Source organism: Juglans microcarpa x Juglans regia, chromosome 1D (assembly GCF_004785595.1).
Source record: "Juglans microcarpa x Juglans regia isolate MS1-56 chromosome 1D, Jm3101_v1.0, whole genome shotgun sequence".
Taxonomy (NCBI): Eukaryota; Viridiplantae; Streptophyta; class Magnoliopsida; order Fagales; family Juglandaceae; genus Juglans; species Juglans microcarpa x Juglans regia.
This window is the reverse complement of record NC_054594.1, coordinates 21,757,711-21,829,799: the sequence shown is the minus strand read 5'-3', so window position 1 is coordinate 21,829,799 and position 72,089 is coordinate 21,757,711. Positions and strand designations below refer to the sequence as shown.

Below are 72,089 nucleotides of genomic sequence, written 5' to 3'. Positions count from 1 at the left end.
TAATTCATTCATTTTCCAATTGTTAATGCTTGGAATGGATTGCCAATTGAGTAATAGAGTTGAAAGAATCAATCAGAGTTTGGAATAGGAGACATGCCCGTAGTCCAAGTGTTTGATACATTGCTTCATAGGTGTTGATTTTCTGCAACTTCTAGTTTCTTGCGTCTATTTTATTGATATTCCTTTTTCTCACTTCTTTTTATTCGACAAGCACTCAAAGAACCACTTCTACTCAATTTTCAAACTCTTTCACCCAAAATCAAAACCATCCTCTTCATTAGTATATACCACATCAGTACATAAACATTTTCTTTGTTGTTTCTCTCCTTAACTGTATAAACAGCTTTTTTACAATCAAAATCTCCACAAAACACAACTCATTACATTTTTGCTCTGCATGAATATCATTATCCCTGTGGAAATGACCTTGGATTTATCCTTGTATACTACATGATTGCTTCTATGCTTGGAGGTAATATTTGGACCTCATCAGTTGAGTAGCCTAGTTCTTAGCCCGACGGTAGTAGACCATATTAAGGCCACTCAAATTGAGAATATTAGCCTCCAAAAAATTAGGAATGAGGTGCAGGAAGGGAAGTAACCTAACTTTATAATTTCTGATGATGGGTCCTTGCGATTTAAGGGTGGGTTGTGTGTGCCAGCTAAGAAGGAAATACGAGATATGATACTAAGGAAAGCACACAAGTCTATATACATGGTGTATCCAGGTAGTACCAAAATGTATCGAGACCTACGACAACGCTACTGGTGGAGTGGAATGAAGTGGGATGTGGCAAATTATGTAGCGCAATGCTTAACATGCCAACAGGTCAAGGCCGAACACCAAAGACCTTCGGGCACACTTCAACCACTACTCATCCCAATTTGGCTTTGGGATGAGATCATCATGGACTTCGTGACGGGATTTCCTAAAACACTTGGGGGACAAGACTTAGCATGGGTGATTGTCGATAGGTTATCAAAACCATCCCATTTCATTCTGGTTCAAATGACTTGCTCAATAAGCAAACTAGCGAAGTTGTATGTCAAGGAAATAATCAGATTACATGGGGTACCGTCAAAGATAGTGTCGGATAAGGACTCATGGTTTACATCCGCATTTTGGAGAAGTGTACATAGGGAATTGGGAACAGAGTTGACTTATAGTACTGCTTTTCCCTCTCAAACAGACGGCCAATCCTAGAGAACCATCCAGATGCTTGAAGATATGTTACGAGCATGTATCTTGGATTTTAAAGGAAGCTGGATAAAATATTTGCCACTAGTCTAATTCACTTACAATAACAGTCACTAAGAGAACATTGACGCAACACCATATGAAGTTTTGTATGGGCGCAAATGTAGGTCACCTTTTTATTGGGATAAAGTTGGCGAGAAAAAGATATTAGGCTCCAATTTGATTCAGAACATGCAAGAAAAAGTAGCAGTCATAAAAAAGAAACTCGCTTTGACCTAAGAAAGGCAGAAGAAGTATGCGGATCGTAGAAGAAAAGAGTTGCACTTCGAAGTGGGAGACAAAGTGTTCCTCAGAGTAAGGGTGGGCAACGGGGCCCCCCACCCCCCACTGTCTGCCCTGCTTCTGCATGGGCGGAGCGGACCCCGTCCATCAAATGTGGGTGGCAGGGCCACCCACCCCGCATCTGGCCACCTAGCGAGGGCGAGGGGTGAGCAGGGCCCAACTCTGCCCCGCATTTCCCCTGCCCTGCCCCCCACTTATTATTTATATATATTTATATTTTACAAATTGTATATATATATATATTATATTACAATTTGTTAGATTTGTTTATAAGAGTGTTAAACTTGTTCACAAGATTGTACATGTATTGCATTAGTCTCCTATGACAATCTTTATATAGGAGGCCAAGACAATACAAGAATCTTACTTGAGCAATGTGAGACTCAATAGCATGAAATGTAGTCTTAATGCAATCTAATGAAAGAAAGGGCATGTTGCATTGGACTAAAAAGATAATGAAAACGCTATGAATGGAAAAAGGAAATAAAGGTTTTATGTATCAAAATACATAATAGTCAATGACGGAATGATGATGGTACCAAAGAAAGGGGCAGATTGCAATGTCGGATCGGTTCCATTGGTGGTGTACCCAATGGCACCATCCTGACTGAGGGATTCCCAACACGTGACCATAGGCAGAATCATGTCCAAAATACCGCTAACCCTAACACACAGGGCTTAATAGTATGAACCGACCAAATGAAAGTGAAAAATGACTCTAAATGTTTATTGAAATGTTTTAAGCTTGTATGATATTTCAAAAGAAAAGAATAGTTAATGTATGATATTTTAATTGCATGGTATACTGCTTACTAAATATTAGACTCACTTTTATATTTAATGTTTTAAATGTCCGGGTCGGGGGGGTTGGGTCTTTATATGAAGTTTGGTTATTTTGGTTGTTTTGTAAAAATGGTTGAGGGCATGTATTTTGAGATGAAGTATTTTTTGAATTGTGTAGTAGTTTCAACTCAGAAGATAGCTGTAATTTTAACTTCTAATTAATGAGACCGTCTTATGTTTTAACAAAAAGGGTATTTTGAACTTTGGAGTATGAAAGAAAGTGGAAATGTCCCTTTCTAAATTTTTAGTATGTTATTCAGGTCCCCTTGATACTCTGTTGGTTTATTATTTGAAGGAAAAAAAAAAAAAAAAAAAGGCAAGACAAAATGTAGCAGCTCATCCCATTTTAGGGAGAGGCCGTTACGAGTTTGAGTTGGATCCTGTTAGTATTATTTATGCCCTTAGAAGACCTTTTACCATGTCACGTGGTTGAAGTTAGGCATATTGTCATGATCACAAATGATGCGGTCTAAAGAGATATTGATAGAAAAGCGACTTGACTACGAATGGTTTGAGGGCAAAGAAAAGACTATTTGGTAACACATTAATATTGTGTTTGTGCTCACTTCTGGTAATAGTTCATCTAAGATAAATTCCATCAACCCCAATTTCTAGGGAGAACCAACTAGCAATAGATACAAGCCCATATGCAGCACAACTCCAAAAGCTTAGAAGTCAGCATCTCCACCACCAAAACCTCTGTCCCCACGATAACCACCACCTCCAAAAGGTCTAGGGCCAGCAGGTCTGTCATTGGCAAAACTCACTCGAATGTTTCGTCCATCAAGTTCCTGAAAGTTCAGGATGTCAATCATAATTATAATGGCACAAGTTAACTATCTCATAAAGACCATTTCGAACCTGGCCATCCATAGCAGACAGTGCTTCGCTTGCAGATTCCGTACTTGAGTAGTTAACAAACCCAAATCCCCTAGACCGCCCAGTATCTCTATCAACGATAACCTTGGCTGTGAAGAAAACACACCACTGAGAATGCCATGGTGCAAATAACAATCGAGCAAGAAGACAATCTAACTTAACGTAGAGGATATAGAGAGAGAGAGAGAGAGAGCAGGAGAAGTTAAGAGCTTTAACTACTTTTATTGTGTACCCAAAATAAAGATTCCAGAAAACAAAAATCAAAGAAAGCATGAAACTGGAATTGGAATAACCAGCGTTTTGATTTCTTTAATGGGAAGAGCATCTGCCAATTACTCATTTCATGCAGCCAAAAAGAAACCAATACTCTCACTAATAAGAAATTGAACAAGCAAGATAAATATTTTTCCCATTAAATATAGCTGTCATTTTTTGCATTCACTCTTATTCACCATCCAAATGGCTCACCAAAAGCAAAAGCAAAGTTTAGAAGATCAGGCCACCTTCATAGTTTTTTAGATCTATTTGAATGGTTTGGATCCATATATAATCTAAATAAATTACCATTATGAATGACCCGTAATTGTATATGGTACAGTGTTCCATTTTAGTTGATCCCCTGAGAACAAACCCAAGTTGCCAAAAATATAGATTAACTGTGCACTACCACCACAAGTGGAACATAGAAGATCCTACAGGCCAAAGAATTAAAGCAGCGACATACTGCTTGACGCATTAGTCTCGAGGCTAACCTAAATAGTACAGTAAAACTAACAGAAATGCCTTTTCATCTATTACAAATGAGAATAATAAAACATTACATTCATATCTCCAAACTCTAATTAGAGTCCGCATCCTAGATGAGACCTCAAACAGCTGTCCATGTACACATTTAGCAAAAGCAATCATATTTGACAAAAGCAAAACCAACATACTGCCAACTACAAGTGTGAAAATCATCCAAAAGAAAAATAACACCTCAATAACTGAGTCATTAATGCTTCTTGGCAGTCAGAATTCCACACAACCATCCACTTCTAACCAATATATCGTCCAGTAAATGATGAATCTCTTCAAAACACACCATTTTTTTCTAAAATCATGCAGCATACAAGCAAATGTATTCTTTCTACCATAAACGAGCAATTCTACAGAGGTAGAAGATTTACAAACCATTAAATAATTTGCACATGCTGCAATGTCATTCATTGCATTAAGAAAGATTACGGCTAATTTGACATGCCCATATTCAACTATAAACACAAGGTCAAAACTCACCATCAACCACATCACCAAAGCCAGCAAATGCGTCCTTTAGAGACTGCTCATCAGTTGAGTATGAAAGACCTTTAAAACCATCATTATAAGAATAAGATTCAAGGAAATTCGTAGCATAACTGTACTAAAACTGACAATTAAGACTAAGAACAATTAGCTATACCTCCAATAAAAAGCTTGCTTGATGACATGCAGCGAATGGAATTAAGCATAAAATTTATAGGTGCTGGTCCATTCTGAGAAATGCTCCGCCTCAAAAGTCCCCCAACTTTGTTACTAAATGCCATACTAATTGACAGTGGTAAGCTACTACATATGCAACAGCAACAACAAAATACCATGTCACTTTAATATTTCATGAGTTGGATAATTTCTATTTTTTTTTCCTTTTTGGTGAGCATGGAATGACTTGGATATCAAACAAAGCAAAGCAAAGCAAACCCAAAACATATATCAAATCATGCCACGATTCTAAAGAGAGCTATTGGGCCAAGATTATAATAAAAAAGTACCAACTGACAGCTCACCGCAGAGCTGGTCATTTCAGAGTAACAAAATAAATTTCTCATGCATTTCATCTCAATCCATATTAATTACCAAACGAAAAAATCTTTGTATTTCATTGACAAAGACTTCTGCAGAGAGGTGAAGAGTTCATTGTGATGCCTTGAAAATAAGTAGGGGCCAGGGTGAAATTAGCAAAGTTAGGCTAGTCGGAACAGAATGAGTGGGCAAGATGACTAAAACAGGAGACCCTGAATTTAGCAAAGAATCACTGTATGTTGCTTACAAACAAGCTATGGAAGTCCAGAAAAAAGATCGGACTTAACAAGAATGTTCTCTGAAGTCCCACACTGCACAAGGACTCGGAGGGACACAAGCCCATCTGGATTCTTGTATAGCCTTAACAAGAGTCCAGACATCCTTAATAATGTCACTCCATCATAAGTGCATATCAAGCTGTGACCGAACCAAAAGAAAGCAACAACAAAGGCAAAGTAGTTCCCCGGATATGTCAAGTATTAGCTATTTCCGTGGTGGTGACCACGGACATGACCATGAAAGTTAGCTAACACCTCCAAAAGGCAAACAGAACCTTATTCTTTTTCATTTCTTCAAAGAATTCTGAGTAAACTAGCAAAGGAGCAAAAAAAAGCCCACAAAAGAAGCACAAAAGATCATGCATCAATCACTCCCAATGAGAGAGCAACCACCATCAACACCCAATAACCAAAAACATGAGAAAGGAACGAAAAAAGAAAACCTCAAATCAAAAGATACAACAGACGTAAAATAGAAAAAACGCATACATGAAAGCAAGAGAATATGGGGAGAGAGAGGTTTAGGGTTTAGTAAAAGGGCCATACCTTGGAGAAGTGGAGTAGTGGGAGCGGCCAATGCTAGGGTTTAAGGAAGAAAGGCAAAATACGTTAGGGCCTTGGGCTTTATAGGGGATGTTGGGGTTTGGTTTCCTGTGGGTGTCATTGGTAATTTGGCTTGCAACCGAAAAATTTTGCAGCTGTATCCCTCAAAATTGAAATATTTCGATGTTATACTTTTGAACGGGACTTTTTCGCTGCTTATGGGCCAATTTAAATTTTAATGTATTAATCTCTTCATTGCATTGAATGGTGTAATATAAATTATGAAAAATAATATTTGGAGTCTTAGGTGTCGCTTTCTTTGAAAAAAATCCGTCTATATGGAACCTATATAAAAAGTCTTTTTTTTAATAATAGACTTCATTTTTTTTAAAATAAATGCGCTAAATTTTCACACTTTAAATATCTAGTATTATTCATAAATTATACTTATACGGTAGAATTTAATTATGAAAAATATTTATAATTAAATTCCTACAAATCAAGTTTTGGTGTAAGAAACCTTCCATACTTGCTTACAAATATAAATTTTCATTGCTTAATTAGCCGCTTATGTTTTAATTCTGAAAAGTATGTATTTAATATTTATTAAGATTTTTACATATATGCTAGTATGGATAGGATTTAATTTAAAAAATAATTTAAAATTAAAGTCTTATAAATCAAATCTCATTATCTTATAGCATGGAGAACCTTCCAAACCCGCTTACAAATATAAGTTTTCATTGCTTAAATAGCTGCTTCTATTTCAATTCTGAAAAAGTGTGTATTTATTAAGGTTTTTATTTGCAAGTTAGTATGGTATGATTTAATTTATAAGAAAATATTAAAACTAAATTCTTGTAAATCAAGTCTTGTTATGTATGGTGTGGAAAACCTTCTATTACTGCATACAAATTTATTTTTTAAATAGCCTCTTCTGTTTTAATTCTAAAATAATGTATTTATTAAGGACCTAAGGATTTTTAAAAGAATTGGTAAGGTTAAATATTTATCTGCAAAAGACTTTTGTCAATTAAGAATTCTACCGTAGCATGTATTTTATATTATATGTACTTTTACAACTAACTGTAGAGGTGAGTGAATGGATCCTCACTTCCTCACCTTTTATATTTTGTTTATGCCTTTAGGAGACATTTGATCATGTCAAGTGGTTGAAGTTTGGCTTATTATCTATGATCACGAATGATGCAGTCTAAAGAGACATTGATATGAAAGCAACTTGACTACATCTGAATGATGTGAGGACAAATGGAAGACTATTTGGTAACACATCAATATTGTATTTGTACTCACTTCTAGTAAGTTATATATATATATATATATATATATATATATATATATTTTTAAGTTGCGATATAACTGTGGGTATATAATGTTTTATGGAAATTAAACATTACTTTAAATCATGTGGACTTGAGAGGGATTGAGGATGATCAATTTGGTGTGGTCAAATAAGTCGGGACATAGTGAGACATTTTTAGAGATGTTGCTATGTTAGTCTTTATTAAGAGAGATTCGATATAATGCTCTCATTTTTCTTTTATAGATGTGCTTGTTAGTCGTTCAACCTATTTGCCAGTATAGTGAGCATTACTCCCCTTTTTGCCGCATGACCCATACATATAGTTTTGGCTTTTGATAAACTATCCATACCCATATCAAGTTGAAGCATAGAAGGCAATCGTAATCAACTAATTTCTAAGAAATTGGAAAGATAAGGATCGAGACAAAATAAAAAATAAAAAATAAAAAATAGAGACAAACAATATTGTAATGAAAAATCTATTTACAAGTCTATTTTTTATACACTCAACACTTGGTTAGGGGTGAAAGCCTTTGTATCAGCTCTCTTAAGAAATGATTAGTGTTTTAATCTTTTAAAATGATAATATGTCTAAAAGTAGCGTAATGGGAAAAATAAATAAAGTGGATTGAACAATGCAATGAGTAAAGAGCTCAACGGTCACAAAGAGAACTAACCAATCTAGAGAAAAGGTGTAAAATAAAACTAGAAAAATCATTCACCCAAGCTGCCACTAGGCCCACTATTTTTAAATAGACCTGGTAAGGAAAGGAGAAAATCTAAACCAATGAACTAAATGAAGGGGAAAATGAGTTAACAAAATGCAGATATGTTTGCTTACACTTTCACAGTCAGTTAGGATCTCACATGACTTTCGTGCTTACTTCAAAGAATTCCAAAACCCCAACCATTTGGGCCTTACCTAATTCTCTAAATAAACCAGTCCGTATCATTGCTCGTCAAATATTCATTCGTTAAAATATTCACTCGTTTAAATTCGAATTGAACTTGACTCGTGAAAAAAAAAATTGATCGTGAAAGAAGAAACTGGTTCTATTAGAATATAATAGATACTCAATTAAGCTCGACTCAATTTGGTTAAAATTCGTTAATGCCTACTCATTTATACTCAACTCAACTCTTTCGCTTGAGTCAATTAGAGCTCAATCATAGTATTAAATATATATATAATTTATTTCTATATATTAACATTATTAAACACACACACACACACACACACATATATATATATATCTAATATGTATGTATAAAAATTAAATTTAAGAATATAAGTATAGTAACATTTATAATTAAACATATAACATGTAATCCAATTACTTCTAATAATTTATGTCTATATGTTGAATATAATTCATAGTTATACGTTAGTTAGTTAAGTTCTCAAGTGATTAAATTATAGTGACTATTTTATAATAAATTAGGGGTGCTACACACACACCCCCCCGGGCGGGGGTGCCCCCTTCTCGCACCCGGAGGCATGGGAGAGGGGTGGGGTTTGCCCCCTTGAGATCCAACTTTGTACCCTGGGAGTGGGGCCCCCCATTCGTGTAACGCTCTAATAGAAGGCCCAAATCACATAGCATATACTCTAAAAGGACTAGTCAATGATACAATTAGAGTCTCATTGGAACCTTATAAAGAGTAAGAACTTCTCATTCCCAAGTAATATGAGATCTCATACACCACCTACCATTATTCATATCATATGAGGTATCACAATCTACTCCCCTTAAATTCTCGACATCCTCGTCGAGCCTGTCCATTATAGGTGGTATGGCTCAAATCCCACATTTCTGGTTGAGATAGGCTCTAATACCATTTGTAACGCCCCAATGGAAGGTCCAAACTCAAAATGACTAGTCAATGATACAATTAGAGTCCCATTGGAACCTTGTAAAGAGCAAGAACTTCTCCTTCCCAAGTAATATGGGATCTCATACACCACATACCTTTATCCATATCATATGGAGTATCCCAGTTAGGGTACTAGGGGCAGATTTGGACCCCTGGTCCATCCGTCCCTCGCCGTCCACCACCCACCCACGAAGGAAAACAATAAGAAAAAGTAAAAAAAAAAAAAAAAATACAAAACAACCAACAAACAACAACAAATCTACAAGTTCATTCTTAAAATCTCCAAATCTATCATTCAACAACAAATCCAAGAAATTATAAAGTACAAACGCCACGCCACACGTAAAGAAAAATATCGCCATGTCACATGGCAAGACCACAGTGCGGCCGTGGGTTTGAGAAAAAGGAACTAGGCCATGTTTCAAGAACAAGACATTGAGAAGAAAAATAAAAAATTGAAAATAGGAAAAGAATGAGGAATAGGAGAAGAAGAGGAGGAGAGAAAGATGAACTTGCGGAGGGAGAGCAACTGAGAAAGAAGAGAGGAGAGGAGAAGTGGAGGAGGGCGAGAGAGAGAGAGAAGAAAGGAAAGATGATTTAGGGTTAGGGTTTTTTCTTTTATAATTAGGACGTAAGTAACTACGTCGTTTTGTACTTAGAAATTTGTTTTTTTTTTATATATGTATATATATATATTATTGGGCTGGGTGGGGTATAAAGCAGGCAGACCTATGCCTAGCCCACCCCTACTCCTTCAAATTTTGTGGGCGGGTCACTCCGTGTAACACCCTCTCTCCCCACGGTTAATAATAAAGTCACTTCTAAAAATTCTTAGAAGCCGAAATGCTACTACTGAATCTGATTTAAAAATATTTTTTTTTCTAAATGAAGCGCCAAGTACAAAGATACCTTATAATAAATAGTCATTTTGTATTAAAACATTAAAATCATAAATGAGAGTGCGTGAAAGTATTTATTAAAATTTCTCAAAGTCTATGCCATAAAAATCATAACTTAAAATCTCTTTAATGATCTAAGCTACTATCACATCTCCCTAGACTAAGTCCCTTCCTACAGCTATACCTTCATAAATATTCTGACCTGAGTTGTTTAAAAATATAAAACAACTAAAGTAAGTCGATGACTCAATAAAAAACCCATCATACCTTAAACATAATAAACATAAGGTTTTCATAAAAGTTTTCATGCTATGAATTAAAATCATGACTCTTCATACTCGTGCTTATGTTATGCATAACGTGTCTTGATTTATATGAATTAACTGATTAATCTAATTTATCTGACTGACTAACATACTTAACTTTGTGTACGAAGTTGTGCATCGGCCCCACTTCCCGCTGCCGCAAGGGGAACCATTGATAGTATTCTGGCATTCTATAGTAGATCACGCTTGAGTCTGTGTCTTGCACATCTATCCTGAAACTGCATTTGTATTATGCATCTGAATGACCATTTAATTAAACTAATATGATCTTATCTTGCACTTGATATTAAGAAATCTTACGTGTCTTATGCAACATGAGATGTATGAGATGCATAACACATACTATAATATGTGGAATGAAACATGATGAATGACGTGCTTGCAAATATCATAACATGCGTGATACATAAATATTGGCTTCTAAAGAATTGATTTTAATAATAATAATATATAATTAGATAACGTATATTAATTCTAATTTATGATCGAGCTACTTACCTTGTAACGCTAATATGATATTTTCGGCATGAAATCAATTACTGAACTAAAAGGAGAGAGAAAACGCGATGGATGTTGTGAGAGGAATGAGGTAGTTGGCTATTGAAGTGGTGAACGTGGGACACGCACGGTGTTGGACTGTGTATCTTGGGTTCAGTCATTGCATTTATGGAGGTTTATAGTTTTTTCCAAATAACACACGGAAGGAAGATATTTATAGAGAGATTTGGGAGAGAGTGCCGACGAGTTTTAGTTGGACTAGGTTAATACATGTAGTGACATTAATTTGCTGAACACTCAGTTGTGATCATCTAAGAAGAGAGTTTGAATTTAAAAACATGATCTATCAGTTCATTCAATGTAGGATTGACAGTGAATGAGACTGTGTAAGAGACTTCAATTAGTGATAATTTTAAATTGAAATAAATTTCTAATGGCCGATTTTTAAATTTAAAAAAAAAAGTCTAACTCGTTCAATAATAAATGAGATTTAACCTAGTTATTTATTGAGTCTAATTAAAACTCATAATCAACATCAATAGTTTATCGCTCTTGGGTTTATCTTGGGCTGAGCACTGACCAAGTCGGAGTCGGTATGGCCAACCTCTGACTCCAAGACATGCATCCTCCGCTCCGCTCCGCTCCGACTCCAACTTGTCAGAGTAAAGTCGGATTTTGGACTTTTATGAATATTTTTTTTAACTTCATATTTGGCCCACTTTTTAAAAAAAAAATTTTGTGTAGGCTTTCAATTTTTAATTTTTTCAAAAATTACAATCTAGAAATTAATGATTCTATAATTAGTAATTCATAATATATACTACATGCATACTAGCAGTAACAAAAATTACAATCTAAAAATAAATAATATCCATTATCCACATCCAAAATTATCCACACCCAAAATCATCCATATCCAAAATCATTCACACCTATCATCCACATCCACATCCATCATCCATCATAATAATATTTCATTTCAACTACCACAATAAACATTTTTCAAGTTCTCATTTTGGCAACAGAAGAAACCTAACAACAACAAAACAAATGTGCTAACCAAACTAAATGTTCCCAACAACAACAACAAATGTTCCCAACAAATAAAACAAAATAAATTAAATATTCCAAATGTTATTCCAACTTCTAAGCTGTGCCTGAAAAAAAAGATGATAAGATTACCAACTAAAAACAATAATAACTTTCAAAACAGACATGAACAAATATGATTGAATGATAAAAATATGAGCTAATACCAACTTCAAGAGAAAAGGGAAAGATTATTTAAATAAAATGTGCATATACCATAAAATTTGTTATAAGATTCCGTACTTTAATATTACACTTCACCTCATTTTCAAACATCTCCATTATTTCCAATATATATATATGCAGTACCCCAAAGAATTAAGCATAGGCAAATATAATTTAAACAGACTTGTGTTTAATTTATTCCTAATTTCTTATTAGTATTAAAAATTTATACTATATTTTTAATTACATGTTATTATATTAGTTTTTAACTTATTTCTAATTTAATTATATGCTAGACTTAGTATTAAATGTACTATATATTGATTACTATACATTACTATTACGTATTATTATACTTTAGTTATTATACATTAGTATTACATATTATTATACTTTAGTTATTATACAATATAGTATAACAATATAATCACCAATGGCTCTGATACCAAAGACGTATTTCCCCAGTAATAAATAAGTAATAATAGTTTAATGATAATAATAGGCAGTATCATTAGCCATATGAATGAAAGCAGATAGAACATGCGGCATAATTGACCATATGCATGAGGAAGTAAATATAATAGAAAAGATATACAAAAACAACTTATTTATTAAAGACATAATACTTACAAGGAGACTAATTCTCATAAAAATTGGAAGCTGAAGACATGAAGAAAGAAAGATTTACAAATGATGGATTTTGAGAGTGAGGAGCAATGAGGACAGGACTAGAGTGATTTGGGCGAGAAAGGAAGAGGCTTCAGATGAGAGATTCTGAATGTCTTCTTTATTTACAAACTCCTTTATATAGATACTGGAACAGTACAAAATAGTAATTCTAATAATACATAAACAGTATCAGTCGACACTAAAAATAAACCAACATTAACACAGTACAAAACACATGAATTAATATGTACAAAGTCATTTGTTGTTTTCCTGGACAATAATTCTAGGCAATGACAATATCTTCTGAGGAGATAATATTCCTGACAATTTCCTTCTGTCATGCTGACTAATTGAGTAATCTTCTGGAATCACATAATCTGAGGATCATAATTTGCTAATTTCAAATCAAACGAATTTTGGGAATCCATCAAATGTGCTGGATGGTAGAGTGAGTAATCTTCAAAAGGAGAGATGCTTCTTCTTCATCATCGCTATCTGAAACTTGTGACATTGCTTCTGCTAATTTTTTCAAATCTTTCTTGTTGGTAATGTATGCTAATTGTATTTGAAATCTGTTCAATTAGAATAGAACTTCTGGACTTTTGGTAATTTTTGAAAACATTTTTAAGACATGATCATAATTGTATTTTTTCTACCATTTGATAGAAACTTGGCAGGTTAGAAACATAAAGGTTTTGAAAGAGGGATGGGGTTTGATAACGTATTTCCATTTCATAATCCAATTTAATTTTGTTTTGAGAAAGAAGAGAAGAAGTGGTGAACAATGGCTTAATGCTGGTGGGCTGTCATTTTGAGAAGTAAAAATCCGAAGGCTTTCCTGGAGGGGGAAAGGAAGGAGAAGAGGTTCTGGTCCATAATGGTCCCACCATAATGAAAACCATTTTGGAAGCATGTTGATTTCATGTAATTTGTCAAAATGAAGGAACTACAAATGACATAAATTTTTGTTTTAATTTAGGAACATTTTTGTCCATACTTGCTGGTAATCATAATAATCATAATACGACGAATCATGAGGATGATAAAACTTTCTTGTTAAATAAGGATTTTTTTCCCATTGTTCCAAAATGAGAACCTGTTTAATAGTGACTTTATGAAAAATAATAATTAGAGATGCAGGTGGAGAATGTTGAGTTTGAAGGGAACAAGGGATCACAGAGATAATAATTTAGTCAGTGTCTACTAATATATATTCATAAAAATGTTGTGTTTTCTTAATGTTTTGTAGACCATAATGCCAATTTGGTAAAAAAAAAAGTATCAAGTAATTTTTGGGGATCAGACAGGTGTTGAATTTCAGTTTCGATGAGGAAGACTGGGTGTCAGTGAAATTTAATGATAATAGGGGATATAGAAGGCTGAGATAATAATAAATGATTAATAATTTGAGAAGGAGAAGAGGAATGAGAGGAAATAACTTTGTAGTAGGTTGGTAATTTTGGAAAAGTTGATAGTGAGAATGGATTGTAAGACGGTCTAATATTTTTGGTTAATGACCCTAATACCATATATGGTCTTGGAGTTACAGAAGGACAGAGTGAAGAATAGGGAGAAGATGGTGGCTGTGCGTAGGAAGATTTGAACTTTATTTTTGACTTTGAGGTTGACATGATTTTTCCTGTAAAAATTCTAGAGATAGAAAATCATGAAGAAAATTAGATTCTCCTTTAATATGCTCAATATCGAAATAAAAAATACTTAATATAGCTTGTCATCTAGCAGATATTTGTTTAGCAACCTTGTTTTTTACATCTTTAATCAAAACCTCTTTGGTTGATTTACAATCTATTCTACACAAAAACTTTTGGTTCAACAAATCATCTTGAAACTTAGAAATACATAATACAATAGCTAAAATTTCTTTTTTAATAGTACTATAATTCTTTTGGGCAGGATTCTAACATCCTGAATGGAATCGAACAATTTGTTCCGAATCAGTTGATAATTTTTGTTTCATAATTCCTCCATAACTATGGCCAGAAATGTCTGTTTTAACAATTTTTAAAGTATGAGGAGATGAAAGTCCTAAGTATGGTAATTTCTTAACGTGAGCCTTAATTTGTTTTATAATATTTGTTTGTTTTTCTGTCCATAGAGGTAGATTCTTTTTTAATCTTTTAAATAATGATTTGCATAATAACCTAAGAGATTGATAAAAATCTGCAACATAATTGAGGCTTCTTAAAAATCTTTGTAGTTATTGCTTATATTTTATTTTATCTGAAAATTTATCAGCAAATTCTACTGCTCTGCTAATTGATGTAATAGTTTCTTGATAAATTTCATGTCCAATAAATCTAATTTTGTATTGAAATAATTTTTTTTTGGGTGATGAAACAACTAACCCATTTTGTTTAATAATTTGGACAAAAATATTTAAATGTTTCCAATATTGTTCAATAGATGAAGAAAATATTAATACATCATCTATATAAACTATTGAAAAATGAGTAAAATGGGTAAATATTTCATTCATAATATTTTGAAATTCACTAGAAGTATTTTTTAACTCAAATGGCATAACATTTCATTCATAATGTCCAAAAGGCACTGTGAATGCTGCTTTATAACGGTCTTTTCAGCAGTTTGGATTGGCCAAAATCTACTTTTCATGTCAAATTTTAAAAATACCGTAATATTATATAGTCGAGATAATAAATCCTTTTTATTAGGAATTGAGTATCTAATCCATTGTAATACCTTATTTAAAGGTTTATAATTGATGACTAGACGAGGAACTCCTCTTTCTAATTTTACCTTTTTCTAACATAAAAGGCAGCACAATTCTATGGTGACTTACTTTTTCTAATTAATCATTTTGTTAATAAATCATTTATTTCTTTTTTACAGAATTCTAATAATTCATTATTCATTTGAATCAGTCTAGCCTTAGTTGGATATTTTTCTCAAAAAATTCTTTTTCGTAAGGTAATTCAACTATATGTTGTTTTCTATTCCATAAAGTATTGGGCAGATTAGAACATACTTCATTTTCAATTATAGTTTTAAAATTATCAATTTTTTTGGTTAATAATGAGTCATTTAATTGTTCTTGAATCCTTTTATATTTTAATTCTTGTTTTAAGAAGTTTATCTGTTTTTCTTTTCTTCTAATTCTAGATTTTGTTAAAAAATTAATTTCTCTGGTTAATGAAACTTTCTTTAAAGAGTTAATTTCTTTTGATATAGGGAGAAATAATAATTTAAATTGAATTTCTTGTCCAAGTATTTTAATAGAGATTCATTCTTCTATTACAGAAAAAATAGTAAAGTAAGACAAAGAAAGGGTTTCCAAATATTACTTTTGGTATTAATATTTTTTACCAGAATAAATATTGTTTTAAAACAAATTCCATTATTACAAATATGTGCATTAGATAATTTATAATTTATGTTTAATTTTGTTCCATTGGCTTGGGATAAAGTTTCTTTTATTTTTTTAAAATATTTGAAAGGCATTAATCATTCTTGTATACAATTTAAATATGCTCATGTATCTAATAGGGCAATTGTGATGAAAGAAAACTCTTGGTTAATTGAGACTGTTACTTCAGTATACCATTTTTGAAAATTTATCTTATCAAGGATATTAATGAAATTATCAGTTTCATCTTTTATAACTATTGATGAACAATCTCCTTATTCTTTATTATGTTCTTTACTATGAAGATTATTTACATTTTTATCTATTTTTTAATAATATAATTTTTTGTAATAATTGTTCATTTGAAACTTCTAGTTTACGATTGGATATTTTCAATTTTCAAATTTCTTGTTTTATCTCATTAATTTCTTGTCGTAGATCTTGTACTGTAATTTTTTGTTTTTCGATTTTGAATCTTCCTACTATTTCTGAAAAATTGTAAGGTGTTGAAGATGGTGCTAAAGATGTTACTGAAGTGTTTTGACCATAAAAAATATCTTTTAATTTTTCTAAGTAATTTTTTCTTTCTTGAGGATCATTGATTTTATCTATTAATTCTAATATAATATCTTCTTGTTTTGAAAGTACATTAATAGTTTTATTACAAATACAATAATTTTTATCAGAACAATTGCAAACTTGTACCTCAACTTCTTCAGATTCACTATCAGAAGATTTCTCTGAAAAACTTGATTCTTTTAATCGATATATTTCTTCCTCTTTTGAAGAGTTTTATTCCTCTTCACTTGAATGTATTATAAAAATGTCTAATAATTTTTCTTCTAATGTGTCAGATATATCTAATTCATTAATTTGTTGTTTGACATTACAATTCGATTTGAAATGTCTAACTTTTCTGCATTTATAACAAACAATTTGTTTTCCTTTTTATTAGTCTTTTTAGGATTTTTTTTTATTGGTTTATTATTAATTTTTTTTATCTTTTGTCATTTTATAGGGTTTTCTGTATTTTCATTTTTTGTTAGAATAATTCTTGTAAATTCTTTTTCCCTTTTTGTGTCTTCTTGAAGGGGCTAATAATGGGTTATAACCAAATTGTTTACAAAAGGTACCTAATTCTTTTTTAGCAAATTTTTTTTCTTTCTACATTTGTTTTTTTAATCTTAAATCGTTGCATATAGTTAAACCAATCCTATTTATAGTCATTATTATATCACTATATGTGAGATTATGAAAGTCAATAGTATCATATGATTTTACTAATTATTCTTGTACCTTTTGGACGAAGTAATATGGAAGTCCGGCTATGAACTTTTCCTTTCAGTATGGCTGCTGACAGTCATTTTTTATCGTAACTTTAGTTAGAAATACATCTTTATACTAATAGAAATCAGATAACTGAGAACATTTTAAATTAATTAATAAATCACTGGTTATTTCCTTGAATTGAACGTGATCACCAACAAAATGTTTAGTTAATGCATATATTAAAGTATTTACAATATCTTCTAATGGTAAACCGTTTTCTATTTTAATGACTTGCATGTTTTCATCATATTTATATGTAGATAATATTTGTGTCCTTTGTTCATGTGAAATATAGTGATCCCACCAGCCTTTTAATTGGTCAGTAAACCCTGTAACAATAATATATGCTACTTGGTGATCAGTTTTTCTATTACTTTTATAGACATTAGCAACCATAATCATTTCTTGGAAATGGTTTAATATTTCATACTCAGATAATCCATCTATATTCCATTCATATAATACATCTGATGCAAAAGCAGATCTTACTATATGTTCTCTTTCTTCAAATTGCATATTCGGTGGAGCAGGCCTCGAATACTAATTACAAGTAATAGAAAGATGATGTTTAGAATCTTTAGCTGAAAAACTATTAACATGATCTTCTCTAATCTTATTTATTTGTAAATCTAAAATTTTAAATTAGTTTTCAATATTACTAATTTCATAATCAGATAATTCATGTGAGTCTGTCTTACTTAATACATTAATATGAGATAGTTTTAAGGTAGATACAGTATTACTAATAGCTAGTTTTTCTAATTTATTAGAGATTTGTTCCAATAAATTATTTTTGTTTTTAGAAAAAATAGTTTTTAAATGAGATGAGATTTCATGAGGAACAAATAAAGCGGTTTCTTTTACTTCTTTAATTGGAGGATTAATAGGAGATATTTAGGCTTCATTCTTTCTAATTGTTTACTCATGGTTTTTAGATATAAATTGGTGTAATTGTTTTGTTGGATTATATTATCAATATTTTTATCATTGTTTTTACCTTCTATTGTATTATTGTGTTTTTTAATCGGTGAAACTAATATTTGAGTATTTATCTGATTGAATTTGATGGCTTCAAAAGGAGGGTATTCTTCATAAACAATTTGATTTTTTTATTCTTTAATCCATTGGTTAGTAATCCTGTTTATGGTAGACAATTGATTTGATTTATATATTTCAAACCATGTAAAGAAATGTATATTAATTTGTATTTTTTCTAAATACTCATAATATTTTTCTTGAATATAATCTCTTTCTATTTTTGTAATAGTTGAGAAAAATACTAATATTTTGTAACTATTTTCTTCTTTCATATAATTTTGTTTGAGATATTCTTTGTTAATCTTAAATTTTTATTTTTTCAAAGTATATATTTAGGTATCATCTCTAACTACTTGTGAATATGTTGGAGAAAAATGTTCATTTTCAGGATTATGAGAGGTAGATGCCATATCTGGATAGTTAACAGTATATACTGGTGTATCAATAATATTTTCGGAAATAATTTTCTCAATCTGTGTGTCTAGACTCTGGGATCTGGTGTCAAAATTTTGAGATCTATTATGAGAGATTGATGTAAGAACAGATCTGGGTGTTTGATAACTAGAAGGTGCTAGAGAAAAATAATGTGATAGAGATCTTCTAAAAGGTTGAAGAGTTATTTGGATTGTTCCGTTCATTTTTTTTATCTATATATTTAAGATCATCTTTAGAATTATTTTCTACCTTAGGTAATGGAGTAATGTTCTCTAATTGCCATTCATTAGAGAGAATAATTTGATTCCAATTGATTTGTTTAGGAATTTGTATACTAGAATTTTGTATTTTAGATTGTAATAATAATGTATATCCTTTTGGATTGATAATAAGAGCTTGTGGTTCTAATGTTGTTTTCATAAGTTTATAATGGATCCTATATACTACGGTTAAAGGATGTGATCATTTCATCATTTGATAACCGTTTGTTTTAATATTTAATATTAAAGCATGTAAGATATTAACATCGAATAATGAAAGAGAATAATTGGGATAACAATTAAAACAAACTGGTCCTTGGAACAAGCTTGATTCTACCATTTCAAGTAATGAATCATGAAAATTATAGTGTCTTCCATCTCTTAAATAGAGTAATACTAAGGTATTTAATCTATTTCTGATGAGTGGTTTTATAGCTACTTGTACTAGTCCAATATGTATGAAAGATTATTTCTGTTCTTTGTGATGTTTAATAGCTTCTTTTGTTAATAGTTGTAACGATTCATATTCATTATTTAAACTAATGGTTTTTTCTACTATTTTAATAGTATAATTTGTAAGAAATGATAATTTAGAAGAAAAATTAGAGTATTTGTATATTTGGTTTTTTGGAACATTAGGAATTTTCCAATCTTGTAGATTTCTTTCTATATTTATTATACTGTAATTTTCTTGGTTGATGTTATCAGGTTTTATAGGAATACTAGTAGTGGATTAATTAGATTTGAATAAAGAATTCATTGAGACATGTTTTTAAACAAAAATTTCCTATATCCAAAGAGAAATAAGTAAATTAAAAACTTGAGGGAACACCACCAGGACCACCCTTAAAGCCTTTCGGCATGAATGGGCTGACCAACGGATTTTTATGGCTTACCAACACAAGCTTCCCAATATACTTCCTTCTCTTTTGCTATGGGTTATCCTTGTAAAAATCAGTATCAGTAATTTCTTACCTTTTTTTATTTTTTATTTTTATAAAACAAGAATCCTCAAATAATTTCTTACACTTTTAATTTCATTTTTTAAGAAGTCGCAGTTAGTTTCATATAATTCTATTGTCACTTGTCTACTTTGATATACATGATATTTAGACACCATTAATGTATAATGTTGTCTCATCTATTGTTGTTTTCTCTTAAGATCCTTTATGTTATTCATCAAGTTTTATAATTCAAGCCTTAAATTATAATCTAGACATTTTAACTCACATATATATCACGAAAATCAACACTATGAGCATAATAATAATTCATCATAAAATATGTCATTCAAAATTAAACAGCGATATAAAATAACAAGATAACAATAAAATATAATAATATAAACAATATAATCACCAATGACTCTGATACCAAAGGCGTATTTCCCAGATAATAAATAAGTAAATAATATTATTATACTTTAGTTTACATGTTATTATAAATTTATACATTAATGTTTATACATGATACTAGGGGTGTACAGGAATCGATTAGACTAGCTGCCGGAGCACGAAACCAGTCGAAATTGGTCGGCGGGCGAGAAGATTTGAGGGAAAACTGATATCGGTGGTTCGGCGCCGGTTTGAACTCGTGGGAAACCGCTGAACCGACCAATCCTTTTTATTTATTTATTTATTTGAATATATGTATATAAAACGGCATCGTTTCACTTATATGAGTGAAACAACGTCGTTTTACCAAGTGGAAGTTAAAAAAAAAAACATATAGAATGATACCTGTTGTTTTGAATTAGATTTAATAAACCCCCTCTTCTGCTTCCTCGCTTACAGACTATTTCCTCTGCAACCCTAAACCTTAAGCCTTCTACTCTCACTCGACAATGGGCGTGACATCCTTCCCTTGTCACAGAGACGCCGACGATAGACTGCAGAATCTAACTGCGCTGTGTCCAGACTGATAATATCGATTTTCTCTTCCCAATCGACTGGTTTCGGCTGGTACTGAGTTCTCATGGTAGACGTTGGTGGGGTCTCGACTTTACCCAAAAATCGCGCCGAAGGCATCGATTTTCACCCATGCATGATACATTAGTATTAAATGTTATTATACATTAGCATTATATGCTATTATATATCAATGTTTATACATTAGTATTACATGTTATAAACATTGATTATTATACATTACTAGTACATGTTATTATACTTTAGTTATTTATTATACATTAGTATTACATGTTATTATATATTAGTGTTACATGGTAGTAATGTTATGGTGTTTACATATACTATACTATTATTAGTCAATTTATATTATATTATAAGTATATTATTTTATAAGAATTTGTTCATATTAGTATGTTATTAAATTTAGCTAACTATATAAGTTATAATTATATAAAATATATATGATTAATATATAAAAAATACATACATTTTTTTAAAATATGTACAATATCGGAGTCGGAGTAGGATGGCAAAGCTGGAGTTGGAGTCAGTTCATCTCCATCTCTAACTCCGACTCCGACTCCTACTTTTTGGGAAAAAAAACTCCGACTTCAACTCTGACTTATCGGAGTTGGAGCGGAGTCAGATTTTTAGATTTTTGTTCAATCCTAGGTTTATCTAATATGATCCATTAATTATAATTTAGGTCCAATAAAAATTATCAACATTCCAACTTTAGAATTATTGGGTCGGATAAAGTTGTTGGGTGACGGTGCCTCACCACCCAACCTTATAATAAATATAAGAGTTAGTAAGTAGGCCTTTTTCACTGCGTAGGTACATATAAGAAATGTTGATATATGTTGTTGTATAATGTGTATGCTACCATACACATATCATGTTATCATTGCAAAACTAACACACACATATGTATGTATGTCTATATCACTAATATGTAACTTATATAGACATATAACATATAGTTAGCAGGGATAAATATCAACAAGTTACATGGTGTAATCTTATAATTCAATATAAGATCTATATATTAGTAGTTCAGATCTTATTAAATTTTAGGAATAAATGAGTAGCACAAAAGCTATCCTAAGTGCAGGAGGATGTCGTGTAATAATTAGGAATAAATTCCTAAATCGTCTCATTAGGAAAAGTTACTTAAAATCAAACTCGTTTAAAATGGTGAAAATATTTACAAAGAGAAAATAAAAATGGTGGTATGTGCAATGAATGGAAGAGTGCAACAAGAATGAAAAGGGCACTAGTCATGGACTAGATTCATATTTTTAAATTTTTGAGTGTCGAAATGAAATGTAAAAGACTAACAAATTGAAATTAACAATCAAAGAATCAACTAAACTAAACAATCTTAATTAATCTGAAAATTAAATAATAAAACTGAAATTATTTAAGTCATAATTAAGTTTTAATCAATCTAATAGCAATGGAATTAAGAGATTAATAAAACTAAGGTAAAAATTAAACTAGATTATAAAGTAATTGACAAAATATGAACTGAGAATTGAAAAGCCCTAAAATCAAGATTCTAGAGATCATCCTTGTATTCAAATCACAAATTCTCAAAATCAATCCATAGCAATTGTAATCACTATTAAATGAAAGTTTAAAGAAGCGAGAAAAATAAATAACGTAAATAAACAACAAATAAAATGCCCAAAGGTCTAAGCCAAATATTTCAAAAATACATCACAAATTTTAAACTAAAATTAAATAAATAGTAGAGAGTGAAAAGAGCAAGCCAAATGAATGAAGATGGAGGTGGTAGACAATGGAGGAGAAGGCTGGAGCGGCAGTTAGACCCCAAAAGAGTTCTTCAAGCGGCGCTGCGTTCTTTCCCTTAAAGAAAAAAACTTTCGTTGCTTCCGTTAAAACCAAAAAAAAAAACCTTCATTTTTTCGTGTTGCGTCCGAATGAAAAAGAAAATAATACCCAGTGTGCTTGCGTGAGTTTCGGCCCTGAAGGAGCCGTGTGCATTTTTGAATTTCCCCTCTTGTGTTTACGTGTGTGAGTTTTTTTTTTCTTTGCTTTTTTTCCGCGTGAGTTATCTGCATGTGAGAGACCAAGAGCTTGCCTTTTTGACTTTTCTCGTTTGTATTTCTTGACCTATAAAAATAATATAAATTAGAAATAAAATAAAATAAAATAAAGAATAATAGAATATCAAAAATATATTGTGCATGTGAATGAACATTATCCAATTAAATCACAAGTTATAAAATTAAGCATAAATCATGTTATTAACCAATTTAAATCACAACTCGGATTTATTCATCTTAACCATTTCTCCATCTAAAACTAATAATAATGTAATGAAATAAATAAAATATATTGGTTCTAAATGTATAAAATATGCAATAATTCAACTCAATCAGTAGTTTAGATCTCATTAAATTTTAAAATCTTTTTGTAATTTTAATTATTCAATCTCATCCAAAAATAAATAAAAAAAATATTTTGAAAGATCACGAATAAAGATCGAAAAATAACTCAACTCACTCAAACTCATGTTTTGTAGATCAACTCGAATTGGACTCATGAGCTCTCGGTTGAACTCGAATTATTTGAGTCAAGATCAACTCAGTAACCCAATATATCGACTCGACTAAAGCTCAATTAGAGCCCTAGACTCGTCACTCCCCATTACCAAACCTTCTCTCTCCATTGTCGTCTCCTCCAATCCAATTGCACGTCCTTATAATATCATCTCCCAAATACTCGACTCCTACCTATAATAGGATCTTCCCATAGTAGATGTTCAACCAATGGATTAGCTCAACATTTGTCATTATGGCGACCAATTATATATAAAACTGGACCAATTATATAGTATCATTTTTGGATTAATTTTTACATTTTATAGTGTTTATTGGCACCCTCACTCTCTTTTTTAAAAAGAGAAAACATAAAGGGTAGGCTATAACGACATGGATTCAATTAAGAGAAAACAACAGTATACCAGTCGAGAAAGTATTAAAAAGGAAGAACTAGGAAAAAAAATAGTTGATTTAAATAAAAGAAAAGGTCAAGAGGGATTTTTTTTTTTTTTTTTGTTTTGTGGTGGGAAGAGAAATGAGGGATAAAAAGGTAGGCTAAAGGGAAAAGATCAAAAGATAAACGGGTTACGCAAGAATAAAAAAGAGAAATAAAAAAGGCGGGCTTATTAATATGTAAATAAGGGCCCGTTAGGGCGATAGTGATTTATAATTTAGTTCTAATGGAAAATAAAAGAGGGGGGGGGGGAATTCATATTTTCGGATCGTGATAAGTAATTAATATTTGACTATATAGGTTAATTTGTCCAGATCTAGCAAAGACTAGAGATCTAATTCTATCTCATTTTGATCTCATTATGAGGGAAATAGGTGAGGCGAGGCTAAGACAACATATGATTCGAACCCGATTTGTTAAGCTAAACGTGTTAAATTTTTAAATCCTAACTCAACTCATTTAGATAATGGGTTATATCGTATCATCCATTTTGACTCATTTAATAATTAATGAGAAATAGGACAATTAGACAAGACTCATTTAAACTTGTTTCATGTAAATGGTTGAACTAACACACATAATCAATTTGACCTAATTAACAAATTTTCACATAAAAACTAAAATTTATATTTATTAGTAGCCACAATATCTTTTAAAAAAAAACCTACTAATAAAAAATATCAATATTTTTCAAATTTAACATATAATAAAACCAATATTACAAACCCTACAATAACAAATTTAATCATATGTCCAAAATTACAATCCTAATAAGAAAAACATAAGCATACTGAAAAATACCAATTTTTCAACTTAACGATAATAAAATTGTAATTTTGAAATAAAATCTAAACGAATAAAAACGGGTTGATTTTGGATTTAGCGGGTTGACCCGTTAAAACACATATTGACCCATTACTGACCCATTTATAAAATATGTCTTAACGGGTCAACCCGTTAACATCAAATCTAAACTCTCTAATTTCGTGTTGTATTCGTGTTGAATTCACGGGTTGTGTCATATGTTGTCACCCCTAATTAAAAGGCTCGGAAAGAATAACATATTAACCTGTACAAGGAAAATGCCTACAAACCGAACATTACGGGCATGTTTGGATGCAGGGTCTATTTAGGAATATAGCTGTTTTCAAATATTCTCAGATTACTTCACTATTATTCATTACTATTTTACTACTGTTCTCATTAATATTTACAGATCATCTGAGATACTCTTAGTATCTAAAATCTTAATCATCTTAAAATTTTGTTAATAGTAGCGAAATGTTTTGAGAGAATAAAGTTTATTGGATTTTAGAAAATAAGAGTGAAAAAGTTGAACAAAAATATCATTTAAAATAAATATTGTATTGGAGTTAGTGAAAGTGAATAGTTAAAATTAAAAAGTTATTTAAATATTATTTTTGTTTTGAAATTTGTAAAAATTGTATTAATTTTTGCTTTTGAATAATTATTAGATAATAATTAAATATAAAGTTTAAGAACTTGAAATAGAAAAATATTTTGTATGTAAAAGTGATGTTTGATAATAAAGTTATGAAATTTTTTGAGAATTTTAGAATTTTGGTGTTACTCAAACATGACCGGCCCAAAGTTCAAACCCCAAAATAACTTAGAATCATGTAAAAAAAAAAAGTCGCACAAAGATTCATTTAGGCCCTGTTTGAATGTTGGAAGCATCTAAGTGCGGTTCAATTTTAAACCTACTTTAACAACCAAACACATAGCCAAGCCTTCACTAAACCTCACTCAAGTAAAGACCGACCAAAACCACAGGACCCACAACTGACAAAAGTAGCACAAATGTTTGTAACTTTTTCTAACTCATTGCGTGTTGTTCTATCTCTCTTTTTTCTTTCCCATAAAAAACCATCTTCTTCCCAATCTCCTTATCCATAGCAAACCCGCATAAAATCGAAAAAAATGTCGTCAAGAAAGGTTATCGTATATGCCGGACCTCTCTCTGGTACCAACCCAAGTGTGGGTGAGTTTGTTTGTTTGTTTGTTTTTTTTTTATTTTTTATTTTTTTTTTAGCACAAAATGTTTTGTACTACTTATTAAATTATATGTACACAAATAATGGAATAAAATGTAGACATGGTACTGTTGTCTTTTTATTGATAATTATTTTATTTTATTTTTTATAAATTTTGAGTAAGAAAAAATTTGTATACAAAAAATAGTGGGAAATTATTTTTTACATGCATTGAGGGAGTTTATGTTTGATTTATGTTATTTATTAGTAAAATATTTAATAAATTAATTATTCAATCATATATCAACTTCCAAATCATTGATGAGACTCATACATTTTTCAACTTCCCATAAATAAATCTAACTTATCTTAACATTTAAACACATAAACTCATATTAAGTGGACTCCACAAAACTTACTCCATCATCTTAGCTCACTACTATTCATATATAAATAATTCAACTCATTTAAGTTCAGCTCAACATCCAAAAGCAGTATTAATCTAACGTTTTTTCTGTTGCTCATTTTCATTTGATTCTCCGTATTTATACAAACATGTGATATGGTAGGAAAGATAAAAAGATGTTGAATAAAGGGCAGAAAAAATTGAATCACTGCATCTAATTCATTAGGAAAACGAGTCATTTGTCTCTTGATAGAATTGACTTAATACGATCGAATTTTTTTTTTTTCATAAGTTTAAGTTAATAAGAAAAATTAATTTTATAACTTGTTTCTTAGTTTTCAACATTATCGTATGTATTCTTATTTTTGTCATATATATTGTGATACTTTTTGATCATGTTGTTGTGTTATTGATATGTATTAATTAACCGTATAATACGGATTTCCTTTTTTTTTTTTTTTCCTTTGAAGATGCTGTATTCCATTCCTGAGTACAACTTCTTGCTGAGCATTGTGCAGTGAGAGATTCGAAAGCATGATGGAGAAGACATTGATAGCATGAGCAAAGTAAAATGTCATAATATATTGAGATAGTTTCACTCTTATCTTTATACTTTGCTTGTCATAATATATTACAGCTGCATAACAGTACTAAAATGTCATTGGAAATTATAATTCAAGTGGCTGACACATCTCATAATGCTTTCTTTTAAAGAGCTGGTTTTGATTGAAACCTACTAGGTTGGACATCTTATAAGAAAGGTTTGCTCTGTAATTTTATAAAAATAAATAAGAAATGGTTTGTATAAGTCTTAATAGACAAGCTCCACATGATAATCTCTTTGTAAAAAAGTAGACTCTACTTTAAAAAAAGTATTTATAGTGGGACTCGATTTTTTTTAAAAGGTCTGCGCGAAGATTGTGTCTATTTGAGACTTGTTATAACTTGCATTATTTAGAATAAATTTATAAATTAATGTGACTTTAATGCCAGACATTAAATTATATAATTCTTTTTATTGTAAAGTAGATGATCTAATATATCTTTCACGTAATCCTTTTAATTTACAAATTTATTTTTGTAAGATCTCTACGTAGATTTAATACTTCTCTAATTTTAAAGCATGGAAAATAAAGTGATAACTAACTTTTTAATGAATCAGACTTTCAAAGTGTGCTGGTGAGAGTTAAAGAGATCAGATGTAAATAATGAGATTTGAATCTCCTATATTTAAAAGTATGGTTATAGAGAGATAGACATATCAATAAGACTTTAAAATATTTAGTGAGCAAATAGTACCACCTGAGAAATTTTCTTGGATCTATTTTGTATGTCTATTTTTCTCCAAATAACAAGTTTAAGGAATTTTGATCCAATATAATGTGAGTTTTACAATAGAGCCTTGCTAGGTGCCAAATCGCGTACCGATGTTGACATGACTTTTTTTATTAAAAAGAAAAATAAAAAAAGAAAATTTTGAGAGAAAAAAAAGGTCATTTGTCTCACAAAAATCATTTCTATCTCAACTCGCACCGTTTCATTAAACAAATACCTTACATGTCAGTATCGATACGCGGTTTAGTACGCGGACTCACTTGTAATAAGACTTTTCCTTTACAATATTTAAATATAGATATGATCTCAAATGATATTAAATATTAAATAAATATTATAAGATCGCCATGTCAATTTCTAAAATCTAGATCATCCTAAGAATAATTTTAAGAAATTCTCATCCATTATGAAACTGATAAGCTAGTATCAACCTATCATAGTGTTGACTTTTCGGGAATAAAGAGCCCATACATATTGCAGACATTTATTCTTTGAATGCTCAGTTTACTAAGAATAAGGTTAAATCCTCTTAATATATAGTTGGAAGTCCATTGAAGATTCAAGGCTTTCTCCACTTGAGCATGCATTATACAACACGCAAATATTATTAGCTTTTCTCACTACTTTATATCTATGTTGTATTATTAGTATTGGTACTAGAAAATAAATAGGTCGTATATACTAAAAATTACTACTAATGATAAAGATGATATCCATATACATGATTTAGATAAGCTGAAGAAGGGGTGGAGAGGAAAGTAATCATTCCAGTACATTTAGCCATGAAAATTTAAACAGAAAATCAAGTAAGAATTAGATGATAGAAGGGCGGAGAGGAAAGTAATCATTCCCATACATTTAGGTGCTGTTTGGATAGTGAGTTGAGATGAGATAAGTTGAGATGAAAATTAAAAGTTGAATAAAATATTGTTAGAATATTATTTTTTAATATTATTCTTGTTTTGAGATTTAAAAAAGTTGAATAATTTATTATATTTTGTGTGAAAATTTGAAAAAATTGTAATTATGAGATGGAATGAAATGAGATGAGATGAAACACTTCTTATATCCAAACGGGGCTTGATGGCCGAGAGAGCAGATGCCCCTTCTACGACATTGTTTTAGGTGATCAAATGTAAGTCTCGAAGAGCCAATATATGTGTGTGTGTATTACATAGTCAGAAGAAAACGTTTGGATTGATGGAAGTGGAAGGAAGAGAATTGAAGTTAGCAAAAGTATGGGGTAATTACTAATTATACTTTCACCTTTAGCCTACTTTCCTTTTAAGCCAAGTGCACTCCACTCTCAAACCCTCTCTCTCTCTCTCATATACCAAAACACTTCCAACCCGGACCCTCAAATCCCTCTTTGCTGGCTACCACTGACTAGAGGGAGGGACCAGCTTCAGCTCCCCTCTCCCTCTAGTCCTCTCATTAATTACCTATATTCAAAACTCTACATGCGCTGCCCTATTGCACTCACCAGCTGCCAATTCTTCAGTAGTAAGGAGATCCTCACGCCATGGCGTTGCGGCTTGTCTTCTTTTGATACACACGGCTCCAGAAAGCTCAACAGTAATTAATATTGGCTCAAACAGATCCAGCTCTCTAAACTCCCGGCCACCGATGACTTGGTCTGTCCGTATGGCATACCATCCCGTTTTGTTTCCACTTCCAGTCACCAAGGATCATCAAGTACTTCTACATCAACCAACTCAAAATAGCATAATGCATTGCACCCTCAGTCGCCAGTTCCGTTCCTGGCCGTGGCAACATGGTCTACAAGTTGGACTGCACAAAAACAGCAATGGGTAGGGATCGCTAGCTTTGTTATTTTATTTTCTTTTTTCTGCATTGTATTAACTGTACGTTTCACCGCTTATGTATATATGAAATAAGCCTTGAGAGAAAAGAAAAAAAGGCTACTTCCTCTTTGTAATATGTATCTTAAATTATAAATAATTACTTTCTATGTGAGATCTCTCTTATAAATTCATGATTGTCGAATGTGTATATATCATGAAATATGTTTTTCTTCTATCATTTATAATCAAATTGTATTTTATTTTATTGGACACTAAGTATTATTATCAAAGTTTCGACTAATCTCGGGAGTACTTAAACACTCGACAAAGAGTAGTCGGATGTTAATGGATAATACATATTGAAAGTTACTGATAAATTGGGATGCATTTTAGAAATACAAACCGCGTGATAACTTTACTGATCTAGATGATCAATCCAACGATATGTCTTTCACGAATTTGGCTGAAAAGAGCTATAGATGGTTTGCAATCATTCTAAACACATTCTTCAGACAAGACTCAGTTGACCTTAATTAATTACCTCATTCATTTCTTTAGTTTATGTGTCAATCTTATGACACAATCACAAGACTGACCATTATTTTCCCCAAAGTAAAAAACAATAGATAGTTTACCTTTTATCCCATTTATTCTTACTTTCTCGTCATAAATTATATATTTTTTTTAAATATTGAAAAAGATTAAAAAAATACATGAAAAGTGATAAAAAAAAAAAGAAGAAATACACTTATAATCTGGAAATTCCTCGATAACTGTAGTGCTACCCATTATGCATTACTCTAAAACTCAAAAATTAAAAAAGTAAATATAAACATAGAATCTTTTGTATACATGTATAAGAGGGTTTTAGATACAGTGATATTACTTTTGTAAGTTATTTGATAGAAATATTCATTGCTTCAAAGAAAAATTCTATTATCAAGTCAGTATGTAGACCACATCTAATAAAATACTTAAATGAAATAATTTAATTTGAAATATAAATTTTAAAATATGAGTCTTATAAATTAACCATTTGAGTATGTGAATGTTGTGCCCTACACACCAGCTTAAAAATAAAATAACTCTATTTAAAATATTATATACAAAGATGAGGGCGGAGGGCGAGGGGCCTTCTAACAGAATATTATTATCATCCAATTTGTAAATCTCTCTTAAATTTTGACACTAATTGTTCTTATTAAGGGATGCCTTGTTGTCAATAAATTTTTAGTAGATTTTTCTTATATATCATCAAATTAGAATATGATCGCACTTAGATTTATGGTAGCTATATATATTTTTTTGTTTTATTTCAAAAAATTAAATTAGAATATAATATTCACATTATATTATTTCTCTTTTAAAATTTGTAATTATCTGGATGAAATATATTTAACAAAAAGTCCCATGTTCCCTAGATAGTTAGCTTTGCGGTATATAATTGCTATACTAAAAGGTTTTTAAATATATGACCTTACTGCTATATATTATTCAACAAAATACAAAATTTAATATATGGTTTACATACATTACCTCTTTTTTATAATTCCTATATAGATCGTTTCCATAGTACTTCAACCTCTTTTCTTAATTGCAATATATGAAAAGTTTAGATGCAAAATTATCAGTATTCATGGAAGAATGAAAGTTTGATTTTTTTTTTCTTATTCTTTATTCGGTATTTTATCGCTTTGTTAAAAAAGTATTCCTAACAAATTTTAATTCAACTATTTATTTCAGTCCTAAAAATAACTGGTCCCTCTAAACTTATAATCTTGGCTTCATCTATAGTTGTATATCTATCATTTTCTATAAAGTTATGTTACATATAGTCACTTTTATGTACTCCTTACGCACTACTCCACTGATATGATTGATCAAAGTAATTATTTTATATTAAAAAAAAGTAACGCAGCCAGTCACATTGGTAGAGTGCACAAAGAGTACGCAAAAGTGACTGCACATAGAGTTTTTGATTAATTAATCACATCCCATAACATATACACCAAACTATTCATTTTTTGCATATACAAAAGACCTTCTTTCTCCTTTCTTTGGTTCGTGGGCACATGCCACATGTTTTGTTTCATTTTTTTGGACAAAAGGTCTTGCCATATTGTATAGTTTTTTCTTAAAAGAGTTACAAAACAAAACATGACTGCTGCATTGTCTATTCATGTGTTTCGTACTCATTCATCCCATGTGTGGAACCTAAGATTGATGATACATACTATATGTGTACAATACGATCAAGAAACTGGATCTTGTTGTAGATATTAGTTATAATCGTTTTGTCAAACTGGATTTATTTGATGAATTTATATACTCTTTAGATATTAGTTTTGTCAAAATAATCGTTCGTTAAATATTTTCCTATAAAATCTAGATAAGATATATTTGTATGTCTTATTTTTTACATATCCAACACACCGTTGATGTTCAAGTTTTCCACATCAAGTATGCTAAAAAATTATTGATGTTTTAATTTTTTTAAAGATATATAATATGTCATACTATAAGCGGTATGTTAACATACCGACTTATGTATAGTAAAACTCTAAAATTTCACATGCGACGTACGCATGATTTCTGTTGCCTCATGATCAACAATCCTTAAAATGTTATTATTAACCTTCTAGATCTATTTAAATTACAAAATAACCCTGGTTTTTTATTCAATGTTCTTGAATGATTAGGGTTTTGCTCTTGGCAAAAATGGGAATTCATTTTAATTTGAGGGAAAAAGAAAGTCCCGTGCAAACATGACATTTTGCTGGATATCATAGGTTGGTATCTTTCTCTCCTCCAATAATTAGTGATGTACATCAAGTTATGTTTGATAAAGAGAATTTGAAAATATAAAATAAAACGAAAAGTGCTTATATATACCATCAAGCACTAAGTTAGGAAATAAGTTAGTGGTAATTAAAAGTGATGAGTGGGATCGATAAAGAGAAAGGTTGAAGCTAGGCCCGCAACCCGACCATCCCAAGCAGGGTTTTGACCCGATCCGATTATTTGGGTTGGACAACCCGACCCAATGAATTCAGGTCAGGTCAACATTTTTTTTTTTTAATATTGAAAACGGAAATGAATACTAATGAGAGGAAATAATTAATTTACAAATGTATTAACTCTTTTTTACTAATTATTACACCATTATCAACTCTTTTACCCATGATCTCACAAACATAAAATTAATTTAATTTAAAATTTAATTTAACCCAAAATTCATGATCGCAATCCAGCCTGCAAAGAGATTCTGCCTTACAGAAGAAGTGATTGCATCTCTTTAGCTTACTCCCCAAAAGAAAGGGGGGAAAACATTAGCAATCCTAAAAAAGAATAGAGTGCAATCTATACCTTAATCTGAATTTGATTCTTCATTTAAACAAAAAAGTTCATAGGTCAAATATAAAAACAAAAAATATACAAAAAAGGCACATAAATCAAAATAAGATTACTCTTCGAATTTATTGGCACAATTAAAGCATATTGAAATTTTTTTTAAAATAATCACCATGTATGGAATAAGCCGGCGACAAACTAAGGGGAAGGAATAAGCTGGTGACAAATGGAGGGGAAAGAAGGCTACAAGAAACGGAGGCGACGACGAACGGAGGTGATGTCGACAAAGAACGGAGGCAATGGGATGACGAAGGGAATGGAGAGGGCTAGTGGCTAGGGTTGATCTACAAGCTTAAGTAGAAGTTTTCTTTTAAATGTTAGTCGGGTTGAAACCGGATTTTAACTAGTTCAACCTGAAAGTCTGTCCAAACCATTTTATCATCGGATCGGGTCGGGTCGTTCGAATAGACCATGTCTTCAGTTTTTCTACAAATGCCTAGTTGAAGCACCTTAATTACAACTATGATCCATATAAAACATGATTAAGAGGAAATGATGGGTGAACTAATTAGATTTACTTAATTAATATTGATAATGCCAAGGAAATTGCATGCATGTATGTTACGTTACCATGATATATGTTAGATTAACAGAAGTTACAATTAACAGTTTTATATAGAAGATTTGATTTCATCACAAATCCAATGCTTTAATAGTAACTTCTCATCCTTCTCGTGGCTCTTAATTAAATTCTTGGTCCACGATTGCATGCCATAGTCATTCAAATCCATTCCTCGTCTGAATTCATCTAGAGAGGCTAAGATTAAAGATAAGTATAAAAAGACACATGATGGATCCCATTTCTCTAAAACAAATTCTTCTTATTAGAGACTATTTACCACCCTACACCCCACATCCTATGAAAAACACCCTCACATCCTATGAAAAAAAGAAGAAAAAGTTGTAGATGTGGAATGTGAAAGTGAACAGTAGTTGACGTATAACATTTCTCTTTCCCTAAACCCGTGAAGTTACCATTGAACAACTCAAAATTCACACCTGTTTTAATAGGAGATGCTAGTTTTACCAAGTAAACTTATCCATTTATATAAGATTGCTTTCTTCTCATTTTGGATTTTATTATCCTAATTATATCGATTGATGTGCTACATTTTAAATAAATTTATAAGTCATGTGCAAGTAAAACTTCAACAATGATATAAAATAAAAAATCTAACGTAAAAATAATATCATTTTGCTTTGAATAATTAAGCATGAACAAGCTGTTCCGAAAGGGGAATAACCTTAAAAAACATAAAGGGAGAGAGAGTCTCTTGAGCAAAAGGTTGCCCTAGCTAGGCATGCGCAACCATGGAAAAGGAATGGAGGGTATGGTAATCAATGAATCATCCATCAAAGGGAAGGGGACACGTAGATGAGAACATATGGAGGCAAGTGATAAGGTGGGGTGGTGACACGTGTAGTAGCAGCAAAAGTAGTGAGGGATGTCAAAGGGTAACAAACCCATACATGTGCTTAGGCTAATGGCTCTTCTCAGAGCATAAGGGAAGGGAGTTCACTCTCTCTCTCTCTCTCTCACGCGCGTCCTCGGCGCGTTTCTTTGTCTTCCATTAGCGTCTCCGTGTCTCAACCCTCCCTCTCTCACACACAGCAATATAATTAGCAGTTAGCACCCCCATCTTCCACAGCCTCCTTTTGGCTTTCATTCTCGCGTGCAAGTTCCGAACAAAACCTACTGCAATTTTCAGAGAGAGAGAGAGAGAGTCTTCTATAGGTAACACACAAATACTCGAACGCAGACGCGCGCACACTCACACGCACACACCATCAAAGAGAAACCCACTGGACACAGAAACAAAAACCCAATATTTAAGGTGCTTCCCCCATTATTACTCTGCTATTCATCCTGTTCCTTCTTCTTCTTCTTCTTCTTCTTCTTACCTAAGGAAGAGAGAGAGAGAGAGAGAGAGAGAGAGAGAGAGAGAGAGAGAGACAGAGATCCTTTTCCTCCTACACTACATTCCCAACTTTGTCTTGGGCAAAGAAATCCCAATCCCGCAATTTCATAACTTCTTCTCCTCTCCAAATTCCCCAATATTTTTACGGACGCTTCGAATCGTGCTGCCCTTTTCCGCTTTTGATCGGTACCCAATAAAGTCATTGATTCTCTTCTTTCTCTCTCTTCTCCAAATCTCGATTTTTATTCTTCTTTCTGAATTTATTCGAGTAGCATAATTAGGGTTCTTTTTTGTACTGGCAGCTTGTGCTGAGAAACGGGTTTCTTTTGCTGTTGGATTCCTAGGGTTCTTGCGGATCGCAACCCAGCACACTTTTTCAATTCCTCAATTCTGGACTTAAAAATTAGGTTTGATCAGAGCACAGATTGGAGAGTACAGGAGTGTGCTCGGCGATGGGCACGAGCTCCAGTCTTCCACGGAATCAAAATTGTGGATTTGATAGTACTAGGGCTCATCTATCGAGTTCGGAGATTGCTTAGGAACAATGGTTACCCATTGGTGCTCCGAGCATGGAAGAGGATTGCACGTATTGAATTGTGTGTAGACAGTGATCCGAAACTTTGGGGGAATCGATCTTTTTGGAGGTTAAGTGTTTCTGGGTCTTTGCTGCTTTGCTTGTTTGATCTTTAAGTTGGGAATGATTTTGGTGTTGGGATTTGCTTATAAGAAGGAGGTGATGTTTTTTTATTGGCCCAGAAGGCAACACAGAGGTTCTGATTGTAGTTCACCGTTTTTGTTTCTCAAGAAACCCTTTGGGTTAACATAGTTTGAGCTAAATTATTGACCAAAGAGATTTCTCAGCTTTGCCATCCGCGTCTTGTTTAACTAGTTTAGTGTAGTACCACAGTGGGTTGATTGGGTGGTTACCATCTGGTGTTAATTTTTGAAGTATTTTTTGGTGATACCTGGGTGACGCCTGTGTACATTTTCGCTAGTGGGGAAGAAAGATTGGTGGGTTTTGTAATTGGTGTTTGTTGGAGTGAGTGGTATGCTTATGGAGGGATATTGAAGCTGGAAATGAATGCGGGGACATGGTGTATGGACAAGAGCATAGTTTCTGGTTCGTTCTCTTTCCGGAACAGCATTACTGGAATGTAATTCGAGCATTTTTGTTAGTGGAAGGTGCTAGTAGAGTGTACTTCTGGATTTCCTACAATGTCGCGCTGCTTTCGGTTCCCACCACCAGGATATGAAAAGAAGGCTAAGACCGAGGATGTGGACTTATTAAAAAAGGTTCATTTACTTTCTTTTATCCATTAATAGTCCATAATTGGTGTGGCATTCGTTAGGTGCTAGGAAATAATATTGTTGTGAGTTTCACAGCGCCAAATTGTGATAAAATCTCATTTCTCATGTCACAGCTAGATTTCATGCACTACATAGCGTTATGCAATTTCTCAAATAAATATGGGTAATTTTAGGTATATCTGACTAAAAACCTGTGTGGTTTAACCGATTGGTTTAGTCGGCTGTAAGTACATATAAGATTTTGATTAACTAAGACTAATTTAGTGGGAGTTTTGGTGCCATTGAGGATAATGAAAGGAACTGAAAGACTAAATCTTTGAGGTTCGCAAAAGGACGATGGAGGAGCTCAAAACTTTTTTATTTTATTTTTTTATTTCTTTTATCAATATTCTCTTATCCTGGACTGCTTCCACAGATTCTAATGGGTTAAACATACATGACTTTCTTGTATCTTTATCTTCTTCATAGAAATTTATTGATACGTTTCTGTGTACTTGTTTGCTTATCAATGAATTACTACTTATCAAAAAGGATAATGAAAGCGTAAAATGGCACGGTACCCCTATTGTCCATTTCGGATGATTGACATTGGGAACTTCTGATTGATTGTTAGGATTTGACTCTGCCAATCATTTTTTAACACATCTTTTTTATATATATTTGTAACAGTTTATTTTGGAATAGATATTGAAGTTCCGGCAGTGGGATTCCTTACTAACATGTTTATGTATCCTTCCTCTACTTCATAACCTGTACATGACAATGGGCCTTTTCCATGCACATCCAAAAGTCTGGGCTTAAGTGCCTGCCTGCTTATTAAGATTCTCCCCCAACACAGGCACATTTTTATTCATAAACAGATCTGATTGACGTGTAGCATTTAATCCATTAAAGTTGGGCCTCATTATTAAACACCCGCAATGGGATGGGTGTTGAGTTGGTCACTTGGTCCGTTAACAAACTCACTATTATTTGGCCAGTTGACTCACTGAATGATTTTGAATGAAATTGAAAATAATTGGTCAGAGAGTTAACACCAGCGATGAACCTTTAGAGATGGCTTTCCATAGAGAATCTGTGTACATGTGCTTTGGTGGGCTTGGGGTTTGGTAAAATTAATAGGTCTAGGGCTTGGAATTGTATGATGATGCAGTGTTTATGGTTTGAATTTGGCTGTAAAAATATTATGTTTGACTGGGTGACAAGTGGCTGAAACAAGGAATAAAGGCTGCAAGAATTCTTGACAGCAAAAAGATTAGGGTTCTCTTTAAAGGCTGATTGGTGGCTGAAGGCCTGGGAATAGATACATAGATACACTGCTTTGATAGAGTAAAGGAAAGGGTTTGACTTGGGTTGCGAAAGACTTGTGAAGAAGTTGAGATTGTATCTTTCCACATGCTGTGAACAAATGTAAAAAGTACCCAAGAAGAGAAAGAATGATAAGAATTAATCTAGACATACAAGCCTTCCATAAACCAAAGCACTTATATTAATCTACTCTGAATTATTTGAGTACAAAGGCACACTTATGTCGATGCTAGATCTTGACTTGTAATAGGGCTAGAATTTCTTTGACTGTAAACGAGTTTCTAGTTGGACTGGACTAAAACACACTCATAAGTCTAATTTAAATAAGATTTCAAGTTCTAGTAAATGATGGCTATCCCATGAAATGATACTAGAATAGAAGTTCAATGGTTGCTTATTATAAGCAAGACTTGTGTCTCTCATTTTTTTTTTTGAGTATGTAGGTGAGTGATATAATGTGGGGGTAGTAGGATACATTTAGGTTCATGGGAAGTTGCTTCAATTTTCTCCACATCTGAAAGCATGTTCAGATTTTGGACTGACATTTTTATCTGTGAGATATCATTCTGTTTATATTATGGAGGTCAGTGAGTATTAATTGCTTGTTCTTTCTAAACTAATACTTGTTATTACACCTTGAAGTTATAATAAGGAATCGTATGATGGGGCTTTTTAGTCTTGTCCTAGATGTTAAGATACTAGAATTTTTTGGCAGAAAATATGATGCGAGGACCTCAGTAAATTAGCTTTATATCTTGCTGAAGTGAGAAGCTTCGTGGTATGAATTTTGGTTGTGTTGTTTGTTAGGATCGCCATCCCTGTACTCTATTAATTCTGGTTACAACTTTGCTCTTTTAAGCTTTGAAAATATGTGACACGAAGTTCTTTATGAGGGGTTTCTTGGTAATATAGGACCCAGAGAAACCTTATCACCTAAAAGACTGGGATTTGAATTTAATGAGTGGGGTCATAGTGTGTTTTGATGGTTGAAGGAAAGTAAGGTCCTTGAGATTATTGCCTCCTTCGCGACTGAAGGACAAGTGTAAGACCTGCTCAATTGTTGTGCAGAACTGATACTTTGAGGAGATCTTTTGATGGTAGAAGAGGGAATGTTGTTGGCTTGATGACCCACAAAATTGCTTCCTCTGGAGGGAGAACTAGTGTTTCTTTAACGTGAAAATATCGGTTGCAGTCTTGTAATTGTTTTTTGGAACTACTTATCTATTTTTGTTTTTGGAACTGATTTTGGGTCATAAGCTGTATTTTGTTGCCTTCCTCATTTATTTCTTTATTTTGAAGGACTTGATTTCTGGACCATTTTAGGAGGTTACATTTTCAAGCTTTTCCTAGTTGAAAGGATATACAGCTTCCGGTGTACATGGTTTCAATATAGGTGGAGTTCTATTGGCGTTCTTGATTTGGGATGGTAGTTTAGATTTTGTAGATGAGCCATCCTTGACATCGTGATTTTTACTTCCATAAGTCCTTTGTCGTATTTGGGCATCCTGAGTGCCACTAGGAAATTTACACTCCAGAAGGATGAAGTACTAGATTATATGAAAATCTTTCCATTCGACATTAGATGGGTTTTAATATCCCTAATTTTCTCTTCCTAGAGCCTATTTATGGGATAACACTCTGAGAAAGGGTAATCAACTTGATTAGGCATGGTGGCGGTACTCATGGTGCTAATACTTTATGATGAATAAGTCAACCTCATCCTTAAACATTTAGGTTGCATAAATGGGGAAAGAACTCTCATGCGGTGTGTCCTTTGAAGGACTTTTGAAAATGGTACATAAGCATTGTCTCCTTTTTTTCCTGGAGGGTAACAATTTCAAGATTTAGATTGGTGGTCTCTTTTGATGGATCAGCATTTCAAAGGCATGTGACAATGCGAATCAATGCATCTTAACTTGTTTATAAAGCATGGGTTATGATAAGCCCATATCCTTTTAAGAAGATCTGGTGACTAAGATTCCTCCAATACCTGCAATTTTTGCCTGGAAAACCTCTATAGGAAATATTCTCATGATGGACAATCTGAGGAAAAAACACATTTTTGGCATTTAGTGGTGCTGCATGTGTAAGAGGAGTAGACAGTCTTCAAATCATCTTTTACTCCATTGCGAGATACCTACTGCTTTGTGGATTGACTTCTTCTGTTGGTTTGATTTGTCCTGGGTTATGCCTAGTAGAATAGTGGATCTTTTTTATCTTGTAGAGGGTTATGTGGAAGCCGGCAAACTGCTGTAGTGTGGAAAATGGTTCGTACTTTGCCTTATGTGGTGTATTTAGTTGGAAATAAATACTAGAATTTTTTAGGACTAGAATGGACTATGGAGGAGCTCAAGACTTTCTTTTTCAATACTATACTCCTTTGGACTACTTCTATAGACGCTAATGGCTGAGCTTTCATGAATTTCTTGTATTTTTCCTCTTTTCAGATAGGTATCTCTCTTGTATGTAACTTGTGCATTTGAGTATGCATTTTGAGCTTTTTATTGAATTTTTTTGTACTTTAAAAAAAGATAAAAGAGATGGAATGGATGAGATGGGAAATTATGTTACTGCTTATGTTCAGTTTTTTTTTTTTTTTTTAAATTTTTTATCAGTAAATATGAAATTTTATTGATAATAGATGAAGCCAAGTACACGGGATACGGGATATAAACAAGAGCCACACCTAGGCATGACTGTCTAGAGATACAAGAAAATCATGTATGTTCATGCCATTAAAGTCTATTACAATCGACCGATGGAATAAAGTGTGCAGGAAAAAAGTTTTAAGCTTGTCCATTGTTCGTTCACGATCCTCAAAGCTCCTACTGTTCCTCTCCATCCATATGCACCACCATAGGCAGGTCGATATCATCTTCCACATAGTTACAATTTGAGAGTTATCCTGGATGTCTTGCCAACTGGCCAAAAAGTCAACAACCCTTCTTGGCATTACCCAAATGAGTCCCACTCTTGCAAAATATCGTTTCATAAACTCATGGCTACATCACAATGCAATAATAAGTGATCCATAGACTCTTCACTTTTCCTACACATGTAACACCAATCCAATACAATGAAGTGGCGTTTCTTTAGATAATCTAAGTTGAGAATCTTCCCTAATGAAGCTGTCCATACAAAAAAAAAAAAAGAGCTTTTAGGGGGGCCTTAGTCTTCCATATGTTCTTCCATGAAAAGGTTCTTGTAGAGTGTGGCATAAGAGACTTATAGTACAATTGTACAGTAAATCTCCCCTTCTTGGATGGTGACCATTTCATCTTATCAACTCCTCCAGACACACTACAATTGTGTAGAAGATTGAAGAAATCTGTAAATGTGTCAATTTCCCAATCTTGGGCAGCTCTAAGGAAAATGATGTTCCATTGGGTTGATCGGCTAGAGAGATCCATAAGCTTTGATACTAAGGCCATCTTTCTTTGTGCAAGGTGTATAGTATTGGGTAGGCTTCTTTGAGGGTTTGATCTCCACACCATAAGTCATCATAGAATTTAATTCTAGAACCATCCCCAACTACAATGCGTGTTGATTGATGGAGATTGGTCCAGCCTCTTCTTATGTGTTTCCAAAGCCCCTCTCCATGTGGTCCACTCATCTCATTCAAACTCCATCCTCCCCATAATCCACCATATTTTAGATCTATGATCACCCTCCATAAAGCTCCCCTTTCTTCATGATATCTCCATAACCATTTACCCAATAAAGTCTTGTTGAAAACCAACAAATTCCGAATTCCCAACCTGCCTTCGCGTATGGGGGTACAAACCGTAGCCCAATTCACCAAATAAAATTTGAATTCTTCGGCTATTCCCCCATAGGAAATCTCTTTGCAATTTCTCTATCCAGTGTGCCACCTTGCATGGTATCAGAAATAATGATAAGTAGGCAGGCAAGTTGGAGAGGTTACTTTTGATCAACGTAACTCTACTACCTTTGGCCAGATAAAGCCTCTTCCAACTTGCTAGTTTGCGCTCCATTTTCCCAGTACCCCATCCCAAATAGACTGCGACTTATAGGAGGCACCCAATGGGAGACCAAGATACTTCATTGGTACAGTGGAGACTTTGCATCCCAAGATATTAGCCAATCTCAAAACACTTGGAACATTTCCAACCGGAACTAGTCCTGATTTTGTAAGATTCACTTTCAAGCCTGATGTCGCTTCAAAGCAAAGTGGAAGAGCCCGCAAATCTTGAATATGGTTATGATTAGCCCCACAGAATACAAGTGTCATATGCAAATAAGAGGTGAGTCATCTCAAGTGGCAATTTTTGCATCCCCAACAATAAAGCCAGATAGAAATCCCCCTTCCACGACCTACGATCATGTTACTAAAAGCTTCCATTATGAAAACAAATAGTAATGGAGATAAGGGATCACCTTGCCTCACACCCCTCGAACTTTTAGAGAAACCCATTGGGGTACCGTTTACCCAAATAGAGAAGAGTGGAGATGCAAAATTGGATCCAAGAACACCATCTCGCTCCAAGTCCACACCTCTCAAGTATGTGTAGTAGAAAATTCCAATTTACACGATTATATGCCTTCTCCATGTCAAGTTTGCATAATAATCCTGGTTCACCCAACTTGACGTGACCCTCCAAACATTCGTTGGCAATAAGCACCGAGTCAAGAATTTGCCGACCTTGTATGAAAGCATTTTGGGGCTTGGATATGAGCTTCTTCAATATCGTACTCAATCTATTAGTCAATACCTTCGCAAGGATTTTGTATAATACTGTTCACCAAGCTAATAGGACGAAAGTCCTTAATCTCCACCACTCCCAGCTTCTTTGGAATTAAAGCAATGAAGGTAGCAGCATTTAGGCTTTTTTCAAACTTATCTCGTTCGTGAAACTCATAGAGGAAGCTCATGATGCCATCTTTTACTACCTCCTAAGATGCCTTAAAGAAGGCCATAGTGAACCCATCTGGGCTTGGAGCTTTGTCACCTGCCATACTTCTCACCACCTTTCGAATCTCCACCTCCTCAAATGGCCTCTCTAGCCAACTTGCTTTTTGCTGGTCAATCGACTCAAAAACAAGACCATCCAAACATGGTCTCCAAGAAAACTGCTCCGAAAGTAATTGTGCATAGTAATTGGTAATGTGCTCTGTGATCTCAGTCTGGTTTGATGTAATCCTCCATCTACCAATAAGGACTCAATGATATTGTGTCTTCTATGCGAATTCACCATTCGATGGAAGAATTTGGTGCATTTATCCTCTTCTTTCAACCTTAAAGCCCTTGATTTTTTTGTCTCCGTGAAGTCTCTTCCATTAAGGCCAACCTTTCAATATCCAAGCTGAGATGCTTTTTGTGAGCCTTTTCTTCTTCTAAAAGCTCCTCCTCCTCCTCCATGCGCTCCAAGCCTTGTAATTCGTCGAGGAGGGATTTTTTACAGTGTTCCACATTCCCAAAAATCTGCTCATTCCACTTCTTCAAGTCCACTTTGAGAGCCTTTACCTTACAAGACAGCACATGACTCAGATTGTCCTGTATGAATTATGAAGACCACCATTGTCTAACTCGCTCAACGAAGCCTTCTGATTTCAGCCACATGTTCTCATATTTGAAATATATTTTACCTCCCTGGATACCGGCACAATCAATGAGAATGGGGAAGTGATCCGAATATAATCTTGGAAGCCATTTTTGGATTAGGTCTAGAAAGTGTGCTTCCCAATTGGGCGAAATAAGGAATCTATCAAGTCTTGACCAAGCTGGATGTTCTCTATTACTGGACCATGTGAATGTGCCACCCACTAGAGGAATGTCCAGAAGTTCTTGCTCACAATTAAATTTTGAAAGATCCGTCATTGCTGAGCTAGAGCTAGGACCTCCTACTTGCTCGCTTGGGAAGCGAGTGACGTTAAAATCTCCCCCAATGCAAAAAGGAAGGCTCCATAAGCTACAAAGACCCGTCAGTTCATCCCACAAGCCTCTTGTCGCTGTGTTAGAGTTGGGTCCATAAACATCGACAAAGGACCATTGATAGCTATCTTCCACATTCTTGAAAGAAGTAGCCACCGTATATTCCCCCACAAACTTCTCTATCTTTTCCATCACCCTTTTATCCCACATCACTAAGATGCCTCCCGAAGCCCCCTTAGACGGCAAATACAACCATCCCACATGGCAACAGTTCCACAAACTCTGTATGGTGCTTCGCGAGATGACTTCCAGTTTTGTCTCTTGTAAACATACTACATCAACTTTCCATCCGCGAAGTTGATTCCGTACTTTGGTGCGCTTCTCTAGTTCATTCAACCCGCAGACATTCAACGAGACTATCTTCAGCTTCATAAAATCACCAATTTTGCCCCACCCTTCGTTCCACCACGACTCGCACTTCCTTCGTAATTGACCGAACATGTAAGTCGCTTTAATTCCCTTTCCATTTTCTTGGCTGAATGGTTCTTCATGGCTGAATTGGGCTGCCCATCTTCGATGGCAGCAAGTAAGGCCAAGAATTGGTCTTCATAGCCAATACATGGGAGTCCAATGCACAATTGAATCTCTTTGGTTTTACATAGGACCTAAATTGATGCTAGCAGTGGGGGCATTGAATTCAAAGGAGTCAGTTCATCCCAGTGGACATCAGCACCAATGTTCAGAGATTCCCCCTCTTTTCCAAAGGCTCTGGGTTTGAATAAAACCAAGGTGCCAGGACTGTTCTCAACACCCGAGGTCTCAGAACTGTTTTCCATCAGCATCTCAGTGTCCATTTGAGACTCCCGTGCAAGCACAGCACTGTAGGCCTTACCACTGTGGCATAGAAGGTCGCTGGCTCATTGTGGACCCCTTCCTCAGTCCTTATGTTCAGTTTAGTCATGAAGGTTCAAGCAGGTTGCTGTGGACACTAATGAGCTTTTGTATTTGGGTATGCTTCACCTGTTGTTATGAGCTCTGGCTTAAATGGTATTTCCCCTCCCCATCAGAGTGGGATTGATTTTTTTTTTTATTTTTTTTGGGGGGGGGGGGGGGGGTACTGTCTTGTTGCTCGAAAGATGGTACTAGGGTGTCTTTGAAATGTTGTAACTGTTGTAACTTGACAGCTAATTGAAGGTCATTTTAAAAGTGATTGTTCTTGCAGAATTAGGTGACATTGATGGCTGGCTATAACTTAATAGTGTGGTTTCCCCGTATCAAAAAACTTATGGTGTGGTTTCCTTTCATTTTGTTTTCTTTTTTGTTTAGGAGGTGGGGTGGTTTTTGTTGTCTAACTTAAATTGATACAGTACAGCTTTTCCATTGAATGGCTGGAGATTTTGATTGTGATGAATAACTTCACATAATGATTTTCTCCAAGATTTGAAGCTATGATGTTCACAATCCTCACAGTGAGTTTGGTTAACCAGCTGAGGAAGAAAACCTTAAAAATATCTTCTTTTTGAGTGGTTCATTAATGCTGGGATGGGAATAGTGCTATCCCATTCCTCAATAAGTGAGTTTTGGTGAGAATCTTGGGTTTTAGGTGATAGATCGAAATACTGGTGAAACTTCAGGTTTTTTTATTTTCCTCCTATTTTCTCTCTGCTCTCTATAACTTTTTTTTATCGATAAACAAAATTTTATTGATCAAAAGAATAGGCAAGAGCCCAAGTATACGGGACATATACAAGAGCAACACCTAAGCGTGTTAGTTTAGTGATACAAGGAATTCATGAAAGGTTATGCCATGAAAATCAATTACAATCAACCAACGGAGTAAAATATTCAAAAATAAGTTTCTAAGCTCATCCATTGACTGCTATTGGTCTTCAAAACTTCTTTAATTCCTCTCCCTCCAAATGCACCACAGTAGGCATATTGGGACCATCTTCCATATTAATGCAATTTGAGAGTTGTCCCGAATGCCTCTCCAAAAGGTTAGGAGGTCGCTTACCCTTTTCGGCATCACCCAAGCTAGTCCGAACCGAGCAAAGACTTCATTCCACAAAGTCATGGCAATATCACAATGAAGTAGTAGATGGTCAACGGACTCTCTGCTCTTCTTGCACATACAACACCAATCCATGACTATGATTTGACGTTTCCTCAAGTTGTTTAGAGTGAGAATCTCTGTTTTTTTTTTTTTTTAAGTATTTAGAGTGAGAATCTTCCCCCAAAGAAGTCATCCCTACAAAAAATGATGCCTTTAATGGTGCCTTTGTCTTCCAAATGCTCTTCCATGGGAATGAATTTGTGTTATGTGTGGTCATGGCTTGGTAGAAAGAGTGGACTGTGAATATCCCTTTCTTAGATGGGCACCAAAAAAACTTTTCTTCAACTCCCCCCAGGTGGAATACACAAGCTCAAAGAATGTTGAAAAAATATCAATTTTTCAATCTTGTGCATCTATGAGGAATGTAACATTCCATGGGGTAATACCATTGGAGATGATTAATGGTCCGCAATCGAGGCTTCTTTCATTCTTGCTAAACCATAGACTCGTGGATAAGTTTCCTTGAGTGCTCTATCGCCACACCATACATCATGCCAAAATTTGACCTTGGATCCATTACCAACTGTAAAGCAAATATTTCTTGCATGTGTATCCTAAACTCTTCTTCCATAGCCCCACTCCATAGGGCCCATGCGCCTTTTTTTCCCTCACCTTTTCTTTGTTTTATCAGGTAAAACATGAGTAGTTACTCTCTATGGGGCTCTGCACTTATATTTCAAACTGCATGTTAGTAACATCAAGTAGTTTGTGGTTCAAATGTGGAAACAAAGCAGTTGAAGCTCTCACTTTAATGCTTTATTGGAACCCCCAGGAGTTGGCTCAAGTGATAAAGACCTTGGGCTTGGAGGTACGCTCCCCCTAGGTCTAACGTTCAAATCCCCTTAGGTGCAAACAATCTCTAGGGGCCATCGGATTGGGGGATTTTCTTCTTGAATTACCCGATGTGCACTTGCGTGAAACTTTTTGCTGAGGGCTTGTGCACCCCGGGATTAGTTGGGAAGCTGTTCCTGAACACCCAGTGCTAATAAAAAAAACTTTAATGCTAGATTGGATTTATAAAGGACTTACCAAAATATATGTGTGGATTTTCTTAGCTCAAATAAGTTGGAGGCATTGTGAGGGTCATGTTTTGTAATGGCTAGATTATTTCTCTCCAGCCTTCATTTGTTGTGCTTGCTTTTGTTTGCTGCGTCTTCCTTTGCTGTTCTTTGTTGTTGTATGACTAAATGGAATCTGCTCAGCATTTATGTCACCTAAAACTAATTCTAAACTGTTCCTCGAAACACATTTACAAGGCAAAATTAGTGTATATGAAAAAACTATTTATTATTTTCTGTATTTGTGTTGATCGTTTCGTAATTCCGAATAAAATTCACTTTGTTTCTTAGAAATGCATTTTCTTATTGTTGTTCTTGCATGGTTCACAGGAAAAGCACAAAGAAAAGAAGCAAAAAAAGGAGAAAAGGGACAAAGAGAAGAGAGAAATTAAAGAGAAAAGAGAGACAGAGAAAAGTGAAGGGAAGCACAGGGAAAAGAAAGACAAGAAGGACAAGAACAGAGATAAAAAGAAGGATAAGGAGAAGGACAGGGTTAAGGAGAAAAACAGTGTCCCAGACGAGAAGGGACTTCTGGGGCAAGCCGAGTGTCAAATTGGGGAAAAGCTCATCCATAGAGAGGAAAGGGATAAAGGTAAAAACAATATTTCGGATGAGAAAAGAAATGCTGGGCAGTTTGCTGGTTACAATGCAAAGAAACAAAGTGAGAGCAGCCATCTTGTGGGGGAGACGAAGGATTTTAAATTTGTGCAGGAGTTTGGCAAGAGGATCAAAGATGATAACAGGGCAACCGAGAACAAGTTGGCTGAGAAGTTCACAAATACGGACCAAAGAAAGGATGAGGGGACGGTCAAATTGGTGGCTAAAGGTACTGATAGTAGGGTTGAAGGGAAGGAGAAGAGCAAGAGGGTTGATGATAGAAAGATGGATGGTCCAGGAATTAAGGGTGAGTCAAGATTTAGTGGAAATTCAACGGTTCCGAACCCCGCTGGGGTTGCTCAAACTAGAGTTGAAGGAATATCCGGACTATTTGAAAAAAATATTGATAGAAGGGGAGACGAGAAAGAAAAGGCCAAAGAAAAGGAAATTGATAATAGACGGGGGAATAAACACAAGGAAAAAGATAGAGAGAAAAAGAGCCAAGGGAAGGATAAGAACAGGGAAACAGAGAAAAAGGAGGAGAAAGCAAAGGCGAAAACTGAACATAAGAACACAGAACATGATAAACTAAAAGAAAGCAACCAGAGTGACCTTATCAATAGCCATAATGCTAGAACCCCAAAACTTCCCAAGGACAGCGACAAGAGTGCCACTTCTGAGGAAAGTCTCAAGAAACGGAAGGAAGTGGATACAAATGGAGTTTTACATGGTGAGTTCTTTTTGTAATGAACAATGAATTGTTGAAGCCCAATCATTGCTTTCAGGTTATGGACTTCATAGGATGGTCGTAGGCTAACTATCCTTTAGACTTTGGTGGGTCCCTTGTGATTTCACGTATTTTTGTGTTAAGAAAATTTCTCGAGTTAATTGCCAGTTCATGGAATAACATTGAATCACTTTTGTCTGTAATTTCAAACACTGATAATATTCTTATTAGCTGACAAGTGATGCTTCCTTTTTGAATTTTCTTACAGCCAGTGATGTTCGGCCCAATAAATTGGCAAGATCCAATTCTCCCTCTCATCAATTTCCGGTAAATGGAAGGGTATTGGAACTTTGTCAAACTTCTGTCACAAATGCTTCAGATAGGCCTGGTGCAGCCAGTAATCTTAAGGTGGATAATAAGGAACGCAAGATAAATGGCGTTATAGACCAGTTATCTTGTGTCTCCTCAAAGAAGTCTATGCTTGCCTCTGCCCAAGCTGAGCAGATTGTGGAAGTGTTTGCTAAGCCACCCCACCCAGATGCCAAGTATCTAAGCCAGGTATATACTGTACCCAAAATGAGCAAGTGGTCGGATTATGATGACCAAGAATGGCTGTTTAGCAGCAATGGTTTTCAATCAGAAAAGCCCAAGGTGGAATCTTCATGGGTTGAGGACACACCGCAGGTTTGGGAGGAAGCTCTGAGGATAGAGTCAGCTGATATTTGTGCTCTGCCGTATGTTATTCCATACTGATTAACCATACAAATTTGCACTAATTATTCAAACGGCACTCGCCACCCTCATACTCTACCTGAGGTGGGAAGAAATCCTTCATAGGACCACAAATGGGGAAGGTACAGACAGGTACAGACAGGTACAGCAGCATCCGACCTTTGAAGAAGAAATTTCCAATTTTCTTGCTGCATTTGTTTGTTATTGCTTTCTGTTGAGGGGAGCATTGTGTGGGTGATTGCCTTGTTCTTCTATGAGGTTGGGTGAAACACGTTTTTCGGTAAACATGATTGAAACGCATTTGTTACACGCCATTGTATGCTCCAGTGCATCATTGCAGGGCTATATGGGAAGGGGCTTTTGCCTCATGGCATCAGACTACTAATTCATTGAAAATGAAAATTTTCATAAAGGCGGCTCAGAAAGGTTGGTTAGAGAGGGAGATGTGTAAGCTTGTGCAATTTTTATTATACTTGCTCATCATCTAATTGAGAATGTAATGGAAACTAGATGTGGTCTTTGAAACCCCCCCACAATTTTGATTTGTAACATAGAACTCTTATTTACAAGAAATGTAAAATAGAGGAAAAGGAAAGTAGTGGCATTCATTTTATTTACCACTCCTATAATCGTTCTTCCTATACAGACCCGAATCCTATATATATGTTCTCTAACAGGCAGCTCGGCGGAAACTAGTCTCATTTTTCCCCCTGATTTTCGAATATGTTGTTTGCCTTGGCTCACATCATCCACCTTCCTACTCAATCTCTCTCTCTGCTTTAGCTTTGGCTTTTGATCTTTCTTCTTGCACTTATGTGCTCTGACAATTTGCTCTTTTGGCAAGATTCTTATTTCTCATAATGATTCTCCAACGATGATCAGTTTGTTATATGGCCTCTCTCTATAATATATATATATATATATATATATATATATATATATATATATATATATATATATATGACCATTGGGTTGACGCCATGTTTCAACACAAAAGTAAATTCTTTAATCAACTTCCTCATATTTGACTGCAATATGTCAAATTGATTGTCTTATTTCCTCCACAATTTGCAATATGGTTGAGATATTAATTGATATGCTAAACGTCTCAAGCGCATGTGTGTTTCGTTGGGTGTCTAACGAATTTAATTTCAAAATATATTTAAATTTCCTTTTATTTCACATCCAAAAAGACATGGAATAAAACATGCATAATTTTGTTTTTTTAATCATAAAACAAACACACAACACATGAATTAATAGCTAGAAATTAAGGAATTAGGACACCCACGAAACACATGAAACATTTTACTTACAGCTAGCTGCATCTATATATATATATATATATATATATATGAGAAATGCTAGGGAGCCCGATTTGGGCTCCTGTTTTTCTCTCCCGTCTGACGTGGGAAGGCCAAATTGGCCTTTCCCCCTTTTTTTTTTTGTCTTCCCATTTCTCCTCATTGGGTGAAATACACCGAAAAAAATTACTTATTCACGTGAATAATATAACTGTTTAAGTTCACTTTTTTCTTTTCATGTATTTCCTGTAACTTTAGCATTATTAGTTTAATAAAGTAATTATCATTTTTTTTATAAACACATTATCATATTAACTGTTTGTAAAATGAAAAGAAGAAAAGTAACTTTTGTTAACTTTAGCATTGATAGATTTTCTTTATAATAAAAATAATTTTACAATCTGACGTGCAACATCAAAATACATCTGATAGTTTTTCTTCTTTTCATTTTACAAATAGTTAACATGATAATGTTATTTTATTAAACTAATAATGCTAAAGTCACAGGAAATACATGAAAAAAAAAATGGACTTAAACAGTTATATTATTCTAATATTTTTTTTCGTGTATTTCACCCCATGGGTAGAAATGGGAAGGAAAAAAAAAAAAAGTAAAAGGGAAAGGCCAGTTGGCCTTCCCACGTCACACGGGAGTCCAAATCGGGCTCCCTAGCATTTCTCTCTCTCTCTCTCTCTCTCTCTCTCTCTCTCTCTCTCTATATATATATATATATGTATATGAGAAAAGCTGGGAACGGTCTGACTGTTAAGTAAAAGATAACAACCCTCCAATCATAGCGCGACACATAGGCGACTTATTGTGAAATTTTTACATTTGTAGACACTCGATCATTCAATTCATTACACCTTCCTTACTCTCGTATTCGTTTGCCCTTTCTACTTCTTCCTGAGGAACCCACAGACTCAACATCTCAACACTGCCATCCCGCACGACGCTCGACCCAGACGATGGCAGCGTCCCGAGACGAATGTTCAAACCAATAGTAAAAAAGTCGAAAATCAAATCCCTCCACCCCACTCCTCTCTTCCATCACCCTACTCAACCAGATTCCTCAATCACCTAGATCGACGCTGCCTCCTCTCCTCTCTCCCACCGCTTCCATCGACACCACCCATGACTCCTCTCCTCTCATCGACGTCGAACTGGGTTCTCCCTCACCCCTATCCTCACTCCCATATTAAATTGCCCAAATCGACGTTGCCCCCTCTCCTCTCTCCCATCGCTTCCATATATGCAGCCTCAAGCTCACCCTTCTCCTCTCATCGACGCTGGACTCCCCTCTCCCTCACTTCTCTCCTCTCTCCCAAATGAAATCGCCAAAACGACGCCACCCCCAAGCTCCCTCAAGGTTGAATGTTGGTCTGTTTTCCGTTTTCCTCAACTGGGCTGAATAAATTGATTCTGACTTGTAGTGGAAAGCCCTTTGTCAAGATTGCTTGTTGCATAATTTGTTGAGGAAAAAACCTTTGACAAGCAGAATTTGTTGAGGAAAAAACCTCTACTAAGAATTCATACAAAAACAACAATCTGAGTTGTTTATTCTATCAATCTTCATTGTGTGTACTTTGGGATTCATATGGAAATAACCTTGGTTGGTTCTGACAGTGGTGCTCAAGTCTTGGTCGGTGGGCGGCGGACTTGGTGGAGTAACAAGAGGCGGGTTGGAAGTGGACAAATAGAAGAAAAGAAATGTGAGTTGGAAAATGGAAACCGATTTTGTGAAGAGAATAGCTCGTGATTCTGTGTGGTGAGGTCTAAAGGATTTATTGTGTTTTTGTCTACATGTCAGCATCTGATTCTGATATTCTAGGGTTAATAGCCTAACCACTCTGCAGCATTTCTGTATATATATATATGTTCAATTCGTGGATCGATGTTTTTAATTAATGACAAAACTTAATTTCCTACAAACATATAGAATTAATATGATATTTTATCTAAAATGATGTCCACATGCACGTCTCGCTCAGTAAAGAGAGTTGTGGCAGCTCTGCTAGCTAACATCCAATATTGGTCGATCGTATGGCTCAAAATATGAAGGACTTGGCAGTGATGCGTACGTGCATGCACCCCATCACCATGTATATTAATAATTGTGTTATATATGTTGTCTCTCCTCTCCTATATTGGATGGACGATATTGTTAATGTTAGCTAGGAGTTGAATTAATTTGAGGGACCTGCATATATATATATATATATATATATATATATTGCAATTAAATTCATTTCCATACCTTCCAGTACCCGTTCGATCCGTTCCATTAATTATTACGTGAATTTCCGGAGGAAGTTTGTCCGCAACAAGATCATCCCAGAAATGGGATCATCATCAGGATCAACCTACTTACCTAGCTCCATTTATTTTATTTTTCGAGTTCAAGATCAGTCTCGAGTAATTAAGTCTTATTATTTGAATATTTTTTAAAATATTTTTTCATAATAGAATTACCATAAAATTAAAACATTTTCGAAGTGCAGCCAAATCTATAGCAATTATATATATATATATATATATATATATATATATATATATATATGTGTGTGTGTGTGTGTATAAAATAGAGAATGGATCGATCACTTTGACAACCACCTCCACAGCAACCAACCATTGGATCAGACCAATTAATTTCTGTCATTTCTTATTAATTTGGACTTATATTAAATTGGTTTCTTCCATTAATTGTAAATGTACGTTGTTTTAGGTTGTCTGTCGATTAATTTCTCTTTCCCTAATAATTAATAAAATTACCTTAACCCAAAAAACAAAATATCTATGTCATGGTCATGCAGGGTGAAGAACATCGCTGTACATGTCTCCCTTGGTCGTCCCACATGAAAGACTATACTTCAATTCTATATATAATTAACTTTCTCCAACTTTTGTCGATCCTCATAAATTCATATTCAAGCGATCAAGAATAGATATTCCAGCCTCTGTAGAAATTTGGACATCTTTATATTGATATAGTTAATTGTAAAAAGAAAAGAAAAGAAAAGAAAGAAAAAAAAAAAACTACGTACGATCGATATTCTCCTCCGCCCTTTTATTCTATTACTTATTTCTCAATTATTTTGTGAAATATTATGTAGTACTATGATTTGTGTTAATTACTTTAACTTATAAGTATGGTATTCTTCTTCTTGTCACTCTTGCATGAGAAAGAGATAAAAGACTATGTGGCATATACACTACAACATAAATGAGTTTTTGTGACGATTTGACAATTGTGACAGTCCCCAAACCGTCACAAAAAAATATTTTCTGTGACGGTTTGTAGAAACTGTCACTAAAGGCATCCGAGAAATTGCATTACGTTCAAACGTATATATATTCACATTCGAACAAGCCCTAGACATTCGAACGTTGAGGCTAATTACGTGCGAACGTGTAAATTTTTCGCGCCAACATTCGAACGTTAGTGATTCACGTTTGAACGTTAATTGATTTAATTTTAAAATTGGATATTTCAAATTAAAAAAGATTGAGAAATGAAGTACAATGATTTAATATTAAAGTTGTATAAGCTAACATTTAAAAAGATTGAGAATTAAAATTCAAAAACAGTAGATATATTAAATAATATTGTTCATTACATATAATAAAAATAACGTACAAAATATGATAAAATTTTGTAAACAACACTCCGATCAATGTGTTGTTCACAAATCAACCGACAGCCGCGATCTATCTGTCGATCGGTCGGTTGATATGCACAGTAACATCTTAGATTACTGCATCAACCCAAGGAGGTCGCGCATCTCTCGTAGATGTACCTGTCAGCGGTTGACTAGTACTCCCAATATGGGGGATGACGGTGGAGATGACGCTTGCCTCGTAACAAATCCTCTCAAAAATACAAAGTGGCAAGTCGATGGGTTCTATACGTGCCACTCATATAAGCAACTATGCGCGAGTTTGGCTAAATGCGACCTTATGTGTTACATGATCCATATTTGTTACAACAATAAGATGCAACATGCCGAAAAAAAAGAGGAGCTGTATCTGGCTGAATGAGTTCTTCCTATCGAGCTACTCTCGATCTCTCCCAATGAGGATGTAGAAATCCTTATCTCGATCTTCATCTTCCTCATCAGTACTCACAGCCTTTGACCAATCAACTGGGCCAGTAGATGATAGAGAAGTGCCTACACCTGCATCTACTCGGGATCCTTCCCTAAGCTAAGCATCTCTTGTAGTCGATGTCTCAGCTACGCGACGGATCCTCAGTAGCTCGGCGATGACATTCGCCGAGACCTCGAACTAAATACCTCGTACAGTCACGGTATGAGAGGATGCATCTTGAGGTATGGAGCACATCCCCACATAAAACTCCCAAACCATTGAGTTGAGGGGTATATGCTACCCCTCAATGTACGGAGATACTTGTCCAGTCTCTGGTAGTGAACACGTCTTTGAGGCTGTTCTGCTCCCATTTGAGTTCGTCGAACTCGTTGATCAGGATTTTTCGTTTAGACATATTGTTCGAGCCCCAATTCAAGAAGCGTCCTAGCTTGTTCCTTACCTCCCCATTTTCCTAGTCGTCAGAAGATGAGCCATATCCTGAAAGAAAGAAAAATATTGAGCAATATTAGTACTATAATGCATTTATATATTGTAATCTAAATTGTTTCGAAAACATGTTCAACGTAAAATAATTCACGTTCGAATGTATGGGGCTTTACGTTTGCACATTAATTTCCTATAAGATAAGCATTTGAACGTAAGATGAGTTACGTTCAAATGTGATGCTAGCAAACACACGCTCAAGCTAAACCAAGTATAAGTTCAAACAGTATTAATAAAATAAAAAGAAAATTATTATATTCGAACGTATATTAACTATTAGTTTGAATGTTTCCTTTTGGAAGTTTGGAAGCTAAAAGGCTTTACATTCGAATGAATATAAAATAAACGTTCGAACGTAAGCAGCACTAAAATATATGAAGGATCTAACGTGCGAACCTGACGAGAGTATAAATTACATTCGCACGTACTCTCGTTACGTTCGCACTTATTGTAGGATGATATTGTTAATTTTAGTATATCAATAATTATGTTATATATGTTGTCTCTCCTGATCTCCTCTTGTACTATATTGGACGATATTGTTAATGTTAGCTAGGAGTGGAATTAATTTGAGGGAACTGCATATATATTGCAATTAAATTCATTTCCATACCTTCCACCCGTTCCGTTCCATTAATTATTGAATAATAATATATACACAACACATTACACAATATATTACATAATAATATTATAAAATAAAAATATTTTTATAAAATAATATTATTTTTATAAGATATTTTATAAAAATATATCTCATTTAAAATATAATTATACAAAATATTATACATAAATCATTTTCCTTAATTATCACGTGCATTTCTCGAGAAAGTTTGTCCGCAACAACATCCCAGAAATGCGATCAGCATCAACCTACCTACCTGGCTCATTTTTTTGGGGAGTTCAAGAGTCTCGAGTAATCCAATCATGTATATATAATACATATAAGATGAAGTTCATAGTCTTAGAAATTGAAATGGCAGCAGTACTCATGTCCTAGTACTAATACATACAGAAATTCATTTTTAATGAATGGACATGATTGAATTATTTAAAATATAAAATAAGTAATAAAATAATTTGTAATTAAAAGATCAGTTACAAGTGTATGATCAATATTACCCAAACAATACATGAATATTAATTAATTAAAGGAGCTTGCGACAGGACATTTCAGCTTTAATGATTATCAATCCAAGTGCACTTCGCTGGAAAACCGAGTCATCCAATTTAATGGTCACCGCCTGTACGGCCCCAAGCCATTCGCGCCTTCACAAGCACCTTTCATCTATAGATCCTGCAAGATAATCCCAACCAATGGATCGAACAACCACCTCGATCCACAGCAACCAACCATAGTACCAGACCAATTAATTAATGCTGTCATTTCTTATTAATTTGGACTTATATATATTAAATTAATTTCTTCAATCAATTAATTGCATATGTACGTTGTTTAGGTTGTTTGTTGATTAATTTCCTTTTCCCTAATAATTAATTAAAGACCAGTACTACACTTTTCGTAAAAAGCTTCCGAATAAACGTCCCGTGCAGCACATTTTTATTTTTTATTTTTTTTCATATATTATTTTAATCACCATAAACATTTTTAAAAAAATAAAAAAATTCACAACATCATTAAAAAATATTTTCTTAATTATTAAGAAAAAAAAACTCATTCGAAACACTTTTTGCATCCCAAATTCAGAACATTTAGCATTTCTCTTAATAAACTTACCTTAACCCCAAAAAACAAAATATGTATGTCATGGTCACGAAGGGTGAAGAACATCACACTACAATTGATCATGTCTTTTGGGATAAAAGTTTCCGTCCCAAAAGAATGGGTTTTATTTTGGAATAAAAATAAAACGTTTCAAGGTCATCCCAATATCACTGTTTCAAAAAGTATTTTGGGACAAACATTTGCTGGGCCATTCAAACGACCATTGTTTTATGGGACGGCTGAATTTCGTCCCAGAAAGGAGTTCGAATGCCAACAAAAAACGTTCAAACATATATGTATGTTCGAACGTATCTTACATGGGTAGTCAATCAATACAAGTCCTTTCGACCAAATAGACATGAGGGAACATTCGAACAAACAAATTCATGATTGAACAGAAATTATACTTTTACAGATTGAGTAAGATGTTCAAATGTATATGAAAGGATTGAAAGATTTGCTAGTTAACAGCCGTTCGAACAGTATCATGTGATGTTCGAACGGTTGTTTCAGATGTATCATGTTCGAACGTTTCATGGACTTTTGAACAGTTAATGTTTTATTTTAACTAAAAATTTAAAACAAAATAGGCATAATTAAATCATATTTAAAAAAATACATTAAAAATTATTTAATACAAATAAAACTAGTCATAAGTCCGAACTAAATAAATAAAATAGTAATAATACTAATAATGTCATCCATACAAAACTTTATAATTAAATCCCAAAATGCATACAAAACACAAAAATCAATTGCTTGGAGGCCATTAACTGTTGCTTAAGCATCTACATTTAGAGTTGCATCTCTCTCCTGAACTTTTTTTGTTCTTCTTTTTGCTATTTTATGTGCATCTCCTTGTCTGCTTGTTTCGCCAATTGCACCTCTAACTCATGTTGTCTTGCAGTCAATTCTTCAATTTTGAAATTCGCATTCTCTAATGCTATAGAGGTATTTGACGTTGAGGAAGTGCTAAAAGATTTTACACAGAGACCCAAACCCCTCAAATATCCTGAATGTTGACTTAGAACTTGTGTAAAAATTTCAACATCACTTGTTGAGGAATTTTGATCTGACACAGCTTTAGCACGTAGGAAAATCATTTTATCCTATACACAACATAAATAATTAATATCGTCACAAATATTCAAATATGTTTAATTAAAACAAATTATAATAGTTACATAATTTTCATGAGTACCGGGATGAGTCCACTCTCTATTATGATCAGTATGTGATGCAGTATATAATTTTTTCAGATCATAATTGGTGTCTGAATCTTGTGACAAGAGATATTATTAAGATATAAAGTCAATATTAAAATTAGTACCTAAAAAAAACAACTATATAGAATAAAAAGAAGTATATTACCAATTTCATAGAGAGGCGATAGAAAGATCTTGAACCTGTATAATGATGAATTTTCAACTTCAATATATTTGTTTTGTTTATAGAACTTTGCTCTTGCATAAACGTTGAAAATATTAGTAAGCGAAAATTATAAATAGTACACAAATGAATTCATTTAATTTACCTTATATGATAGATTCTCAAACATGTCACAAAATTTTTCCAAATTGGAAGGTCGGACATCCTGAAAGGATGATGTCATGCATCTTCTTTATTCTCGTACTTATTGTAATGCTCATAGCACTTCGCCCTATACTTGCGGAATATATAAAATATAAGCTTATCGACAATCTTACACTTCTCTCTGACTAAAATTTAGTTCGAAATCATCATTAAAAAAATATATACATAGATATTATCACTTAGAATATTAATATAAATTTATGATTTAAATATTACATACCTGATTACGCCTAAAAAATAATGCGGTAGTTGTAGCACAACTTTGGAGCGTCGATTCCACAGAGAGACAAATTAAAAGAATTGTAGAAGGAACAAAGAAACTAAAGAAATATATTAAATGATTAATGGAGAACAAATATTAATTTTAAATACAAATTAAAGTGAAGCAAAGTGACTAACAAAAAAAGTACTCAAGTTTGACAAACAGTAAAGCGTCGGGAATCCCTTGCACAAGTCTGGTATTTTAATTATTCTTAATTCATTAGATAACTCAATTGGGAATGCAATTCCCAATCGGAAGATATAACTTTATAAACCAAGATTAAACCAAATGTAATCGTTTGAAAAATCACTCACCACTTTAAAATACGTAAATTATTATCACTATTAAGAAAATTCAACGACGACAATATATCCAGGAAGCGATATTGCAGTAAAGAATTAAATCAATATAGATAAATAATTGATCTAAATATAATCAAAGAGCTAGTCCATTCAATAAAAAAAGCATGACTGAATCTATAAGCAGAATAAATTCTATGATTATTTGGAGAAGAAAATATCAACAATGAGTTTTAGTAATTGAAAATCAAATACATAAATCAAAAATAAATTAAAAATACCATCTAATGTGCAAGTTCATCCCTAACACTACTTGAGAATTTAGTTACCCATAAATATAACAGACAACAAAAATCTCAAGAGAAAAATAAAGCAAATGGCAGCTATGGAAATTAATTTTGTCTCCCCCTCTTCAGAACTGAGTCGTCTCCCCTTTTTTCAACTCTCAATTTCGTGCTAATGAAATACTTTTATAGGGTAGGAAAGAAACCCTAATTTCTTTCATATTCCCGCATACAAAATCACCTAAATTTTAAGACTCATTTTGGCAGCCACGTACACACTTCAAGAGTTTGAATTTGGAAATCCTTATTAGAGACAACTTTTTATCTATTTAAGATAGTTTTCCAATGCATCAATAATCGCATCAATCCAATCTCTGAACGGAAAGTTATGATCAAAATACTAAAGTATATATAGGCTATCTTCTAGCAAATTTCGGTCTGACCTTTTCTCTTGATCCAAATTATTCTCAAATTCCATCATTATCCTTATTTGAAGAGTTCTACACTTGTTGAAAATTCTTAGGTTGTTCCAACGTCTTACCCACTTGAAAGTCCTTTGAATTTGACTGGGTTTGGACTTGCTCTTTTATAGATTCTGAAATTAAATATAAAAATCTGCTCAGCAGTATTCCAAAGTAAATAGAAATTTAATTCAAGAATACATATTAATTTCTATTATTTCTATTCACATTTTAGTATTTTAGTCCAATAATAGGATATTTAGAGTATACTTTCGTACACTCATCACACCTCCCAACTTGCTAGTCCAAAGAGACCAAAGAAAATCACACACAAAGGCCACCAAGTCACACTTTCTAGATTCTCGTATCAAAGCAATTTTAAGAATTCAATAACCCTATCACAAGCAATCCATCTATAGCAATCCACAGAGTGTGTGTATGTTCCAAACTATATCCATCTAACTAGAAGCTCTGACACATGCAATATTAAGAACATCTCAAGTGAAAGGTTTAACTCCATAACTCAGGGGTATAAAAGTGTTTCATGTGAGGATTCTCTCTATGGAGTTGACAATGGGTGTACATACACTCTCATGGGGAATTAGGCAATTATGTACAAGTAACAAGTAAACATTAATTTTATGAAGTAAACACTAACAAATGAGACTTCTACCACTCTTTCCAAAAACTTACTTAGGATCAGAACGGTTAACACAAATGGTTGTAATGTGGTTTAGGTTTAGGGCGATATGAAAAAAATGAAAAAGGATTCAAAAACTTCCAAGTATATGCAAATGGAATCTTATTAAATATCTTAGTAGACCACACTTTTCACTTAATGTACTCTCCAACTTTTCAGATTCTCAAATAATGCCTCTTTTTCTTTTTCTTTTTTTTTTCTTTTTTTGTTCTTTTTTTTATAATGTGGTGAACAATTATGTCATTCTAGTATTTTACTATTTCTACGCAGCCTTGGTATTTTTGCCTTTGAAGCTTACTCACTTGAACACCTTGTAACTCATGTTCTTCCATTTTTTCTTTCTGTTTTTTTATTCCTTGCAAAAAAAAAGGAATCCCACATCTTGTACACACTTAGAAGTAACAAGGGTAGAAAAAAATCAATGTATGGTTATAATCCAATGTGGAGAGGTATGGATGATGTGGATATATGAAGAAAAAAAAACTATATGTGTTTCTTAGCTCAAAGTTGGCTACTAGAAATCTATAATTCAAAGGATTGGCTTGAAAGACTCAAACATTAATCCTAAATTGATCTTCTTCATATCCCAAGTATATCCACCATTTTACCACAAACCATATAATGATATTCTCACAAGAAGTGCCCAATTCAACACATCAATGAATGCTTATCACAATTTACTGCATTTGTAGGCTCTCAATCCTCTCCAAAACTCACATGAATACTTAAGTAAAAGAGTTCTCTACCTACATGTGTCAAACTACCATCCTACTACAAAGCTTGAATGAATGCATTAGGGGTTCTGTGAATGCTTCAACAAAAAAATGATTATAGTGTGTTTGGTGAATTCACATAGATGGCTATGAATGAGAATGCATACACATGTGAAAATGATGCACGTGTGATGCAAAATTTTAAAAAAATTGACACATGAAAATATGACATAGAGTTTCAACAAACATTTTAAATACTGAATTTGCACCACCACCCCAAACTTAAATGAAATATTATCCTCAATGTTTAAGAATCAAATTTGAATAACTAAAAAATGTAGAATACACCTGATGAGTGACGTGGGTAGCTCGCTAAGTACAAAAAATGGTAACCTGAAATGACAAAATGAAACTAACTTGCAAACAAAAACAAAGAAGACAATAGCAAACAAAAAGGAAAAGAAAGAAAATAAGAGAAAATAAAAATAAAACAAAACAAATAAAGAAGAATATACATGCGTGGTGTGGTCAAGGTTGATAGACCGGATCCATAAGTGAAATGTCTTCCACTTCCCAGAACTTGTCTATCAATTAATACTTTAAGTCGTTGACCATTACTTTAAGATCCGACCATCCTTAGGATCCTCTATTTCAAAAGCCCCATTTGCAAAAATATTCTTCACTACAAAAGGTCGGTCCACCTAAACCTAAGTTTTTCTGGGTGCTTATAGAGTCTAAAATCATATAAGAACACTCGATCAATAGGCTTGAACGTCTTCCTAATAATATTCTTATCATGAAACGCTTTCATTTTAGCCTTATAGATTGTAGAGTTCTCATAAGCATCATTTTCCAACTCCTCTAACTCACTCAATTGAAATTTCTTAAAGTTACCCGCATTCAATTTCGAAAAAATACTAACAAGAAAAGTGTCACCTAGGCCGAAAAATGCATGCTTTAAACTTGAGGGCGGCGGTTTCAATTCCAATTTGAGACTCTCCACGCTTGAAGGAATTTGTTTTTCACTTTTGTTAGGTAACTCCTCAAACTTCGATTGCCAAGCCTGTGTTCCATAATCGTGAGTTTCATAAAAAAAAGTACAAATATCAACAACATCAGATGAATCACTAATAGTATCAAACTCAGAATTAACATAGAAATATTCAAGGGGATCAGAATCATGAGTTGCGTGAACTCCCTTGTCTATGATTGCGTCAATCATGTATTTTTGTTGGCACTCATCATCCTCCATGGGCTGCCTACTGATGTGAAATATGTTGATCTCCAAGGTCATGTTTCCAAAAGATAGTTTCATCAGCCCATTCCTGTAGTTCATAAGTGCATTAGTAGTATGAAGGAAATGTCTACCTAATATAAGAGGAATCTTAGAGTCAGACTGAACAACCCACTGAGTATCCAAAACTAAAAAATCAACAGGGTAGTAAAACTTGTCAATTTGGATCAAAACATCCACAACTATCCCTCTTGATTTCTTAACTGGACGGTCAGCCAATTGAAGCACAACAGAAGTAGGCTTAATTTCACCCAAACAAAGCTGCAAATAAATGGAATAAGGCATCAAATTTATACTAGCTCCTAAATCTAGCAACGCTTGGCCAAACTCATGATTCCCAATATTACATGCAATGATTGGACAACCAGGATTCTTGTAATTAGAAGGAATTTGCTACACAATTAGAGCACTAACTTGCTCTGTCAGGAATGCTGTCTTCTTAACTTGGTGCTTCCTCAACTGTACACAAATCTTTGAGAACTTTTGCATAAGTAGGAACTTGTTTAATAATATGCAAAAGAGGAAGATTGATCTTTACCTGCCTAAGGTTCTCCAAGATTTCATTGGTAGAATCCAAAGTTCGCATATCAGATTTTAAAACTTGAGGAAATGGTACCTTAACTGGGCTCTTGATTACCTCAGCTTCCTTGGGCAACTCAGCACTATTATTGCTTTATTCCTCTTCAACATCTTCTGACTTATCAGTTGTTGGGATGTGTAAGGACTTACCACTTCGTGTCACAATGGCATTGACCTCCTTCAAATTTCCTTGAGCCATATGTCGACCTTGGGGTGTAGATTGAGTTTGAGAAGGGAACTTGCCACGCTTATTCACACTCAAGGAGCTCATCAATTTGGACACTTGGCTCTTTATCTCCTTATTTTCTTCAACAACCTACGTAATCAAATATTCAAACTTTTGGTTAGTCTTATCATGTGCCTCAATAAAAGCATGCAAAGTGTCTTCTAAAGGACTCCTAGAAGATGAAGGTATATGATATGATGTAGGATATGATCTAGGGGGTTGTGCAAGCTGCTGATTTTCAAACTTCCACTTAAAATTGGGGTGATTGCGCCACCCCAGATTATAGGTATTAGAGAAAGGTGTAAAAGACTTCTTGTACATACTTAAGGCATTACATTGTTCCTCATACATCCCTCTCATATCAGCAAGTGTGGGACACTGTTGGGCGAGGTGATCTACCCCGCCACACACAAAACATGGTCCAAAAGACTCTGCATGATTAGCCACATGTGTTGGCTTTAAGTCCTTAGACTTTAACACATCTAGTACCCTAGTGGGCATCTCAACCTTAACCTTTAGGCTATTCTCTTTTCCCTGAGATGGTAAATTCCACCACCATTTGGGTTTTCTGCAGGTCGTAACCTATTTGTGCTCTCAGTAGCACTAGGTCCAGTCCAAGTGTGAGCTTTTTCAACAAGCTTATTGAGGTATTCTATAGCCTCATCAGGATCTTTCTGTAAGAACTCACCATTGTACATCATCTCCACATATTGGCACTCTCTAGGTGTAAGCCCCTCATAAAAATAGCTCACTAAGTGCCAATTCTCATACATATGGTGAGGACACATACTCAACAATTCTTTAAATCTCTCCCAAGATTGATACAAAGTCTCACTGTCCTTTTGTGCAAATGTGGAGATTTGTCTTTTTAATGCATTGGTCTTATGTCGGAGAAAATATTTATTAAAGAAGATCTGAATCATCTCACTCTATAACCTAATAGATCATGGTCTCAGCAAGTATAGCCAACTCTTAGCTCTATCCTTCAAAGAGAAAGGAAAGAACTTAAGTCTCACAACGTCATCAGTTGCATTTTGACGATGAAAAATCACAACTACTTCCTCAAACTCCCTAATGTACACATATAGATTTTCATTTTCCAAACCATGAAAAGTAGGGAGTAACTGTATCATCCCTGTTTTAAAATCCAGTTGGCGAGTATTAGCTGGAAACATGATGCATGATGGTGTGACTGTGCATGTAGGGTGGAGGTAATCATGAAGAGTTCTAATGGATTGATCTTCGTGTTCACTCATTTCCTTGGGACTAGATGAACTTTCAAATAAAGGATTTAAAAAGCTTGATTCTGACTCTTCCACAGGCCTACAAGCAAATCTACCCATGGTGTCTCTATATCTCTACATGCAAGGTAACAAAATAATAAAAACTAAAAATACTATGAAAAGAAAGAAAAAATAATAATGCAGTAAATTAAAAGAGGGAACGAAGTTACCGCCTCTACAAACTGCTGAAATAAAAACCTATCTAGCAATTCTTCTATCGTCTCTCCGGCAATGGCGTCAAAATTTGATTACGCCTAAAGAATAATGTGGTAGTTGCAGCACAACTTTGACGATTCCACAAAGAGACAAATTAAAAGAATTGTAGAAAAAATAAAGAAACTAAAGAAAGATATTAAATGATTAATGAAAAATAAAGATTAATTTTAAATAAAAATTAAAGTGAAGCAAAGTGACTAACAGAAAAAGTACCCAAGTTTGACAAACAGTAAAGAGTCGAGAATCCCTTTCACAAGTCTGGTATTTTAATTATTCTTAATTCATTGGATAACTCAATTAGGAACACAATTCCCAAAATTTCCAATTGGAAGGTATAGCTTTATAAACCAAGATTAAACCAAATATAACCCTTTGAAAAATCACTCACCACTTTTAAAATATGTAAATTATTATCACTATTAAGAAAATCTAATGACGACAATACTCAGGAAGTGATATTGTAGCAAAGAATTAAATCAATATAGATAAATAATTGATCCAAAATCAAAGAGCTAATCCATTCAATAGAAAAAACATGACTGGATCCATAAATAGAATAAATTCTATGATTATTTGAAGTAGAAAACATCAACAATGAATTGAGAATGATAAAACAAAATAGTTTTAGTAAGTGAAAATTAAATACATAAATAAAAAATACCATCTAATGTGCAAGTTCATCTCTAACCCTACTTGAAAATTTAGTTACCCATAAATATAATGGATAACAAAAATCTCAAGAGAAAAATAAAGCAAATATCAACCATGGAAATTAATTTTATTTCCCCCTCTTCAGAACTGAGTCGTCTCCCCTTTTTTCAACTCCCAATTTCGTGCCAATGAAATACTTATATAGGGTAGGAAATAAACCCTAATGTTTTTCATATTCTTGCATATAAAATCACCTAAATTTTAGGACTCATCTTAGCAGCCACGTATACACTTCAAGAGTTTGAATTTAGAAATTCTTATTAGAGACAACTTTTTATCCCTTTAAGATATATTTCGAACGCATTAAGACTCGCATCAATCCAATCTCTGAGTGGAAAGTTATGATCAAAATACTAAAGTATATACAGGTTGTCTTTTAGTGAATTTCGGATTGACTTTTTTTCTTGATCCGAATTACTCTCAAACTCCATCATTATCCTTATTTCAAGAGTCCTATACTCGTTGAAAGTTTTTAGATTGTTTCAACGTCTTGCCCACTTGAAAGTCCTTTGAATTTGATTGGTTTGGGACTTGCTCTTTTATAGACTCTGAAATTAAATATAAAAATCTGCTCAGGAATATTCCAAAGTAAATAGAAACTCAATTCAAGTATACACATTAATTCCTATTATTTCTATTCATATTTTAGTATTTTAGTCCAATAATAGGATATTTAGAGTGCACTTTCGTACACTAATCAGTACCAAACAACGCTTCTTTATAAACTAACATTTTGCGAAACTTTATGTCATGAACTAGTAGCCAAATGTGCATAAGTCCGTGTAAGAGCACCCATATGCAATGTAAGCCAAACTGCTTGTTGTCCCTCACCTCCGGTATGTTCGTTAGGAATGTTAACCTTGATCTTACCCATTTTACGATATTTTTTCAACGTCACGTCTCTAGTGCCTCGACCTTGATGAGATTGTATTATTAACTCTATAAAATATTTAATTATTTACCTTGAATCAATGATCAATTATCTTAATTGAAAAAAATGAGTATTAGATTAGATATTTACCTTATTCTGTAGAGTTAGTCTCTATTGGTGAATCAGACGTAGAGCTAGGAATAGGTGGAGATAGGATGCGAACTTCATTCCTCTTTAGTGGCATAATTTCGAGATACTATGTAATGTGAACACAAAATCGGTCAATCATCCTTATCAACTTCATTTGTAGATTCACTCTCATCATCTGTAGATACTTTAGATGACTCAATATTTTGCTCAACTGTCGCATCAACAATTTCAGTCTTAAGATTTTTCTTATGTAATGAGATCATCTCATACTGGCTCAAATCTACAAATAAGTTAAAAACGAATTGACTCTCTTGGTAAGCTTTTTGAGTAGAGGGATCATCTTCTTTTTCATCTTGTCCGTCTCCCTCAGGGATAACATCATATATATTTCTTAGAGAAAACTTTCTTTGCTATTGATATCCTAACTCAAGATCGTCTAAGTAGAATACTTAAGATGTTTGGAAAGTCAAAATAAAATGATCATCTTCATATAATTTTTTTGATGTATTAATACTCACAAAATTTTCATCATGACGTTTCTCCCTTCGAGGATTACTTAGATCCTACCAATCACACTTATATAAATACACCATAAACTCTCCCAAATATCTCATTCTAATTATATCAACAATAAACCATAGAAATTAACGTTGTCTTCGCCATGACTTCCTTCGACTAGGACACTACTATTTTGTATTTTCCTCTAGCATTCTTAATCTATTGTGTGATACCTACTTCCTCGAGAAATATATGCAGAATATTGAGCAGCGCGTCTCAAGCGGCCACTCACCAATGCATACAATTCGTTCGATATATCGTTTGGATTACTCACATGCATTTGTACAACCTACATATTAAATAAAGCATAAACATCTAAAAATAAACAATCAAATGTATTTTTTAATTTAGTGCAAACTCGCATATGTAATGTCATTACCAATTATTCAAATCATTTCGGAAGCTACTCTTCCTGTTTATGGTCTATATCATTTACTCCCAGTCCTTTGAACACGTTAATATGATCACTAAAATTAAACATTACCAAAAAAATTATATTCATATAATTTTATAAAGTATATTAATATATTAGTTAACAAATAATGTGAACTTATTTCAAGTAGCTCTCTATCTCAGGGCAATTGTTTAACACGTACCACTGAACTTTCTCGAATTCTCTTCCACACAAATCATAACCACGCCCTGCACCAAATGGACGTACTTGCTGGAAAAACACAGAAATTTTTTTTCATTGTCTTCTTTGATCAACATCAAAGTTTCTTTTCGGCCGATCAAAGCTCGTATCAATGCCTTAGAAGTATTTGGAACAGAATGTATGCCACTCATCATTAATATATGTATCTACAATTGATTCTTTTGGGCGAGCTTTGTTACTCATTGTGCATTTCAACTTCTCAAGTAACCGTTCAATGGGGCACATCCATCTATACTGAACTGGTCCTGCGAGTCGAGCTTCACATTGGCAAATGAACGGCTAAGTCAACCACGATGTCGAAGAATGACGATGGGTAAATACTCTCTAACTTACACAATATTATAGCAATTTCTCGTTCCATACAGTCCAAAACTTCTACATTCAATATTCTAGCACATAAGTCTTTAAAAAATACACCCAATTCAGTTAAAGCCATCCGCACATCTCTCTTCAAGTACTCACGGATACCAACAAGCAAGATACATTGTAAAAATACATGACAATCATGGCTTTTTAGTCCAGCAATTTTTCAGTCATTTGTTTGTACACACCTTGTTAGATTCGAGGCATGCCTGTCTGGTAATTTAATCTTCATCAGTCACTCACAAAATATAGCCCTTTCATTCATTGACAACGTATACCACCCAGTGTATGTCTATATCATTTTCCGGTGATCTCGGACCTAGTATAAGCAAACTCATCATAAAATATGGATCTTTCATACACTTCCACGGGAGTAGATTATAAAGTATAAGTATAACTGGCCAAATACTATGAATAGTACTTATGTTCGCAAATGGATTAAATCCATTTGTTGCTAACCCAAGTCGCACATTACAAGGTTTTTTAGCAAACCATGGGTATTCCGAATCAAATTCCTTCCAAACTTTAGAGTTAGTAAGATGTGACAAAACATTATCATTCCTGACTCTAGATGATGAGTGTCATGTCATGTCCACAACCATTGAATGTGACATAAATAACCGTTATAATCTAGGTTTCAATGGAATGTGGTGTACAACCTTTTGCAGCACATTCTGCTTCTCAATTGTCCATCATGATTTATGGCAAATGGGATACTCGTTTAGTTGTTCATTCTCTTGCTAAAATAACATACAGTCATTCTTACATGTATGTATTACGTTGTAGTCAAACTTGAATCCTTTTTTTAGTTGTTTTGCTTCATAGAAGTTACAGAGGTAAAATATTGTCTGATGGAAGTGTCTCTTTAAACAGCTCAAGCAATATATTGACAACCTCAATAGATATTCGGCACATGAATTTTATATGAACCAGTCTAACTGTAAATGACAACTCGTTGTGCCTTCTACATCCTGGATATAACTCACATTGTGAATTATTCCACAAACATGTAAAAGTGTTACGACCCGAATCATTTGAATTTGGTGCGTCCGTATCACCTTTATTTATAAACATTCTCGCACCAATATCACCCAACATTTGCTCCATATCCTCTTCGTATTCATCACCAACAACCTCTAGATGTACATCTTTATCAATGTCTTCTTCTTCATGTTGAGACTCGAATGATGCTGGATATGGTTGTCCATGTAAGACCCAATCAGTATAATCTTGGTCAATACATTTGACAAACAATTGCCCTCTCACCAAGTCTATCTTGAGAACGCAAATTCTTTCATTGTCAGCATGAGCATCTAATACGACCGTTACTATCAACTATACAGGATGTGAACTCCAAAAATTTCTTAATACCTTCAGCATATATATAGGATTACGCAACCGGTCTCTAACTCGCATCCAACTCTTACCCATGTCTAATACCCTATTACAAACAGTCATGTGTATCAAGAAGCAAGCATTTATCTAACAAGAGTGCAAATTCTTCCTTTCATCGTGTAGTGGGTCCTATCTCATTCGGGATTGTAAGATTATAATCGCCAACCTACCAACTATTATCTGTCACATCCAACGAAATTTTGACAGCATCTCCTCATAGTTTTCCAAATATGCTCATTTGGTCGTGTGCACTGATGAGTAATATACGTCAATACACCATAATCGAAACTGCATATTCAGATAACAATATTGGAAGACTACCAAAATCATAATGTCGGACGCAGTAGATATAGTTTGCGATGATGATCTTACAATCACAAGCTATCCATTCTGGACAACTCAAGAGTTATCAATCAACCGTTCAACATGATTGATAACTCTCGAACGGGTCTAATGGTTATTTCGATACGACATACAAGATATGATAATATTACACAACAACAATGTAAGATATGAGAATACAATTCTACAATACAACAAAATGAATTTTAAGTATTATGTATTTTTATTATTGTTTTATACTATTAATATTTTTTTACTATAATTAAGTATAGTATTTTTTAAGTATTAATAATTCTTATGATTATTATTTTTTAATTATACATCATAGTTTTTTCATTAATTATTTTTTAAGTCTTATTTTTAATTGGATTTTTAATTATTTTATAAATATTATTTATAATTTTTTCATTCGGCGTGTATAAATCAGGAGTACAACCGTTCAAACCCGTAGAAGTCTGTTCGAATAGGAAAATCCGTTCGAACAGTTGCAACCCAAACCCCAGACGTGAACTAGAGACAAAACACAACCTCAAAAATCAATTCACAACATCACAAATCAATTCACAATAGATATAAACACACAAATGCATCGTTTATATATACAAAACACGAGAATACCTTCAAGTAATTGGGTGTGCAACTCCAAACACTTCAATAAACACATACACAATATATATATAATATAAAATCAATAATTTGTTTGAAAATTAGTTAATGTACAATTATGATTAACAAAAACCATACCTTTAATCAATTTAAGTGTGCAACCCTCTTTGTAATGTGCATAGAATGAACGATTGTTTGAAAAAAATGGAGGATTTTGGAGAGGAAACGGAGATTGTGCACAAAATTTGAAGGAGAAGAGAGGAAATGAGGGATTGATGGCGGTTGGAAGTGTTTAAACTTTTCACTTAGCATTCGAAAGACAATATTTGGCCGTCGAATGTGAAAATATTTCAGCTCGCATGTTTTTCCGCTTGACAAGTTTTTGTGCAAGCGTTCGAAAGTACCGTTCGATCGCTATTTCAAAAGGCGCCAAAAACCCTAGAAACCATTCGAACATTTTTCTTCGTGGCTAAAATGTTCAATTGCTAATATAGCCTTCGAAAGGTAAGTATATACCATTCGAACGTCCATTACTAAATGTTTAATTACATTTATCTTTTACACTATAAGTATTAAGTAATAGTATACTATAATATAATATAGACATATATATATATATATATATTATACTATAGTTTAGTAATATTTGGTATCATCTAATATAATAATAACAATATAATCACCAATGACTCTGATACTAAAGGCGTATATCCCAGGTAATAAATAGATAATAATATTAGTATAATATTAATAACAATAATAGGCGGTAAAACTGGCCATATGCATAATAGCAAATAGAGTAGACGGTATAACCGACCATATGGATGAGAAAGTAAATAATATAGAAAAGAGATATGAAATAAACTTTTTCATTAAAAATATAATACTTACAAGGAGATTAATTTTCAAAGGAGTTGGAAGCTGAAGACATGAGGAAATAAAGATTTACAAAGTGAAGAGGACTAGAATGTAGAGGTTTGGGCAAGAGAGGAAGATATTTCATATCAGGAATTCTGAATGCCCTTCTTCCTTCGTGAACCCCTTTATATAGGTACTAGAACTGTACAAAACAATAATTCTAATAATACATGAACAGTATCAGCCGACACTAAAAACATACTAACACAGTACAGGACACGTAAACTAATATGTACAAAGTCATTTGTTGTTTTTCTGGACAATAATTTGACATGAATAATAATCTTCTGGGAACATAATATTCTTGAAAACTTCCATCTATCATGCTGACTAATTGAGAAAGTAGTAATCTTCTAAAATCACATAATCTCAGGGTCATAATTTGCTAATTCCAATTCAAACGGATCTTGGGAATCCATCAGATGTACTGGATGGTAAGGTAAGTAATCTTGAGAAGGAGAGGCCTGATGAGTTGATGATAATGCAGGTTGATGTAATGGAGATAATCTAGCGAGATGTTGTGCTTCTTCTTCATCGTCACTGTCTGAAACTTGTGACATTGCTTCGGCTGGTTTTTTCAAATCCTTTTTGCTGGTAATGGATGTTAATTGTGCTTGAAATCTACTCCGTTGAACTAGAACTTCTGGAGTTTTGGTAACTTCTGATAACATCTTTAAAACATGATCATAATTATATTTTTTTCACCATTTGACAGAGACTTTGTGGGCTAGAAACATAATGGTTTTGAGAGAGGGATGAGGTTTAATGACGTATTTCCATTTCATAATCCAATTTAATTTTGTTTTGAGAAAGAAGAGCAGAAGTGGTGAACAATGGTTTAATGCTGGTGGACTGTCATTTTGTGAAGTAAAAATTTGGAGACTTTCCTGAATAAGAAGAGGAAGGAGAAGAGGTTCGGGTCCGTAATATTCCCACCACAGTAAGAACCATTTCGGGAGTGTGCTGATTTATTGTAATTTGTCAAAATGAAGAAACCACAAATGTCATAAATTTTTATTTTGTTTTAGGAACATTTTTGTTTATGCTTGCTGATAATCGTAATAATCATAATAAGATCATAAGGATGAGAGAACTTTCTTGTTAAATAGGAATTTTTTTCTCATTGTTACAAGGTGAGAACCTATTTAATGGTGACTTTATGAAAGACAATAATTGGAGATGCAGGTGGAGAATGTTGAGTTTGAAGAGAACAACGAATTTTAGAAAGAATAATTGAGTCGGTGTCTACTAAT

The 72,089-nt window shown here is 33.7% G+C and overlaps 3 protein-coding genes and 1 non-coding gene across 5 annotated transcripts in view; 2 read left to right on the top strand and 2 right to left on the bottom strand.

The window, feature by feature from the left end:
- Positions 1-5,955, bottom strand: part of LOC121252730 (glycine-rich RNA-binding protein 2, mitochondrial-like) — a 17,094-nt gene extending 11,139 nt beyond the window's left edge. Inside the window, exon 1 of the mRNA XM_041152521.1 lies at positions 5,908-5,955. The gene's annotated coding sequence lies outside the window, so the exon portion shown is untranslated. The remainder of the gene's footprint in view (positions 1-5,907) is intronic.
- On the bottom strand, positions 2,916-6,003 carry LOC121252744 (glycine-rich RNA-binding protein 2, mitochondrial-like). Its single transcript, XM_041152532.1, has 5 exons — positions 5,908-6,003; positions 4,704-4,849; positions 4,541-4,609; positions 3,245-3,351; positions 2,916-3,174 (listed from the first exon to the last, which is right to left on the bottom strand). Exons 2-5 carry the CDS (start codon positions 4,825-4,827, stop codon positions 3,052-3,054), a joined length of 423 nt encoding a protein of 140 aa, XP_041008466.1. The 5' UTR covers positions 4,828-4,849; positions 5,908-6,003; the 3' UTR covers positions 2,916-3,051.
- Positions 6,004-34,587: 28,584 nt separating this feature from the next.
- Positions 34,588-49,349, top strand: LOC121252718 (uncharacterized protein DDB_G0286299-like). 2 transcript variants are annotated; one of them, XM_041152501.1, is made up of 4 exons: positions 34,588-34,916; positions 35,303-36,293; positions 47,011-48,007; positions 48,273-49,349. In XM_041152501.1, the coding sequence occupies exons 2-4, from the start codon at positions 36,216-36,218 to the stop codon at positions 48,755-48,757; spliced, it is 1,560 nt and encodes a 519-aa protein (XP_041008435.1). In that variant the 5' UTR covers positions 34,588-34,916; positions 35,303-36,215; the 3' UTR covers positions 48,758-49,349. The 2 variants fall into 2 exon arrangements, with proteins under 2 accessions (XP_041008435.1, XP_041008426.1); XM_041152492.1 differs by having other exon boundaries at positions 34,588-35,186.
- A 14,187-nt stretch (positions 49,350-63,536) lies between these two features.
- LOC121243822 lies at positions 63,537-63,644 on the top strand. The gene has a single exon (XR_005936299.1). It is a non-coding gene; the product is annotated as a small nucleolar RNA R71 (small nucleolar RNA).
- Positions 63,645-72,089: the final 8,445 nt, after the last annotated feature.

Bases quoted from the DNA above. Each gene is read 5' to 3' on its own strand.
- LOC121252744 (XM_041152532.1), bottom strand. From the start codon at position 4,827: ATGGCATTTAGTAACAAAGTTGGGGGACTTTTGAGGCGGAGCATTTCT. The intron at 4,610-4,703 runs GTATAGCTAATT...ATGGTTTTAAAG, and splicing joins AAGCAAGCTTTTTATTGGAG to GTCTTTCATACTCAACTGAT. The intron at 3,352-4,540 runs GTGAGTTTTGAC...TTTTCTTCACAG, and splicing joins CTTTGGTGATGTGGTTGATG to CCAAGGTTATCGTTGATAGA.
- LOC121252718 (XM_041152501.1), top strand. From the start codon at position 36,216: ATGTCGCGCTGCTTTCGGTTCCCACCACCAGGATATGAAAAGAAGGCT. The intron at 36,294-47,010 runs GTTCATTTACTT...CATGGTTCACAG, and splicing joins ATGTGGACTTATTAAAAAAG to GAAAAGCACAAAGAAAAGAA. The intron at 48,008-48,272 runs GTGAGTTCTTTT...ATTTTCTTACAG, and splicing joins TACAAATGGAGTTTTACATG to CCAGTGATGTTCGGCCCAAT.